Source organism: Taudactylus pleione, unplaced genomic scaffold, assembly GCF_031769625.1.
Source record: "Taudactylus pleione unplaced genomic scaffold, aTauple2 ptg000053l, whole genome shotgun sequence".
Classification (NCBI taxonomy): domain Eukaryota; kingdom Metazoa; phylum Chordata; class Amphibia; order Anura; family Myobatrachidae; genus Taudactylus; species Taudactylus pleione.
In genome coordinates this window covers 11,626,572-11,698,660 of record NW_028284455.1, presented here as the reverse complement: position 1 = coordinate 11,698,660, position 72,089 = coordinate 11,626,572, and positions in this window count along the sequence as shown.

Below are 72,089 nucleotides of genomic sequence, written 5' to 3'. Positions count from 1 at the left end.
TGCGTCTCCCCCCACACCCCTGGTCTTTTTGAATCCTGCCTCGCACACTTTTGCACAAACCACGAAGTACCACGGTATTTGCACAATGGACTGTGTCAGCCCCGGCCTCCTGCTCTTTACTCCCTATCTCTGCATCTGTTCTAGTGGCACTACCTGACTTCTTGGCCAAGCGACGCGCAACCATTCTGGCTATCTTACGCGGGCGCGCTGGGGAATGAGAAGAGTGGGAATAATCAGAAGAAAATCAGAGGATGAAGAACAAGCCACATCATACTCACCAGAATCAAAGGGACCTGGAGTTGACTCATCCACTGCCACCTGAGGAATCCTAACAGACTTGACAACCGCAATCGCTTCACTCAGACCAGACACAGGAACCTCCTGAACCGTTGCGACCTCCTGTGACTTCCACACCTGCTACTGGAGGAGACGGGTAAGGTACTGGCAAAGCTGGAGCAGCCACGGGTATGGGGGGGAGGGGTTTGGGAGGGTCAAGTGGTAGGGGAGGAGGAGCCACCAGTGTGAACGATGCCTGAGCAGACCTGGACACCACAGGGATCAAGGAATGAGTAATCCCTATGAGGGGGGAGAAGGGGCGGAGTAGGCAGTGATACTGGAGCAGGGGCGTGACCTTGTCAGGGTGGTAAATATGGGTAGGGAAGATGAGGCTGCTGAAAGTATGGTGAATAGGCAACAGAGGAAGATGAAACATGAGGGGCAAAGTATGGGGCAGCAGGAAGTACAGCAGCGGAGGAAAAAACTGGGGGTGCCATACCCAAGCTCCATGATGTCTGGCCCCAGGACGGGCAAGCAGCTGAAAGGGGGGCTAGAGAACTATAAGTGGCTGTCTGACCACTAGCGGCCGTGTACCACGGGGGCTGTGAAGTATCCGGTGTTAAATAATTAACTGCTACACCCGCATTTACAGTAGGGTGCTAACTAGTGGGGGCCAAAAGCGGGGATACTGCTCTCTGTAAGGGGCTGCTGTAACCTGCTCCGTAAGGAGAGGCTGGCCCCAAAATGGCTGCTTGCGGCAAGATGGCCGACGGGCCTGTCGCAAAGACCAGGCTGGATGGACCACCCTGGAGCTGCTGTGTCGAGTGTCCGGGGTGCAGGGAAACAGGGGCTGCCCCCACGCCCGTGACCTACATGGCCACCACAGCAGGGGGGACGTGCAGCCGCGTGCCGAGGACCGCGCCCGACGCGTCACCGGAGTGAGTGGCGCCAGACTGGTAAGCCGGGGAAAAGGGTTGGGCAGTGACAAGGGGCGATGGGCTACGGAAGCGGGGTAGCATGCTGGTGATAGCAGGAGGGGCCGGAGAGGAGGGCCCCGAGTGCGCATATACCGGAGGGGAGCCAGGGGTAGAAGGGACTGCGAGGCCCGGAACCGCACCCGCAGCAGCCGTGATGGTCGAAGATCCTTCCGCAACAATAGATCTTGCGGCAGAGCGGGGGGAGCGGGCCGGAATGTCTGAGGGAACCACTAGAAGTGAGGTAGAGGGAATGGGGGATAAAGGCCGAGAAGGAGCCACTAACATAGGGCACGAAAAATCAGCCAGCCGGCTGGGAAGTGGGGCAGAGCGACGAGGACGGGGCATTATGAATGTAAATGAAAATAAAGCTGTGTGAAAGGGAAGGAATAAACAATAAAGAGCTAAGCACACAGGGAATAGACAATGCTAAGAAAAAGGCACAAATTTTAAATATCAACAGATACTCAGCTATTTGTGAAGATCCAGCAAAAGAGGCTGGATAGAAACGAACAGACCAATATATACCACATTCAAACTCCTCCTTCCCTCAATGTCATTGGCACATCACCCCAGCTGACCACAGAAACTTACCCAGCAACAAGGCTGTCATACCTACAACATTCATCAAAAAACCATCAGACTTATTTATCCTCAACTCTATTCAGAATTTCATCTACACTTGTGTCCGCTGCTGAATCAGGCCCAAAATCTGTTAAACACATTCTGCTTTGACCACATATAATTTTTTTATTAGTTTAATTAACGCCAGCAACACATGTGGTGATCCTGCTGCTCAGGGCCAAATGCCCGGTGACAGGATTAATGCCTAATATGGCCAGACATGTAGGTCCAGTCGAGCAACCAGATCACTGCCAGTGTCACTGTTATGCAGTAGGAAGATGACCGTACACCTAAATGGGCAATATGCAGTCATTTTCTAACTGCGTTTATAAATATGTTTCAGTGTCTATGACCAGCATTATGATTTGTATAACAGTCAATAACAAGATGAATTTTAATCACTTCTGAGCTTCATGTAGATTAATAAAGAATGTTTTAATTGTGTGTTAAAAGGAAATTGCCCAAATATTCTGCAGACATGTAATAGATTACTATTTAAAAGTTTCAGCAAACTCAGAATTTGGGGTAACCAACAAGTGTCAGTGTTGTTATTCTACAGCAAGCGCATCATCAGTATCAGTGCAAGGAAAATATCTGCAAACATTCATTTACAAATAAATATATAGGTGAATACTAGCGCACAGATTTCAAGTTCCTAATGTGAATGTAATCATAAATAATTGTAGAAAATTATGATACATCATAAAGAACACAGGTGGCTGCAGTCTTCAAATAATCCGTGTGGCAAAACGGGGAACAATGTGCTGAAAAATAATAACAAAGACCTCACTTCCAGGTCCTTAGCATGAAGGGGAAATAAGCTCTGACTGACTACCATTATAGCAGCAGTATGGTGCCTCCAAAGTGACATCTGAAATGGGCTTTTCTCCATTTCTAGTCTGAGGTCTAACATTAGTGGTGTATGAAGCCGGCAGCTTGTTGTTTATGACCAGGAACACGGAGGAGTGATATCTTTATATTAGGGATGTGCAGGCTCGGATAGGTTCAAGTTTGCACGCCGAGTTCAGATTTTTCCCTCCAAAAAAACGGAACTCAGAAAGAGGCAAAACATCATCTTGCATGGACAAACATCATCATTCCTGGACAAAGTTCTGAGACGTTTTGCCTCTTTCTGAGTTCCGTGTTTTTGGAGGGAAAAATCCGAACTCGGCGTGCAAACTCGAACCTATCCGAGCCTGCACATCCCTACTTTATATGCATTATTCTATGCATTATCTGATTTGAGCCCAATTTTAAGGTTTGTACAGCAATTCTGTCCCTTGTAAAAATCCTGAAAAACGTCAGTACGTGCACCCTGACCGTAGAAGTATTACCTGGACATCAGATAGGCTTTCATTTGTTTATTCTTTGGTATGCACAATAGTTACCTTTCAACCACAAGTTAATTTACTTTAATTACTACACTATTAGGCGCACGCCTTTGTTATTATTCATTTACACATATTTACATCCATGTTCATATGTTTAAATATGATTAAGAAGCCTGGAAAAATGTCCATGTTGATGTACAGTTGCCTAAATTACTGTATGTGACATGTGCACCAAGAGGCTTTTCATAATGTGAACTGAAATATACTGTACATTGCATATTACATTTATAAAGCCTAAAGTAAAATGAAGGTTACACTCTGTTAAAGAGACTGACGTTTACCTTTTTATCAATGGTTGGACACTTAATGAAACAAGCATCAAAAAGACAAATATTATATTAATGGTAACCCAAGTTCTTCAGTGCAATGATGCATAAAAAACTAATTTTACAGCACATATTCCATTAATTATCAATGACTTCAGTGAGTCCTGTAGTTTGACATGGTAAAGAGTTTTCTTTTTTTTTATAAACAAATAAAACTTCCAGGTAAATGTCACTTCTTTACTTATTTGTTTCATTACTCTTTTTTCTTTTAAAAAAAACTTATACCCTATGCCGCATATTTTCCAGGAATTATTTGCTGCAAAGGAAAATAAAATAATAATTTTTTAATGTATTCCACAGAACACAAAAATCCGAAATAAACAGCCTCAGTAATGTGAATATGAGAAATTTCACACAATCTGTGTTACCTTTCTGCTGGCTGCAACCTTCTGCCCATTTTTTTTGGTTTTTTTTTTTCATTCTTTTTAGGAAGCGCTTTGAGGGGAATATACCATGAGAACAATACACAGCTGCTGCTGTATAGAGATATCTAATTGTCAATATTGCGGAATTTCGGCAGCTTATTACTCGCATTCAGTCTAATTCTGGGCAAATTGCCAGTCACTTCAGGGACATTCAAGGGAACCACATTACACGTGGTATGGCAGCCCAGCTTTAAGATACCCGGCTGTTTTGCCTCTGGCCAGGGAATGTTTTTACCAACGCTCACGAAAAAAAGGAAGGAGGGGGTAACTAGAAATAAAAATAAAATTTTGTATTTTTTTCAAGTGGGCTGAATTTCAAGCCCAGATGTTGGTAATGAAAGATTCAATTTAAGGATTTAAATTACAAATAAATAAAGAATGAAACAGATGTGATTTTTAAGGAAGTTCAAATTATCCAGGAAGAAAAATATCTCCGTGCATGACAAAGTGCTAGGGATTGTCTCGAGAGTCTGTCGGAAACAATCTGCTTTGTTAGATACACCCTAAGGACAGGCTTGGTATAAGACAGGGAGGACTGGTGGAGCTTGTCATTAAACAAAAATTGTGTTTAATAAAACTTTATAACCGTGATTAATCCTATGAGGCCCTAAAGGAGTTTGCAATTTCTGATAAACACATTTTCCTTGTTTGCAATGGTAATGATATTTTCAGGAGAAAGAAATTTGAAAGAAAATGAAAGTTAACACAAAAAAGTAGCTCTCGCCACCTGATATGAGAATAATGCTGATGGGGAAAATATCATAAAGATCATAATTTCTGTAATAAAGCTTTTCAGTATGTTCATTTTGAATAGGATGCAAACTCATAATTCTAATTAATTCATTTAATTTTTATACTAGTCTATATAAACTGTACATAGGTGCTCAAAATAGTGTTATCCAGATAAAGGCATTTTGCATAAATTGGAGCATAATATCTAAAATATACTAAAACTACATTTTAAAATGTCCTCCTTTGTTTTCCTACATTGCCCTGCCATTCTCTGCCTCATTAATTGTTTAGCAGTGCTCTTTATAGTGACTATAGGAAGAAATACAGGGGGAATATTTATGTATGCTTTGCATTATTTCCAAGTTGTATCAATTATTTCCATTTTACTTTCTGGCTTTCCAAACTTTTTGTATAACAGTTATCTGGATAAAATGTGTGACATTTAAAATTTAGAACCTAAATGTTTATAGCACATTTATTTATTTTAGCACTATTATTTTGAGGATAAGAAAAAAGATGTATCTGATTTTTTACAGTATTGTTAAAAGTTTATTTCTATTCCAATAAAAGCTTGGAAAATATTTTAAAAATGTAATATTCCTATTAAAATGTTTATATTTGTAAAAAGGCTTTATCCTAAATTAAAATTTGTAACAAAAATTGCTTCATAATCTAAAAATATGCAGCAGAAGCATTAGGAATATTTTTTTTATTTTTTTTGTTAATATTCTTGTAGATTATGAAGGTCATGTGCAAAAATGGGTGCTCTCAATTGGTGCACTGCACCTAGATCCTATTGGGGTGCAGGGACCTGCGGTGCAAAATTGACCCTTTTTGTGGAAGAGCAGATGAAAATGTAGATGGTGCATTTTCATGGGTGTTCTTTGATGTGGACGGTCAATTCCCCAACCAAGTAGGCAAAGATTAGGTCTCATCCTATAATTTTTAGGAGACAAAACACCAAACACAGCATGCTGTGTAATATAAATAATTAATAAACAAGTAGTGATTCGCTCCCTGTGTCAACCAACCCCAGTACTATACAGCCTGGATGGTTTCCAATATAACAGGATTACCAACACTATAGGTTTCCCTTCTATAGTATAAACTAGCTCCAGGCTGTTCAGCGTTCCAAGAGGGATAGAGGGGAGGAAGCAGCACAAAAAAACAGCATACCCCACACTGTAGACACTCTTCCTCAAATACAATAAACAGTGGGGGGCCCTAAGAACCCTCCTTATTATAACAAAATAATATAACAAAACACAATTTTCAAATAAACTTTATTCACACTTTTCTAAAAAAAAAATCTCTCATCTTTTTCATTGATCCATCATACGCACAATTGGAAATAAAATCCTCTTTTCTATTTCTTGATCCATCTTAGGGGTAAATTTATCAAAGGTCGATTTGACTTTCGTTTTGAAGTTTGATTTAGCTCACCTCAAACCAACTCAAATCAAATTTTGAAAACCCAGTGTTTTTTCCAGATTTACTATTGTTCGATTTGGAGTTTGATTTGCAAATCGAATTCAATTTGCTTCGGTTTTGAACAATGATTTGCTGTTCGATTTGACATGTTCATGTACAAATCGAACGGCAAATCCCACTTCAAACCGAAATGCAAATCCCCGACAGCATAGAACTGATTCATGCTTTCACTTTCACCATGAGCAGTTTGTTTTCACACAGATACATGCAGACATCAGTGAGATGCCTGCATGTATCTGACTGTAAAAAGCAAACAGTTAAATATAAAATAAAATTACGTGAGGTCCCCCCAAAAAATACAACCAGCCCTGGACTTTTGAAAGCAAGTCCTTGTAGTTTAAGTACAGGGGAAAAATTGCATAGTGTTCCACTGTACTTAATACAACCAGCACTGGGCTCTGGGAATCAGTACTGGTTCTGGACTTACAGGGGAAAAACCACATAGGGTTCCACTGTAAGTTCCAGAACCAGCACCGGACCCTTACTAGCGGGGGGCTGATGCCACAGCCAGGGGAGCCCTATTACCAGGTCCCCCAGCCGCAGCATCATTCCTGACCGCTAGTCAGCCCAGGCTAGGGATCCCTGGGAAGTTGGGGACTCCATAAAGAAAGGGGTCGCCCTCTCCAGGGTACCCCTAGCCTAGGTTGATAGCCCAGGGCTATTCCCACAACCCCTGGGTGGTGGGTGGCGGGTTGATTGTGTAAATGTAGTGTAAAAATAGAATATGTAAAACATTGTCTTTACAGTAGAACTGCAGGTCCCAGCAAGCCTCCCCCGCATGCTGGTACTTGGAGAACCATAAGTACCAGCATGTGGGGCATTAAGGGCCTGGGTTGACTAGCGGTGATAGGGCTCCCCTGGCTGTGGCATCAGCCCCCACTAGAAAAGGTCCGGTGCTGGTTCTGGAACTTACAGTGGAATCCTGCACGTTTTTTTCCCTGTAAGTCCAGAACCAGGACTGGTTCCCAGAGCCCAGTGCTGGTTGTATTAAGTACAGTGGAAGCCTACGCAATTTTTTCCCTGTAATTAAACAACCAGGACTGGCTTTCAAAAGTCCGGGGCTGGTTGTGTTTTGAGGGGGTACCTCACGTCATTTTTTTTTTGGGAATAAACTATTTGTTTGCTTGTAACAGTCAGATACATGCAAGCATCTCACTGATGTCTGCATGTATCTGTGTTAATTCGACCTGCTCATGCTCAAATCAAAAGCATGATGCAGGTCTATTCATTTGGGGATTTGAATGTCGATTTGAAGGTCAATTTGGTGTGCGAATTGAAATCGACTAAAAGTAAATAAGGTTGCTCTGTGTTGTTCAATGAAAAAGTACCAATGTTTTGCCGATGTTCGATATAGAGTCGGTTTGGTAAGAAATTCGGTTTAGTGTTTGAATTACCATTCAAATTAGCCTTTAGTAAATACTCAAAAGCAAAATTGCATGCAAATCGCATGCCAAATCACTCAAAATGCCAAATCAACCTTTAGTAAATTTACCCCTTAGTCTCATTAAGAAACAAAACTGGAAAATTCCCATCTGCATAACACAAACTCCCAACCTCATTAACAAAATGGTCCAAGTAGAGTTGAATGTACATTACCAGTCAAAAGTTTTAGAACACCTTCATTTTTCCAGTTATTATTGAAAGTTAAACAATTCAAGTCCAGTGAATAACCTGAAATAGTACAATGGTAAGCGGTAAACTGCTAGAGCTTAAATGAAACAGTTGAGGTTAATAAGAAACAAGTAATGGGATAAGTACTTATACGTGTTCTGCAGCAATAACAAAGAGGCTTGCCTGAGCCATGAAGCACCATCAGTAGACCGCTGAAGACTAGAAGAAGGTCTTAAGGACCGATGAATCAAAATTTGAAATGTTTAGTTTGGTTTTGTATGCCATCAAGTAGGCAAAAGGATGGTTCCTTAAGGTGTGGGATTTATTTACTGAGCGTCAACTTATAAAAGCTGCCGCTTCCTTACATTTTTAATCCCCAAATTTAAAATAGCAATTTATATTCTATGTTTTTAGTTCTGATTGTTTGTGCCATGCATTAATTTCAGTGTACATTGAGACATGAAATGTGTAAATTTCAATAAATAATACAAAACAGGGGTGTTTTAAAACTCTTAATCGGTAGTGTATGTGTCTTTATTGCATAATCTACACATTTCTATTGAGAGCATGCACACAAAACATACTTACACCTCTGTCCACATGCAGACTGATTTGCATCTTACACTTAGGGGTACAGTTACTAAAGTGCAGGTTTGTAAAAGTGGAGATGTTGCCCATAGCAACCAATCAGATTCTACTTAACATTTACAATACCTTCTAGAAGATAATAGCTGGAATCTGGTTGCTATGGGCAACATCTCCACTTCTAAAAACCCGCACTTTAGTAAATATACCCCTTACTGTACAACTCCTTGGAGTGGCACAACAGGGTGTATAGACTGAGTACAGTATGGGTGAGGTCATGTAAATGCGAGAGAGGTAGACCTGAGCACAGATGCGTATGCGCCTTTCAGGAGACATTCAAGTTTAAGTGCTCAACCTGGAGGTGCAAACTATGCACTGATGATGATTACCAGCCTATTCTGACTAGCTGATTGTGTCTGGATCCCACCCACGTAAATCATTAATGTGGTTGCTATATCATATAAAATATTCACATTACTTACTTGAAATTTGCATTTGGACTGCAGCAGGAAAGAAGAGGGGGGATTTGATTTTTATAGGGGAAATTTTTTGTATTATTGAATTTAACTTTTATTTGTATTTGTGCCTATGTTTAATTGTATTATATATGGTAAATTCAACCAGAAACAAATCTATCTTAGCAATGTGATGCTTCATTACAGTTATATTACAGTATTCATTACAGTATCATATTGTGAACAAATTGGGTAATGTGAGCAGGTTATAAGGGGGTCCATATATATATATAATAGCTGTCTATTTATATTATAATAGCTGGATATTTATAAATATATATATTCCAGGTTTTCACATTTACAGTTACGCAGACCCAGCTGGAATAATCACTGGAGCACAGGACGGGTTTAAAACTCTCACACACCAGATGCTCCTTGCTCCTGATGCCGAATGCCAGGCGATAGGCTGGGGGTGGTGGTTAGCATTAAGGTACCAGTACCTGGAAGGTCCACAGATATTGTAACTGCTGACTGTTAAACACAAGGAGTGCTGGGACATTTACTTTTATGTTTATTTGCTTATTTTCTGTTATGTGCCTGTGTGTATCCAGACCTATGGTCATGTATGGCAGGGGGAGATTGGCGGGGCCGTGGTGGCTGCCACGATGCCCATCTAACGCCAAAGGAGAGAGGTCTGGAGTGAGACCACTGAGAAAAAGTCTGTGAGAGACCACAGAGAAAGAGCTTGAATGTTGCAGCGTGAGCAACCCAGTGAAGTGTGTAGCGCCCATGAGAGGGGTAAGATATGTCAGTACCATGCCTATGGATCTTATCTGCACCTGGATCCCCAACGCTGCCCACATCCCTCCTGATCTCCCCATGCAATCAGCTTATACACTCCAACTATGCCATACCGAGTGACGCAGCAAGATGACCCCTCAAATGGACCATGGTTGTGGACCCCAAATCTTGAAGCTTGGTGAAATTTTGCTCAACTCATTGTCTTTTCCTCTTAAGTTTAAGCTAACCTTTACTTAGATGTTATATTACTTTGACCCTTGTATCCAGCCCATCTGTGTCACCCCTGTCTGTCTGCCCCTCCTCTTTAGAATGTAAGCTCTCACGAGCAGGGCCCTCTGCCTTCGTGTGCTTCTTCACTTAATTATACTTTAATTTACAACAGCACCCAACCCTTGGTTGCTGACACCATGCTGCTTATTTAGGTGTTATAGGGCAATGTATTAATCATGTATCTATCCTGCATTGTTTGTACTTTTAATAAATGTTTTTCTTGTGTGCTCATTTGTTTATATACTGTGTAAGGCACTGTGGAACCCTTGTGGCGCCATATAAATAAAGGATAATAATAAATAATAATGTATGCTAAGGTGCAGTGTTTGCTGCCATTAAAAAGACACTGCTTCACCGAGTACCTGCGTGACTGCAGTCCTCACTTTCTATACCCCGTGTTACGATAGATAGATAGATAGATAGATAGATAGATAGATAGATAGATAGATAGATAGATCGATAGATCGATAGATCGATAGATAGATAGATAGATAGATAGATAGATAGATAGATAGATAGATAGATAGATAGATAGATAGAATAGCTGGCTATTTATATTTATTTATAGATGATGATGGTCACTTTGGTGAATCTCAGCTAAACTTGTGATCACATAAGGGGTCTATTTACTGTACTAAGTCTTGGATGGAGATAAAGTGATCAGAGATAAAGTACCAGCCAATCAACTGCCATGTCACAGGTTGTGTTTGAAAAATGACAATTAGGAGCTGGTTGTCTGGTACTTTATCTCCATTCTATCTCCATCCAAGGCTTAGTAAATAGACCCCTAAGTCACTTAGTCTAAATAAAAAACCATTGCAGCAGATAAACAACAAATGTACTGTACAGAGAGGTGCCCATGCCATTTTCGATGAGTCACAACAATCAACATTTGAGCAAAACTATGTGCTATCAAATGATAAACAATTAAGAAATGATGCTGCAATTGCAGTATTGTGTTAAAAAATCTATTTTTTAACTATTCATTGTATTCTATTATAAAAAAAATGTTGTCAAAGTATTCAGAATTTAAAAAAAAAAATTTGTTTAAAACAATCAAGATTTTTGACAGTGAATCCGTAACTTAATCTGGGCAACATTGTATATAAAATACACTTTAAAGATAAGAGACAAAAACGAAAAAATATTCACTATTCTGTATGTACTGTAAATATTTTAAGGGCTTGATAAAACTGAAGATGTTTAGTTCTATTCAAAGCCTGTTTTTTATGCACTTCCCAGGTGATGAACATACAGTAGCAAAAACAGTTCTTATGGGTGGTTTCAGCAGTAAAACTGGCCATACACTGCAACCAATCAACTAACAGTGAAGAGGGCAGGAACAACTGCCTGATAATCAGAGCACCTACATACATTACATGAGGTACAGAGGCCATCTCCATTCACATCCTGAAGATGGCTGAATGACGGTCAGGTGGTCCAGACAGGTTTGATAAATGATTCAGACCATTTTTCAGCCATATAAAGGTTGTGAATGATTAATGTTGAACCACTCAATGATAGTGGTTCAAACCAGTCATTTGGTCAGCTGGCATGATTATTGTACAGAGCATGGCCAGCAAAAATGTAAATAATTTCAAATGTATATATATAGTTGTGCCACTGTTTGGGAACACTCACATATTGGCAAATTGAAGAATGATTACTTTGTTAAGTTGATTTAATATATATGTGTCTACACCTTGGGTGTCAACTGTTCACTTATCTTTGTATGTGCAAGTAACAAAAATGTACGTAAACCAAAACATTATTCTTTACACTTTGGTGAAGATTATTATTATTATATTATCATGTGACATTGCACTTCAGAGGAGGACAATAATGTCCACCCAGGAAAACTAAGGATAAGTCAATATAGTGGTGATGGAGATCATGATAGTGGTGCGAAGAGGCCGACTTATCCCTAGTATTGCAGTATCCATCAGCGTATGTGCATATGGAGCTTAATTTATGAGAAGAGAAAATTACCCCAAATTAATTCATGTGTTTGGAGTAGAAAAGTCAAATGCAAAGTGATGATGGATTTTTTAAACCCTAAATTGAAATGAGTTTGCTTGTAAATAGGTCATACAATGTACGAGTAGAGAAGCATATCAGAAAATTATGTTTTTCCATTCTCTTTAGTTTTTTATAACTTTTTGTTGTGTTAGACGGATAGCATATTTCCTTATTTGAAGGCATTTCTGTCTACTACTGATCGAGTACAGTCACTCATGTTAGCACATTCAATCCATCAGCTTTGCCAACTATTGCCAGAGGCTACAGCAATTGCTGCTTGTGTTCTGGAAACACTGATTAATGAATACAACAATTCTCAAATTTATCAATGTTACTATAGCATATTGCATTGCAGATTTAGTTTATATATATATTTCTCACAATAAATGCTATGGTCCCTACAATCTTGATAATAAAATTTATATTGTATGTGTGACGTGAAATTAAGTGTGCAACAGCATGAATGTAAAATATTGTGAACAGTAATAAATCAAACCGTCATACTTTAATGCATTAGTGGAACAATATAAAATAAATCTATTAAGTGCCATTTTACAGCTGTTTTGCTGTAATCTATGGATTAATGTGGTTCAGTACCTACTGTACAGGATGTTTTCTTACTGTACATGAAGGAGCAATAGCCATTGTCACATGGGATAGCCTAATAATATTACTATATGGTCTGATTCAGAGATGGACACAAATCACACAGCTGCTGTGTCTTTGTATGCAGCGGCTGTGTGATAAATATGCTAATGTTGCAGGATGCGTCTTGTGTAAATAGACGCCTCCTAATGGCTTCTTTGATCCACTGCTGCATCCGAGGATGCGGCATCGGATCATCTGCTTGAACATCGGACATCTGAGTAACCCTCAGGTGAGAAAAAAAAGAAAAAAATATTTCCCCCAGCACAATGCAAAAAAAAAACTGCAAAAGACTTGAATACTACATGATAATAGAAATTCAGAGATCTTTGTTGCATTATCATATATTTGCAAATACATGGTTAAGCGCCGGGCCACGTCAAGAGTCTAATAATTGCATACTATTGTGTCACATGATAACAGCCAGTGGCATATTTTACCTAGGGGCTGCGGGGCTGCAGACCACCCAGTAAAATCAAACACTTCAGTGAGCCAGTGCAGTCCGTGACTGCACTGGCTCCACTGTGACTGGAGGTGGCTTCCCATTGGAAGCGCCACCTGCTAGTCACGCACAGGACAGGCAGCTCCAGGGGGAGGTGTGTCCTCCTCCTGGGACTGCCAGTCCAGGCTTCCTGTGGAAGCCACTGCTCTTCTTTTTGGGCAGCCCTACTTCAGTCTTCAATCAATGCAGCCCCCAGAAGCCAGTCAATGCAGCCCCCAGAAGCCAGTGTTATGTTCATGCACCGGTCCCGGCACCTGCCAGTGCCAGATCTATTGTGCAGGCGCGGCCAGTCAGATACAGACCAGCCAGCCCAGCACTGCGGCAGCCCCCCTCAGGTAAAAGGGCAGGAGCAGCTGCTGATAACAGCACATACATAGATATATTAAAGTTGAGAGCCAACTCACCTGAAAGTACCCCAGAGACCTCCAAATAGCACTACAGGAACCAGTACACACTCCCAAAGCTGGTCCCATCCATGCCTTTCAGAACAGCAATAAAAAATAGTTGTTGCTCATGATTAACTTAATAGTTTTTCACAGGTGCTTGTAAAGGGTTACTCAGGATGGCCGGTAAAGTCACACTGCTGAAGCCACTGAAGCTGCATCCAAGTTTACTAATTACATTTCATGCTCTGATTGGGACAGTAAGCTCAATAAATAGCACAATAAATAATATAATGCTAAATGAATGCTTAATTTCATGTGTATACATGCACAAGTCAGTACCGAATGAAATTATTAGTTCTCGTCTGTACATACAGTGCACCATAATTTAATATTCAGGATGTTATTTATACAAATCCTATATACAGTATTCACAGAGGTCTATTAATAAGCAATTTAGTATTTAGAGAGTATCAAAATATATGTGCAATTTTTATGTGACACGAATAGGTATTAGATTCCTTTGACGGTAGTAGATGGTGGCAGCCAGTAACAGATACAACTATCTAGTAGTCTTGCATAGCTAGCTTGCAACTAGGCATGAAGATAACAAAATAAATCTCAGACTGTCTATCTCTAACCAACATAAACACTCTCTCCACGTGTGAGAGCCAATATCTAGCCCAAACGCACATACACACACACAAGATGAAGATGTACAGAGCAAGTTTATCCCTCTTATAAGAACAGATTACTCTCTCATCATATGCTTCCCAGTTTCTATTCCCATTAAGTGAAACAAAGACAGTAAGTTGCCACACCCTTTAATTTAGGCCTTAAAGCTACAGCTTGCCAGCTGGGCCTTACCTGGCTGAGAGGCGAAAAGACCAGAATAGTTCTAAAGGAATTGAGACCTGCCTCTCTTCTCCATTCCTTTCAGGAACCATAGAGCTGAACATATTTGAAGTTGCCTTTCCAACATACACTACCATTTCCCTGGAGTTTAAAAGACAAGACAGAAACATGGGACACAGATATACACCATCTATTATTTTTCCCAGTGTTTCTTTCACATATCTCATCTTTTGTTTTGGTCTAGGAATGGAACACCTCTATCTCCAAAACAATGAGCTCAGAATAGTGCATGCACATTCACTAACCCTCTTCCAGGCCAATGTTGTACTGCCAACTTCAAATTTTGTAAAGCCAGAAACCACAATGTAGCAACCCTATCCTTAGTGCAAGAGATCTCTCTGAAAAGAGACGGATCTCTACATACCCTCAACTCAGTACAGTTACCATTTCTGAACAAAGTAAAATATTACTTTCAGCACTGAGTCTGTGTTATTCCTATTTCTTCATAATGTTATCTTATGCATGTGTGCAGAATCATAAAAATATTAAAAAAAAACTATAGTTTAATACTGTTATTTTCTTACCAGATGTAGAAGTATATAAGCCAGTATATAAGCCCATCAGAATCTAGCCAATCACAAAACAAAGAGACTTGGTGAAGGGTGACTCTAGGATAGGTTTTTACGCTGTTGGATCTACAGCTGTAGGCAAAAGCTTACAGAAAGCTCTTATTTTGTTAATCCCTACTCTGACTGGTGCTCGTTTAGAAAGAGAGGGGAGGGAGGGAGAGGTGCAGAGGCGAGAAAGGAAGGCGGGAGTAAGAGGTGTAGGGGTGAGAGAATGAAGGAGGTAGTGCAAGGGGCAAAGGGTGAGAGAGAGGGGTGATAGAGAGAAGGATGAAGTCAGAGATGCCAGGTGAGAAATTGAAGAAGGGAGTGAAAACTACTGGGTCAAAGAGGGTTAGAGGGTATGAGAGGTGCAGGGGGTAAGTAATGGAGGGAGAAAGTAAGAGAAGCAGGGATGACATACGAGACATTAAGGAAAGGTAAAATAAAACAGATGTGGGGAAGAGGTGGATGGATACAGGGGAGGTAGGGAACACAGGTTGGAAAACTTCTGGGGTTCTAGGTGTACCCCAGACCCCTGAACATTCTATTCAATATTCCATAACCCCACTTCTAAATTCCCACTCGACCACTGGATTTCTGCCAATGACCAGCTGCTTTTCACCAGAGTTTTTGCAGATGATGCGTTTCTTCATTGTGCCATGGCTGAGTTTCAGACTGGAAGCCGATGGTCGCAATGCCGACCGCCGGCTTCCCGACTGTCTAATCTCAGGAAGGTACAAATGACAGGCATCGAAATCCTGATGCCTGTCATTAGACCTATGCCGGGAGCCCGACACCCGGTTTACCGATCAAAGGTAAGCCAGCTGCCGGGCGCGGACAGCCGCAGGGTGGGAGGGTTAGGTTAGGGGCTCCCGGGGGGGGGGACACTTAGGGTTAGGCATCCCCTGGGAGGTTAGGGTTAGGCTAGGGAAAGGGGGGTTAGGGTTAGGCACCCCCGGGGGGAGGTTAGGGTTAGGCACCCCCCGGGAGACTTAGGGTTAGGCTGCAGGGAGGGGGGGTTAGGTTTAGGCACTTAGAGGGGGGTTAGGGTTAGGCACTTGGGGGAGGTTAGGGTTAGGCACCCCTAAAGGAGGGTTAGGGTTAGGGGGGAATTAGGTTAGATATACTTACCTTAATGGACGATTGGGATTTCCACCTCTGCCGGGCTGCTGCTGATGGGATTAGAACCACTGGCCTTTCAGGTAGAGTGTGAAGAGTAATTGGTGCCACTTGACCAAGGACTGTTGCTAGAGTTTAATTAAATGTGATACTATTATTTCAGGACAGGAGAATGTGGAAATTTGGGAGAGGAGATGTTTCAGAGAGATGAAGAGTTGTTGATAATTAATAGAACTGAGATTTCTGTGAGTATGAGGAAGTTTGGTAGTTTTTTAGCAGTGAGTTTTACTTAATGGAGAGATTGCAGGTGATACATTGATGATCTGATTGAGGGAACAGAGTGGTAAAGAGATCAAAAACTGAGCATAGTTTAGAGAATACTAAATCAGGGCAATGGTCATCAGTAGAGCAGTCAATCCATTTTTGAGAGGCTTAGATAGGATGTTAGGCACAGGGAGAATGTGGATTGTTAAAAGGAATGTTGACACACACATGACAGCTGTGGAGAGGTCAGAGGATAAAAAACGTGAGCCAGGCAGAGAAATGATCACAAAATTGTTGGTGTAGTCCAGGGGGAACAATAAATCACAGCAACACGCAGAGAAAAAGGGTTAAAAATACTGATTGCAACCCCTTCACTGCTGAGGGATTTCTCACCCTGTGCCAAGGACAATATGACTCATTTATTTTTTGCAGTACCCACACAAATTATACCTCATTTTTCTCAGAACACATTGCATTTTCAGAAAATCCCATTAGTCTTTTTACTTTCTCTAACAAGACATATAAAATATAGTCAAAATTGCCAAAAACATTGGCCCTGATTCAGAGCCGGACGCTCTGACCAGAGCGCTCGCTCTGAATCAGGGCCCACCTCCATAAATATGGAGCGTCCTCCTGGACGCTCGTATAGCTGTGGGTCACCACCCACAGCATATACGAGCGTGCAGGATGATGGTCGCAATGGTCTTGACCATCGCGACCATCGCCACTGCGAGCAGAAGCCTACGGTTGAGTTTTTCAACCGCAAGGCCAGGAGTGATTTTGGCTCTATCAGAGCCAAAATCACTCCCACTGACATCACTAGTGATGTCAGTGGGGCCGGCTTCTGACGGTAGGCGTTCCCTTGGGAACGCCTCCGTCTGGCAGGCACGCCCCCGGCATGCCTACCAAAGGGGGCGTGCTGTCAATCAACATCGACAGCACGCCCCCTTTGATCAGACACTACGAGCGAAGGAAAGTCCTTCGCTCGTCGCGTCTCGCGCATGTGAACGACGGAGCTCCCTCCGTCGTGCGCATGCGCAGTGCAGACCATCGACCCACTTGCGAGCGGGATCTTTATAGGTTCACGGATCACTCAGAGGAAAGTACCAAAGGTACAATATTACCTTTATTACATGCACACAAGGTAACAATATAAACAGTACCTGAACTATTTATGAATATATATCTAAAAAAAAAAACCATACAAACCCGGCACTGACCTACTTATATTCCAAACTGTAATATATTCAAATTCAGGGATGTTATTTCCAAAATATTGCAATGAGTATATGTGAAAACAATACATTTATATGTATTTTACTGCACTATGTTTTCCATATATAACTCTCCACATATGTTGTGAATATCTACTGGCGTTCTTCTGCCACAATAAAAAACATCTATTACCTTTGAGGTCTCATGTGATAAGGAGAGTATACCCATCTGTTTTGTTTTACTATATTTATGATACAGCGCATTTGAGTGTCACCAGATGTAATAGGTTGCGAGCAGTGGAGGCTCCAGAGGTGGGGCTGCAGCACAGTCCAAAATTCAAATAGGGGGACCACACCAACTGCCCTTTCAAACACAGCCAAATATAGATGGCTGGGGCTCACTGGCAGTTGAAGCTCACTGGCAGTTGAAGCCCCCTATTTGAATTTTGGACTGCACTGCAGACGCCCCTGGTTGTGAGTCGTAAAGTCGCACATAACTCGTAGAAACAAACTCACAAAATAATAGACTAATTCCAGAAGGTTGAGTAATCATGTCTAGCCAAGTTTATGCACAAGGTTTTCCTAAGAAGCTATTTTGGCTGAATGTCACTGTTGTGCGACTTGTGCCGTCAGGTTGACTCAACAAATAGCAATTGGTTCAGAATTTTCTCTAAATAAAATGAAAGGGGCATGCAGGAGATGCTGTCTGTGGCCATTACAATTTCTGGACATTCATAAACCATAATATTAAAAATGTCAGGCAGCAATGCCCCAACCAGCACATAATGGAAAGGAAAAAGATGCAAGATGGAATTGACCATTGGGCCCTCCAACCCACCCTCATGTTGTATATATGTAACAGGACATTCACAGTTTAACAAACCAATCACTTCAGTGACAGGGACTGCCAATTGTGGCTGAAATGATTGGTTTGTATGGACCCCCCACAAAACAAGCTGCAATGATCCCATACACAAACTGACTTTACAATATATTAGATTAGATGTCATCATCATCATCATCATCCCCATCAGTGTGTGCATCCTCCTCTTCTTCACACAATATGATTTCGTCCCCCTGGAATTCACCATTACAGAGTCAGATGTTAATGTCTTTTTTGGACTTAAGTGCTGGTAAAGGTCTTCTTCGTGGAATTCGTAATTCATTTTGGGAAGCAACCTCCTATGACGATCACTGACAAGGTTCCCGGCTGCGCTGAAAACTCTTTCAGAGTACACACTGGAGGGTGCACAACTTAAGTACAGCAAAGCCAGTTAGTGTAAGGGACTCCAAATTGCCTATTTTTCCTGCCAGTAGTGAAGCGGACTGTCTGACATGCCTATTTGGATGCTATCCCTAAAATAGTCATCCACCATTCTCTGAATGGTGACCGTATCAGAAAAAAGTCACGGTAAACATGTCACTCATTCTAGGCAGTTCTTTCAGACCCAACCAGATGTCAGATTTTAGATTTTGCTGACTGATCTGCATCAACACCAGCAGTGGGTCTCTTAGGAAAATGTAGTTTTTTCCTGGCAGCTGTAGAAACTGAAGGAGGAGATGCTGCCATGTCACGATCCGCTTGAGCTGACAATTTTTTCACCACCAGCTCTTTGCATCTTTTCAGATTTATGTCCATCAGAAAGAAAGACACAAGGTATGATTTAAACCTAGCATCAAGTATGGTCGCCAAAATATAGTAATCTGATTTCAAGAGACTGACGACCCTTGGATCCTGTCAAAGCAAATGAAGGGCTTGATCTACAAGTCCCACATACTTAGCAGAATCACTCCGTTTCAGATCCTCCTTCAGTTTCTCCAGCTGCTTTTGCAAAAGTCTGATTAGGGGAATGACCTGACTCAAGCCGGCAGTGTCTGAACTAACTTCACGTGTGGCAAGTTCAAAGGGTTTAAAAACCTTGCACAACATGGAAATTATTCTCCACTGCGCTTGACTAAGGTGCATTCCTGCTCCTCTCCCTATGTCATAGGCCATAGTGTAGCCTTGGATAGCCTTTTTCTGCTCCTCCATCCGCCTACGCATATAGAGGGTAGAATTCTACCTAGTTACTACCTCTTGCTTCAGCTGATGGCAGGGCAAATTCAACAGTTCTTGCTGGTGCTGCAATCTTTGACACGCAGTTGCTGAATGTTGAAAATGCCCAGAAATCTTTCGGGCCACCGAGAGCATCTCCTGCATGCACCTGTCATTTTAAAAAAAATGCTGCACCACCAGTTTAATTGTGTGAGCAAAACATGGGATGTGATCGAATTTGCCCACATGTAATGCTTGCACAATATTGTTGGCATTGTCAGAAATCACAAATTCTGAGGAGCGTCCAAGTGGGGTAAGCCATTTTGCAATGATTTCCCAGAGTTTTTCTAAGAGGTTCTCAGCAGTATGCCTCTTACTGAAACCGGTGATACACAGAGTAGCCTGCCTCTGAATGAGCTGGTGTTTCTTAGCTGCTGCTGCTGTTTGCACTGTTGGAGGCAATTGTCAGGGCTCAGCCGGGGATCGGCTCCCGTTTACCGCGCCGCCGGCTTCCCCTGTCATCCTGGGTGGTCGGGCAGCTTGCGCGACGGCGGGGGAGAAGCTGAGCATTCTCCCCGCATGCAGTGGCTTCCTGGTGGGCTGGTGTCTGGCATCGCAAGTCCGGACATGGGCGCCGCCATGACAGTCGGCCCATGTGACTGTATCCTCCTTCCTGATTGGTCTGTGATCAGCTGATGCTGTGCACCTGTCTAAGGGTTCCCCTGGGTATATAACTGTTCCACAGGTTACAGGAAGTTGCCTGAACAGCTGTTGTCTCCTAGCGTGCCTTAGTGAGTTCCCGGTCCAGGTTCCTATTTTCCTTACAGCAGCAGTGTTACCATCTCTACCTGTGTGCCTTAACATCTCTGGTGAATATCCGTGCAGCAGTGTTACCATCTCTACCTGTGTGCCTTAACGTCTCTGGTGAATATCCGTGCAGCAGTGTTACCATCTCTACCTGTGTGCCTTAACGTCTCTGGTGAATGTCCATGCAGCAGTGTTACCATCTCTACCTGTGTGCCTTAACGTCTCTGGTGAATATCCGTGCAGCAGTGTTACCATCTCTACCTGTGTGCCTTAACGTCTCTGGTGAATGTCCGTGCAGCAGTGTTACCATCTCTACCTGTGTGCCTTAACGTCTCTGGTGAATATCCGTGCAGCAGTGTTACCATCTCTACCTGTGTGCCTTAAATGTCTCTGGTGAATATCTGTGCAGCAGTGTTACCATCTCTACCTTTGTGCCTCTCATCTCTGGTGAACATCCGTGCTACAGTGTATACCACCTCTACCTGTGTGCCTTCCATCTCTGGTGAATTCTCAAGTTACCGTGAGTCGCTCTCCACTTGAAATCCTTATTGATATTTGATCCTCGTGTCAAGGTGTATTACTGTATGCTTAGGGCATTGCTTTGTGCCTAGCAGGCATAACCTCTCTGGGCCACGGGTGTTGTGTCTCTATCCCTGCAGGGCTTGGGTACCTGGTCAAAGGACCGCGACCTGCTCACGGGGTGCAGCTAAGCCCAAATCCCAATTGGAGGGGTCACTGGCGAACACCATCCTGTGGGTTAGATTCCGCACCTTTGCCCAGGTCTCGCCAACACTCAAGACCTGTGGATGAGGAGAACATACATCCAGGCCCCTCGTCTCTGCTTCCTCCCCCAACTTAGGCCCACCACAGCCTCTACTCCAGTCTCAGACGTGACAGTTTGTTCAGACCCAATGGAGGCTGCAGGATCCCAAGGTACAGGGTCACTACAAGAGTTGACCTCTCGGATGGACAACCAAGAGGCGCAACAACAAGTGGCTCAGTATTTACAGGAGCTCTCGAGGCAACTGGTTTCTATTCAAACCACGTTGGCTTCTATTCTACTGGCTCCTCCGGCTGCAGCCCCTGTACCCTCTCCATCAGTTCCTTCACTGGTGGTTCCTACCCCAAACCCCGACTCCAGTTAGCTACTCCGGAAAGGTTTGACGGTGATCCCAGGCGGTGCCGCGGATTCATCAACCAATGTGAGATCCAATTTGAATGCCTTCCCCAGAACTTTCCCACGTCTCGGGCAAAAGTGGCATATGTGATATCACTGTTAACAGGAGCAGCGTTAGACTGGGTCTCCCCTTTATGGGAACGGGCCGACCCCATCGTATCTACCTACGAGGAATTCGTTTCAGCATTTAAGAGAATTTTTGATGAGCAGGCCGTTCTGCATCTGCATCTTCTGACCTTCTCCGAGTGCGTCAGGGCACACGATCCGTGGGGAAGTATGTAGTCCAGTTCCAGACCCTGGCATCGGAATTAAAATGGAATGAGGAAGCTCTTAAAGCGTCCTTCCTTCATGGACTCTCTGAGAGGATGAAGGATGAACTTGCCTCCAGAGATTTGCCTGAATCTTTCGCTGACGTTATCTCTCTCTGCATCAAAATTGACCTTCGCCACCGGGAAAGATGGGCTAGTAGGGGAAGAGGTGAACGCCTACCAGCTCGTTCTTCTGCTGTTAATCCGCCTATGCCCACCTTAGCTAGTGAAGAGGAACCGATGCAGGTCAATAGAACCAAACTCACCCCGGCAGAGCGCAATAGACGCTTCCAAAATAAATTGTGTATTTATTGCGCTGCACCTAACCACATTCTGAAAAATTGTCCTTTACTTGCGGGAAATGCGAGACCCTGACTGAAGTAGGGAGCATTCAGTTAGGGGTTATTCTCAAGCCATTCCAATTATCAGAGAGTCTTCTAGTAGTGTCGCTTTCCCATAAGTCCAGGACAAGAAAGGTCCACGCTTTAATTGATTCTGGAGCCGCTGGTAATTTTATTGCGGAAAAATTGATTCACACCTTGGGTGTTCCAGTCGTTCCCCTACCTAATAAATTGTTACTGTCCGGCCTAGATGGTAAAACTCTGGTAGGGCTACCCATTTCTTCGCTCTCTCATCCTGTGACTGTTTGAGTTGGATGCCTACATCAGGAAATGCTGGAATTTTTTGTTTTACCCGAATCCTCCTATGAGCTGGTATTAGGGCTGCCCTGGTTGAAAAACACAATCCTGTCTTCGACTGGGATGCTATGCAAATTCTATCCTGGGGTTCACATTTTTTCCAAAATTGTTTGACCAAGCTCGTGCCAGTATGTAACCAAGCGACGGTTTCCAACCCAGCTAAGAAGTTCCTCCTTCCTGAGTCTCCTAAACATTCCTCCCAGCCGGGGTTGCCTGAGGCTTATCAAGACTTTGCTGACGTATTTTGTGAACAAGCCGCAGATGAACTTCCTCCGCATCGACCTTGGGATTGTGCTATCGATTTACTTCCCGGGAAAAGCCCTCCACGTGGCCGTGTTTACCCCTTGTCCGTGCCTGAGACCGCGGCCATGGAAGAATACATTAAGGAAAACCTTGCTAAAGGATTCATTCGGCCTTCTTCTTCTCCTGCAGGGGCAGGTTTCTTTTTTGTAGGGAAAAAGGATGGTGGACTCCGTCCTTGCATAGACTACCGAGGCTTAAATCAAATCACCATAAAAAATCGGTACCCTTTACCTTTAATTTCGGAACTTTTTGACAAGGTTCAAGGGGTTCAGGTTTTCACCAAGCTGGATCTACGTGGTGCGTATAATTTGATTCGAATTAAAACTGGGGACGAGTGGAAGACCGCGTTCAATACCAGAGACGGACACTTCGAGTACCTCGTAATGCCCTTCGGTCTTTGCAATGCACCAGCTATTTTTCAAGGTTATGTCAATGAGGTCTTCCGGGATATTCTTCATAAATTTGTTGTGATTTATCTCGATGACATCTTAATCCTTTCCAGAAATTTACAGAGCCATCGTCTTCATGTACGGGAGGTATTGTCCCACCTTCGTACTCATCACCTCTTTGGGAAACTTTCCAAATGTATATTTAACCAAACTTCAGTATCTTTTTTAGGTCATACAATCTCTGGGAGGAGTCTCCAGATGAATCCAGATAAATTAAAAGCAATCTCTGAGTGGCCCCTGCCTACTTCTTTAAAAGGTACTCAGCGCTTCTTAGGATTCGCAAACTATTACAGGAGGTTTATTCCACACTTTTCTACGCTGGTAGCACCCATTACCTACCTCACAAGGAAAGGAGCCAATCCTTCTAAATGGTCTGTTCCAGCAGTACAAGCCTTTCAAAACCTAAAAGGTGCCTTTTCTAGAGCTCCAATCCTCTGCCAGCCTCAAATAGGCAAACCATTCATTGTGGAGGTGGATGCATCCTCTGTTGGAGTAGGGGCGGTATATTATGTCTGCTGAAGATGGGAAGATGCATCCCTGTGGATTTTTCTCCCGTAAATTTTCTCCTGCAGAAAGGAATTATATTATAGGCGACCAAGAACTTCTAGCTATGCGTTTAGCCTTGGAGGAATGGCGGTATCTTCTTGATGGGGCTAAATTTCCTGTCACAATTATTACAGACCATAAGAATCTGATCTATCTGCAAACTGCACACCGGTTGAATGCCAGACAGGCACGATGGTCACTTTTTTTTTCTAGGTTTAATTTAAAACTTCAGTTTCGTCCTGGTGTGTTAAACAAAAAAGCCGATGCATTATCTCGCTCCTTTATGACTAACTTGGAGGAGGAGGAGTGTTCTCAAGTTTGTTCCATTTTGGACCCAATTGTATTTGCTCCTACTCAAGTAGTGTCTCTGCCACCTGGGAAAATTTTTGTACCTCCTAATTTACGCAAAAAACTACTGGTTTGGGCTCATGCATCCTTGTTCGCAGGTCACACTGGAATCACCAAAACCTACCAGTTCTTACTTCGATCTTACTGGTGGCCGACCATGAAGAAGGATGTCATGGAGTTTGTCCGGTCCTGTATCCAATGCGCCCAACATAAAACTCCGCGTAGACAGATGGTTGGTCCTCTTCGTCCCTTGTCTATTCCAGCTGCCCCATGGACCCACATCTCAATGGATTTTATTTCTGAATTTCCTCGGTGCAAGGGCATAACACGGTATGGGTGGTCGTGGATCGCTTTTCTAAAATGGCACACTTTATCCCGCTCGTTGGCCTTCCTTCTGCTCCTCAATTAGCAAAAATTTTTATTCGAGACATCTTCAGATTACACGGTCTCCCCAAGGAAATAGTCTCTGATCGAGGTGTTCAATTTACAGCCAAATTTTGGTCATCCTCTTTGGTCATCCTCCCAGGATGATTGGGTGGACCTCCTACCATGGGCAGAGTTTTCTCATAATTTTAAATTCCATTCTTCCTCTAAATCCACTCCTTTTTTTACGGTTTTTGGTAGACATCACGAGTTCCAGATTTCCAGAAGCTTCCATCTATAGATGTTCCGGCTGTGAACCAAGAGATCCAATCCTTTTCAGTTTTATGGAATAAAATTAATCTATCCTTAAAGCAATCTTCAAGGAATTACAAGAAATTTGCGGACAGAAGACGTTTGGCTGTTCCACTGTTGAGAGTTGGGGACAGGGTTTGGTTATCCTCCAAGAATATTCGCTTAAGAGTCCCGTCCATGAAACTCGCCCCACGTTTTGTTGGGCCATATCGTATCCTTAAGATAATCAGTCCAGTAGCTTATAAATTGGAACTTTCTCCTCAAATGAAGATTTCAAATACTTTTCACGTTTCTCTCTTACGACCTCTGGTGCTCAATCGTTTTTAGAGTTGTTCTCCTAAATTGCCACAAGTTAAGACATTACAAGGCACTGAATTTGAGGTGGAGAGGATCCTGGATTCCCAGCACAGATTCAACACCCTTCAATATCTCATTGATTGGAAGGGCTACGGCCCCAAGGAAAGGGCCTGGATCAGAGCCTCTGATGTGCACGCTCCGCGACTAATCCAGAGTTTTCATAGGAGATTTCCAGATAAGCCTGATGGGTGTTCAGTGCCCACCCTTAAAGGAGGGGGTACTGTCAGGGCTCAGCCGGGGATCGTCTCCCGCTTACCAAGCCGCCGGCTTCCCCTGTCATCCTGGGTGGTCGGGCAGCTTGCGTGACGGCGGGGGAGAAGCTGAGCATTCTCCCCGCATGCAGTGGCTTCCTGGTGGGCTGGTGTCTGGCATCGCAAGTCCGGACATGGGCGCCGCCATGACAGTCGGCCCATGTGACTGTATCCTCCTTCCTGATTGGTCTGTGATCAGCTGATGCTGTGCACCTGTCTAAGGGTTCCCCTGGGTATATAACTGTTCCACAGGTTACAGGAAGTTGCCTGAACAGCTGTTGTCTCCTAGCGTGCCTTAGTGAGTTCCCGGTCCAGGTTCCTATTTTCCTTACAGCAGCAGTGTTACCATCTCTACCTGTGTGCCTTAACGTCTCTGGTGAATATCCGTGCAGCAGTGTTACCATCTCTACCTGTGTGCCTTAACGTCTCTGGTGAATATCCGTGCAGCAGTGTTACCATCTCTACCTGTGTGCCTTAACATCTCTGGTGAATGTCCGTGCAGCAGTGTTACCATCTCTACCTGTGTGCCTTAACGTCTCTGGTGAATATCCGTGCAGCAGTGTTACCTTCTCTACCTGTGTGCCTTAACGTCTCAGGTGAATGTCCGTGCAGCAGTGTTACCATCTCTACCTGTGTGCCTTAACGTCTCTGGTGAATATCCGTGCAGCAGTGTTACCATCTCTACCTGTGTGCCTTAAACGTCTCTGGTGAATATCCGTGCAGCAGTGTTACCATCTCTACCTGTGTGCCTCTCGTCTCTGGTGAACATCCGTGCTACAGTGTATACCACCTCTACCTGTGTGCCTTCCATCTCTGGTGAATTCTCAAGTAACCGTGAGTCGCTCTCCATTTGAAATCCTTATTGATATTTGATCCTCGTGTCAAGGTGTATTACTGTATGCTTAGGGCATTGCTTTGTGCCTAGCAGGCATAACCTCTCTGGGCCACGGGTGTTGTGTCTCTATCCCTGCAGGGCTTGGGTAGCTGGTCAAAGGACCGCAACCTGCTCACGGGGTGCAGCTAAGCCCAAATCCCAATTGGAGGAGTCACTGGCGAACACCATCCTGTGGGTTAGATTCCGCACCTTTGCCCAGGTCTCGCCAACACTCAAGACCTGTGGATGAGGAGAACATACATCCAGGCCCCTCATCTCCGCTTCCTCCCCCAACTTAGGCCCACCACAGCCTCTACTCCAGTCTCAGACGTGACAGCAATACACCTACCCAGTGGGCCGTCACAATCATGTAATCTTTAGTTTGCCCTGTCCCACTTGTCCACATATCTGTGGTTAAGTGGACAGTGGGCACAACAGCAATTCAGAAGACATTAATACATTTTTTTTATGCCCTTATACAGATTGGGAATTGCAATTCTAGAGAAGTGGAGTCTAGAAGGCACATTGTAGCGGGGACACAGGACCTCCATTAACTGGATAAAACCCACTGCATTAATGGCGGACACTGGACGCACATCTAATACCAGCATAGCTGTTATGGCATCAGTAATCCGCTGTGCAACTGGGTGTTTGCTGTCATACATGCCAATGCAATGGATTGTGTGATAGTCAATTGTTTGGTTGTACTTGAACTACTAAGAGTAGTCTTCTTCCTGGTCCCCTTCTGGGATGAAGATCCAGTCATAGCAACAGCAGCAGCAGGCGTAATACTCAAGGATCCTTCTGAGGACCAACGGATAGGATAGGAGTCAGTCCTTATGATATTGGATGCAGGACTACTTCCGATCACAAACGAGGATGTTCATGATGATGCAGGTGTTCATGGTGGATATTGCAGGCACTTGGATCCAGATAGGAGGGAGTAGCTTGGTGACACTGAAATGATTGTTGTTTGTTTCACTTTTTTTGTTCCCAAAGTTTCAATACCCTTTCCGATTTGATGAATGCACTGCAAGTGACATAACAGGGAGGAGGTTCCAAGATTGGTAAGGTCCTTACCTCTACTCACTGTTACTTGGCAACGGTCACAAATGGCTTGGCAATAGTTGTCCGGATTTGGGTGTAAATAATTCCACACATGAGAAGTGGATATTTTGGTCCTTTGCCCAGGCATGGCAACAATGGGATTTTTCCCACCATGGGCAACAACAACTGTTGCCTGATTTACAGTTTTTACACAAACATCCTCGCCATCAACATCCTCATCATCATCAACATCCTCATCATCCTTGTTGTTATCACCAACTACATAAATATCCTCCTCGTGCAATTCCACAGAAGCATCCTCCATTTCTACGTCAGAAGAAGGCACACAAATGGTGGAAGGAGGATCCTCTTCAAGTACAGTATTACCAGAAAAGTCAGGCTCACACATGGCAACAGCGAACACACTTTTCAGAGCACACAGTTGGTTCTGGTGTCTTACTCGTCTTAACAATTTTTATTTGTTTTGTACCTCTCCTACAAGCAGAGGGGCTTAAATCATCACTAGAACCACCAGTCATAAATAATAAAGGCCAAGGCCTTATCCTTTCCTTGCTACTTTGTGTAGTGAATGGCATATTGTCAATTTTTTGTTTCTCTAAAGCTGACTTAGCTTTAAATTTTTTTTGCTTTAACAGGGTAAAAGTTGATTTTTTTAGCCTGACTTAAGCCCTGGTACATCGGCCTTCATAGATGACACTGACGGCCTTGCATCATCATCATGACTACTGCCGGCAGCTACAAGACTGGTATGTGGATCTTGCTCTCCAGTTATTTGACTGTCCTCCACCTCCATACTCACTATGCACACAACCACACACACACAAAAAAATTATTTTATTTATTCTTTGGGCAGCAGCCCTTGACGGACAGCAGCACAGCACCCCTGGGCAGCTATACCGATGACAGTGACAGCCAGGTGTGGCTAAAACGCACACAAAAAAAATGTTTTTTTTTTCTTTTTGGGCAGCAGCCCTTGACAGACAGCAGCACAGCACCCCTGCGTAGCTACGCCGATGAAAGTGACAGCCAGATGTGGCTAACATGAAAACAAAAAAGTTTTTTTTTTCTTTTTGAGCCAGCAGCCCTTAACAGACAGCAGCACAGCACCCCTGCGCAGCTATGCCGATGACAGTGACAGCCAGGTGTGGCTAACACACACACAAAAAAAAAATATTTTTTATTTTTTGGGCAGCAGCCCCTTGACAGACAGCAGCACAGCACCCCTGCGCACCTACGCCAATGACAGGTGTGGCTAACACGCCACACACACAAAAAAAGTTGTTTATTTTATTTTTTTTTAACCCTGGGGTGAACCCCTGAAAATAGGCAGCAGCCCCTTAACAGACAGTGGCACAGCACCCCTGCACTGATAACAAGTGTGGCTAACACAATTTTTTTTTTCAGTTTTTTCACACTGGGGTGGGTGAAGAGCACCCCTGAAGGACAGAGCACCCCCTGGACAACACAGTACTACAGCCAGCCAGCTCCTATGGACAGGACAACAGCCAGCCCCTATGGACAGGACAACGACAGCCAGCCAGCAGTATGGACACGACAACAGCCAGCTAGCCCCTCTATAGACAACAGCCAGCCCTTTTGGACAATAGTAGCCAGCATCAGCGTGCAATTAACAACAGCACAGCTCCCAGCTCCCTCTTCACTCTCCACAGCTGGAATGAAAAATGGCGACGAATCGCGGGACCTTTATAGAATCCAAAACCCGTGAGAATCTGACAGCAGGATGATGATGTTTTGCCTCATTTTCAGATCCGAGTGAGGCGGGAAAACCCGGGCCAACTCGGACCTGCCTCGGATCCCTGTAGTTCGCGTGGGTTCGGTTCTCAGGGAACCGAACCCACTCATCTCTAGATAGTAGTCCATCATCATTAAGACAATCATTGACATGTTTTAAAAATATATATTATTATTAAATATATTTTAATGAAAGACTAGGAAAAGTCCAATTTAATCTATATCCATTATGATTGGTTAATTTCATAATGTACTCTAGTATGAAATCATTTATATTAGTTACTTATTTTACCTTAAACATAGTGTTAATGACACTTAAAATAAAATATGATAACCCACTGTATCCCACTGCCTGTCTGTCTATCAGAACATTGTCGTTTTACAGCTTCTTTCACAGCATAGACAACTGTGATAAATAATTCTATTTGAATTCTGAATTTACAATCTGTAAGACAAATTATAATGATATTGTAGCTTTGTGCCATGTGTTACACCAAATCCCCAAACTTTATCAAACAACTTAGAGCTAATTTTTGCACAGTACATCCCTGCATAGCGTAGCAGCTCGGTCAATGAACCTGTGCGGTATCTTTAAAATGCTAAATATTGATGCATTATTCTACTAGGTCTTATTTTTCATAGAGAAGCAGATTTATTTGACAGCCTCTATATGCAATTGTAACCACAATTTACCATGTCAAACATACTTGACTAAACAAAATGCCACTAAGTAGGCCATTCAAATCTGTTACTATAATGCAACTGGAAAATTATGCAGGTAGAGTTTTTTATGTGACTAGTACAGAACAACATTTTACTGTTTTTTTTTATTTTACCAAACATTTGTTTTCAAACTACATTGTTTTCTCAGTGCATCTGAATCAGCAGTATTTAAATACCCAGTATATCAGAACAGATATGCACACAACAAATACAGCAGGTGTTTAATTGTGGTTTAGGATCCGCATTGTTCACATTTTATAATCACAATTAAAATCAAACAATAACACCAAAGGAATTTCAGTACATGGCAATAATATTTAGCCATATAGTGGAATTGATAAAGATCCAACTATTTTCATGCCTATCGTGGTAACCCTGTGGTGACTGATTGCTGCAATGTAGTCAATAAGCAACTAAGAAATACTTATTTTTTTTATTTTATATTTTTAAATTATCAATTTGTTTCTTGAATATGAGAACTATGTAAACCCTAAGGAGAGTGCAATAGTTAGTGTGGTATTAAAACAGTTATATAACTAATAAAAACACTAAATCAACTTAGATATGCAGTAGTGTGTCATTTTCATTTTAATAAAAAGGGACATTATTCTTCACTCAAAATTATAAAATGGTATTTTTTTTTTACTCCGTGCCAGGACAATCTGGAACTAATAAGTAATAAATCCACAGTTTCTAAAATTGCTGTTTGAGCCATTTCACTAATCTCCAGAAAGGTAAAAAGTAACAATGGCAATGCTTGCCAATATCAGTATTCTGCATTGGAGAATTTAAACAATTCAGCTGTTTCTTGTTTCTCATTTTCAATTTTCAACTGGGATGTGTATTTGCTAATTTGCTGTGTTGTGTACATAAATAAATAAATACAGGAGGTCCAAATAACCAGTTCAATGTGTTGTTATTACATAGGAACTAAAACAAGCAATTTGTTTGCTAATGCAAAAGCATGAATATATATATATATTTATATATATATATATATATATATATATATATATATATATAATGTCCCTCAAACATGCTGTTAAATCTAGTAAAAGCTCAATTTTAAATCTGTACTTATTACATATATGTATATATATTATGTATATATGTACATATTTAGTTACATCAGGTATTGCCACCCCAGGAAATGTGGTACTGTAGGTCATTTACAAAAAGAGACAGACAGATAGATAGCAGATTTAGTTTAAAAGCTGGGATCCCGTCCGCCGATGTACCAACGCCGGAATCCCAAACTCCGGCAAAATGCAGACGCCGCTATCCCGAGTGAGATCAGGATAGTGTCACCGGCATCCCGATCGCCGGAATGCCGAATGTCCGGATGCCTGGTAATTATCACTGACCCGGGGATGAGTGTTGTTTTTCAGGCACCCCCGGGGGGGGAGATTAGGGTTTGGCATCCTCCAGGGAGGGTTAGGCTTAGGCTACCGGAGAGGGAGGGTTAGGGCTAGGCACCCCCGGGGGGGAAGTTAGGGTTAGGCAACCCCCCCTGGAGGTTTAGGTCTAGGGTGTGGGAAGGGGCTCTAGGGGGGGAAGGTTAGTGTTAGGCACCTCTAAGGGAAGGTTAGGGGGGGAGAGGGGAAGGGTTAGGCTACTTACCTGCCCTTTTGGAATCTTCATGCATTGGGATGCCACTGTTGGGATTTGATACCAAACTAGATAGATAGATAGATAGATAGATAGATAGATAGATAGATAGACAGACAGACAGACAGACAGACAGACAGACAGACAGACAGATAGATAGATAGATAGATAGATAGATAGATAGATAGATAGATAGATAGATAGATAGATAGATAGATAGATAGAAGGATGAGAGACAATGCTGCACTGAAGAAAGGAAGAGCCACTGGAAGAAAGAAAACAGCAAAGTAGAGAGAAAATAGCTGCAGTAACAAGGCTAACAACATTAAGGGGCTCATCCAAAAACAGCTGATGTTTGCCCTCTTGTCTGTTGGGTGAGGACTCTGGAATAAAGGCTCTATAGGATCAAGAGATGATTCAACACTGGTCAAGAAGAGTATCAGAAAGTAGCATGGCTGACCCCTGCGGGGAAGGGCCATGCAGAGGAGGCACCCATGCAATTGAGCTCCAGTGGGTCACCTTTATTATTGACCACTATACCACCAGGAATTTTTCCAGCATTTGGGCATTCCTCTGATTCTGTATAGCATTAGTCCCTAATTATAACCAGGCACAAGGCCTGTGCCACATGATATATTCTGGTACAGGCCTTAGATCCATTGGCATTGAGTAAGTTTGGCACCAGGTTCATGGACAGTAAAGGCATAAGGCCATGAGTAACTTCCATTGCGCCCTATGTAGCAACCACAAGGTGCCTCAGGCCAAATAGGCCTAGTCCCCAATACATGTGTATGTACAGTAGGTATAAGGTGTACTGTACATTGTCAGCAAATAGGCCGTACCCACACAAGGAGGTGGTTGCTTAAGTTGCAGAAGGATATTAGATCCTGTACCCTATAACCATCAAAGCATAACAAGTAAATAGGTGGATGAGTGCTAGTAATAGGTCCCACAGTAATAGAATATCAGGGCAAATCCTCTGTCACCCAACAGATTTTGATTGTATCTCACTGTGCTACATTGTGTTACTGGCTGCATCATTGGGGAGTAGTGTCCGTTAATGATATGGAAGTTATAAGATAGTGATTATGCATCCTGTCTGTTGGTTGCTGTCACACTACGGTTAGTTATGGTTGTAGGACCAATGTGATTATTGTTCTTAAATTAGGCTCTTGTGGGTGGTAAACTACAGGAGGGTATACGATTAAGGATTGACAGTGTCTAGGTGGACACTCAATAGGTCGACACCAGATGGTCGACAGGTACAAAAGGTCAACAGGTACAAAAGTTTGACTGACAAATGGTCGACAATGCAAAAGGTTGACATGGACAATAGTCAACAATATCGGGCGACAAATATATTTCATGTTATTTCAACATTTTTCAGGGTTAGGGGTTAGGTTTAAACACACTTGCCTGAGGGTTTAGGTTAGGTTGTGGAAGAAGACAGTTAGGTTTAGGCACTAGACAGAGGGTTAGGCACCAGGGGAAGGGTTAAGCACTAGGAAGAGGGTTAGGTAGCCGCTGATTAAACAGGAGGCGAAGAAACGCGTTACATATCCCCTGTTCATTGAGAACTTGGTCACCGGCACACTGACAAGGGCATTTAAAGGTACTCCTATATGGGAATCTCAATAGAGACTGCATATGCGATTTCCCTTTACCAATAGCTGCATACTTGGAATCACCAGTAGCTGGAGACTAAGAAGAACAGCAAACTACCCTGATTGGGATCAGTATACTAAAGTGCCAGATGATTGCTATTATGGTATGTAGAGCGCTGTTTTGCTACTGCTCATTCGTCCTGATTGTTAGCACACATGCCTGGGCGCCATTCCCGGAAACAGAGGTGTGAAATAATTTTCTGGGAGGGACGAGGCCAGGGTCTGCATCGGTGGATGCAGATTCCTGGCCTCTTGCGTGACCAGGCACCGGCCAGGCTGCAGGAGGTGATCCCAGCCTGCGATGTCGGTCGCAGAGCTGGGATCGTAAATGCAGAAAGAAGGTGTCTGATACCTCCTTCTTCATTTGTATGTGAGATGGACGGATTTGCACAGCCACTTGTGTGCAACTGTTTAAATCCGTCCATCTCTATAGCAGAAAAGGACGCACACAGCATTTATTTTTGAGAGCTACCTCAACCTAGATCTAAAATTGTTTTGTAATAAACACAAACTTTGGGCACAGGTAGTACATTTAGTTTGCAAATATGTGCGCCTATAGTATCTGATCACTTTGTGTGGACTTGTCTGCTTTGCATGGCCATTCACTGTATTTTGGTTATGCTTATGCTGGAAAAGGTAAAAATGGTACTTCAATGTTTTTTCAATGTCAACATCTCCTACTTACTTAATGAATGCTAATTTCATTTCTTAAAATATTCAGGCTCCGATACTTAGGATTGGGGTGGCCATCTAATGCAGGAGTATGGCCATGTCCATTCATGAATATGTGTATCCTGCACTGCTGGAGGGGGCAGGACCACTACATTTTGGGATTGTGGCTAAACCCCCATCGAAATGCCGGGCCCCTAGATAGGCCAGTTTGTTTCCTTAACTCACCCACTCATCATCCTTACACACCTAGCTCCTTCCTTCAGAAGCAGTCCCCACATTCTTGAAATGCCATGCCATGCACTTAGGGTCTGATTTAGAAATGGACACTATTGCACAGCCGCTGCGACTTTGTATGCAGCGGCTGTGCAATATTTTGCTAATGCCGCAGGAGGCATCTTGTGTAAATAAGACGCCTCCTGATGGCTTCTCTGAACCGCTGCTGCATGCGAAGATGCAGCATCAGATCATCTGCGTGAACATCAGCCATCTGAGTAACTCTCAAGGTCGATGCCCCTGTTTTTGAGAACGCTGACCGTCACTGCCCTGCTTGGGGGCACTGCGTGCGATCTTGCAGAACAAGATCTACACATGTGCAGTGTGGCATATGCGCATGCACAGATCTCGCAATATCAGAGATGAACGTAAACGTTTGAATTAGGGATGAGCGGGTTCGGATTTCTGAAATCCGAACCCCCCCGATCCGAGTTGTATCCGAGTCAGGCTCGACTTTTCCCGCTTGACTCGGATCTGAAATCGAGGCAAAAGGTCATCATCCCGCCTTCCGGAACTCGCGGGTTTTGGATTCTATAAAAGGTCCCCGCGTCGGCGCCATTTCTCACTCCGGTTGTCTGCAGTGAAGAGGAAGGGTGGGAGCTAGGGCTGGCTGGGCTGTGTTGTGCTGCTGTTGTCCATAGGGGCTGTGTCCACTCAGTCCATAGGGGCTGACTGGGCTGTGTTGTGCTGCTGTTGTCCATAGGGGCTGGCTGGGCTGTGTTGTGCAGTCAGTTGTCCATAGTGGCTGTGTCCACTCCAGCCGCACCTGCATCCTCAAAGCAGCAGCGTCAAGCGTGCGTCTGTCTGTTAAAGGGTGGTGTAACCCCCAAAGTGCGCTCCCACAAAAATAAAATAAACTTTTTTTCTGTGTGTGTGTGAAATGTATGCGCAGTAGTCGCATCTGCATCCTCAAAGCAGTAACAACAAGCGTGCGTCTGTCTGTTAAAGGGTGGGGTAAGCCCCCCAAAGTGCACTCCAACAAAAATAAATAAATTTCTTCTGTGTTTGTGAATTGTGTGCACTGTACTTGCATCCTCAAATCAGCAGCGCCAAGCGTGTGTCTGTCTGTTAAAGGGTGGTGTAACCCTCAAAGTGCGCTCCACAAAAAATTCATCTTTTTTTTCTGTCATTGTGAATTGTGTGCACTGTAGCTGCACGTGCATCAACAAAGGAGCAGCGCCAAGCATGCGCCTGTGTCCCATAAGTAAAGAGCTGCCTGGCTTATTTCTTAAAGGGTGGTATAACACAAAAAGTGCACTAGTCTCCAACAAAAATAAAAAAATATTTTCTGTGTTTGTGTGCGCCTTAGCCGCATGTATATATCAATATAACATAAATGGAGGAACAAACTTTCTCCGATAAAAATAAAATAGGGAAACATCAAGAACCACTTCCTCCTAGTGCTGAAGCTGCTGCCACTAGTCATGACATAGACGATAACATGCCATCAACGTCGTCTGCCAAGGCCGATGCCCAATGTCATAGTAGAGGGCATATACAATCCTAAATGACAAATTTCAGGAAAATGACCTTAAAAAAAACACATTTAAATCATCTTAGGAGAAATGTAAACTTGCCAATATGCCATTTACGACATGGAGTGGCAAGGAACGGGTAAGGTCTTTCCCTATGTTCATGACTAATGGTTCAGCTTCACATGATGGTGGAAGCCTTCCTCCCGCTAAAAAAATCAAACGAGTTAAGCTGGCAAAAGCACAGCGAAGAACTGTGTGTTCTAAGAAGATATCACAAATCCCCAAGGAGAGTCCAAGTGTGGTGGCGGTTGCGATGCCTGACCTCTGCAAGTGCTGAAAGGAACACCCACAGTCCACTTGCTGATATGCAAATTGAAGATGTCACTGTTGAAGTACAACAGGATGAGGATACTGTTGTAGCTGGCGTTGAGGAGGAAGTTGGCGAGGAGGATTCTGATGGTGATGTGGTTTGTTTAAATCAGGCTCCGGGAGAGACAGTTGTTGTCCGTGGGATGAAAAAGCCCATCACGATCATGCCTGGGCAGAAGACCAAACATTCCACCTCTTTGGTCTGGCAATATTTCTATCCAAATCTGGACAACAACTGTCTTGCCATATGTACCATATGTAAAAGTGAAATAAGTAGGGGTAGGGACGTTAACCAACTAGGAACATCCTCCCATATATGTCACCTGCAGCGCATTCATAAAAAGTTACTGTCAAGTTCAGAAACTTTGGCTAAGCCCATAAGAAGTCCAGGGACACCTAAATCGCTTTGTCCTGTTGTATCCAAGTGCCTGCAAACCACACCGTCAACTCCCTCCTCGTCAATTTACTCCTTAGTCAGGATCGGAAGTAGTCCTGCAGTCCATGTCACTGGCATGACTGATTCTCCTATACGGGATTCCTCCGGAGCATCCTGCATTGCTACGCCTACTGCTGCTGCTGGGAGTCGTTCATCATCCCAGAGAGGAAGTAGGAACACCACTACTTTTACTAAACAATTGACCCTCCAATAGTCCTTAGCGAGGAGGATGAAGTATGATAGCAGCAATCCTGAAGCAAAACGTATAACTGAGGCCTTGACAGTGATGTTGGTGATAGACGTGCGTCCGGTATCCGCCATTAGTGCAGTGGGATTTAGACAATTGATGGAGGTAGTGTGTCCCCGGTTCCAAATCCCGTCTAGATTCCACTTCACTGGGCAGGTGATACCGAGACTGTACAGAAACGTCAGAAAAAGTGTTCTCAGTGTCCTGAAAAATGCAGTTGTACCCAATGTCCACTTAACCACGGACATTTGGACAAGTGGAATAGGGCAGACTAAGAACTATATGACTGTGACAGCCCACTGGGTAGATGTATCACCTTACGCAGCAACAACAGCAGCGTCAACAGTAGCAGCATCTCAGAAACGCCAGCTCGTTCCAAGGCAGGCTACACTGTGTATCACCGGTTTCAGTAAGAGGCACGCCGCCGACAACCTCTTAGACAAACTGAGAGAAATCATCGCCCAGTGGCTTAACCCACTTAGACTCTCCTGGGGATTTGTGATATCTGGCAACGCCACCAATATTGTGAGGGCATTACATCTGGGCAAATTCCAGCACGTCCCATGTTTTGCTCACACAATAAATTTGGTGGTGCAGAATTTTCTGAAAAGTGACAGGGGCGTGCAGGAGACGCTTTGGGTGGGCCAAAAAATTTCTGCCCACTTTCGCCATTCAGCGACTGCGTGCCGAAGACTGGAGCGCCAGCAAACACTCTTGAACCTGCCCCGCCATCACCTGAAGCAAGAGGTTGGGACGCGATGGAACTCAACCCTCTATATGCTTCAGAGGATGGAGGAGCAGCAAAAGGCCATTCAAGCCTATACATCCACCTATGACATAGGCAAAGGAGGGGGTATGCACCTGACTCAAGCGCAGTGGAGAATGATTTCCGTGTTGTGCAAGGTTCTCCAGCCCTTCGAACTTGCCACACGTGAAGTCAGTTCAGACACTGCCAGCTTGAGTCAGGTCATTCCCCTCATCAGGCTTTTGTAGAAGCAGCTGGAGAAAGTGAAGGAGGAGCTAAGACGGAGCGATTCCGCTCGGCATGTGGGACTTGTGGATGAAGCCCTTCATTCGCTTTGCCAGGATTCCAGGGTGGTCAATCTGTTGAAATCAGACCACTACATTTTGGCCACTGTGCTCGATTCTAGGTTTAAAGCCTATGTGGTGTCTCTCTTTCCAGCCGACAAAAGGCTGCAGAGGTGCAAAGACCTGCTGGTGAAAACACTGTCAACTGAAGCGGAACGTGACACGTCAACAGCTCCTTCTTCATTTTCTCCCGCAACTGGGGCTGCCAGGAAAAAACTTAGGTATCCTAAGCAACCCGCTGGTGGTGATGCAGGGCAGGCAGGACCAAGTTTGGACATCTGGTCCGGATTGAAGGACCTGGCAACAATTTCTGACATGTCTACTGTCACTGCATATGATACTGTCACCATTGACAGAATGGTGGAGGATTAAATCGGTGACAGCATCCAAGTAGGCATGTCAGACAGTCCGTACCTGTACTGGCGGGAAGAAGAGGCAATTTGGAGGCCCCTGTGCAAACTGGCTCTATTTTACCTGAGTTTCCCCCCCTCCAGTGTGTACTCCGAAAGAGTGTTTAGTGCAGCCGGGAACCTTGTCAGCGAGGAGGTTGCTTCCACAAAATGTGGAGAAGATTATGTTCATAAAAATTAATTATCAACTCTTCCAGGGAGACCAGCCTCCAAAATGTACAGAGGGACATGTGGTGGTGGATTCCAGCAGGGACGAATTAATACTCTGTGAGGATGTACACAACACTGAAGAGGGTGAGGAATCGGTGGATGAGGAGGATGAGAACGACATCTTGCCTCCGTAGAGCCAGTTTGTGCAGGGACAGATTAATTGAAAGCTTGTTTTGTTGGGGCCCAAACTAACCAATCATTTCAGCCACAGTCGTGTGGCAGACCCTGGCACTGAAATGATTGCTTTGTTAAAGTGTGCATGTCCTGTTTATACAACATAACAGTGGGTGGGAGGGCCAAGGACAATTCCATTTTTCACCTCTGTTTTTTATTTGCATTATGTACTGTTTGGGGCCTAGTTTTTCAAACTGCCATCCTGTCTGCCACTGCAGTGTCACTGCTAGATGGGCCACGTGTTTGTGCCGCCCACTCGTGTCGCTTAGCATAGTCATCCAGCTACCTCGGTGCAACCTTTTGGACATAAAAGCACTATTGTGAGGTGTGAGGTTTTCAAAATAGACTGAAAATGAGTGGAAATTAAGGTTATTGAGGTTAATAATAGCATAGGAGCAGAAAAACAAACAAATTCTGTGATTTTAGCTGTTTTTATGCTTTTTTTAAAAAAAAAATACAATCCAAAACACAAAGCCCAGAACCCAAAACACGGAAGGGTGGTTTTGGCAAAACCAATCCAGATCCAAAACACGAAGAAAGATCCAGATCCAAAACACGAAAAGTGGCCGGTGCACACCCCTAGTTTGAATCAGACCCTTATCCATATAAACAGACCCAATAGTGAAAAATATTGTCCCTGCTTTTTTCAGTTTTCTTTAATTTTAATACTTTTTTAGCTTTAATAACTTAGAAAACAAAACTGTGATCCACTAACTTACAAAAAAGACAATCCACAAAAACATTCACTATACTATTAAACAATTAAAATGACCAGGACAGACATTTTGCCCAAATCTAGCTGTATAATTATTTCTGTCAGTTATACATTATTGTGTTTAAAATGTCCTAAAACCCAGTGAAACCAATTAAAAAAGTGTGAAAACTTACAAATATTGTTACTGATTCAGAATATACAGTAGGATACAGGAAAATCCTAACTGAACATATGTAGATGTCAAAATTCAAAAGAGGTTAACATAAAAAAAAATATATCCAGGTGGTTTGGAAATTTAAATAAATATATTAGTTGTGAGGGATGTTATTCATACAGATATACCTACTAATGAATCTCTGATGTATGGCAAATGCTTAAAAATACAATATAATCTTTACTCCTGGTTCTATTTTTGCTTTATTTTTTATCAATGCTTAGTAAAACTTTTAGATTATTTTACATATTTGTATTAATTCATATTAGCTGTGGCTGTAACATTGAATGTTCATTAGAGTAATTGCTCTTGGACAGTAATAGAATAGTGTCACATAATTACCAAATTAGGTTTATTAAGATTATCACCCTCTTTAAGTTTAAACCTAGTCTGTGACCTTAGCACAGTGTAAAGTTTGACTACCTAGGCAGTTACCCAGGGTCACATAACTCCAGAGGGGGCTCTCAGAGGTGGGTGGACACGGTAATAGAAGAAGGTCGATGTCTGGCAGGGTGCTGCTGCGTCTTGATGAAATTAAATGAACTGTGATGTGCAGGCTCATAGTGCAGGTAGGAGGGAGAAGTGGGAGAAGGGCAAAGGCAGCGGAGGCTCAGAGTGCAGGGAGGAGAGAGAAGTGAGAGAAGGGCTCAGGAAGCGCAGGCTCATAGAGCAGGTAGGAGGGAGAAGTGAGAGAAGGGCACAGGCAGCGCAGGCTCAGAGTGCAGGGAGGAGAGAGAAGTGAGAGAAGGGCACAGGCAGCGCAGGCTCAGAGTGCAGGGAGGAGAGAGAAGTGAGAGAAGGGCACAGGCAGCGCAGGCTCAGAGTGCAGGTAGGAGAGAGAAGTGAGAGAAGGGCACAGGCAGGGCAGGCTCAGAGTGCAAGTAGGAGAGAGAAGTGAGAGAAGGGCACAGGCAGTGCAGGCTCAGAGTGCAGGTAGGAGGGAGAAGTGAGAGAAGGGCACAGGCAGTGCAGGCTCAGAGTGCAGGTAGGAGGGAGAAGTGAGAGAAGGGCACAGGCAGCACAGGCTCAGAGTGCAGGTAGGAGGGAGAAGTGAGAGAAGGGCACAGGCAGCGCAGGCTCAGAGTGCAGGGAGAAGTGAGAGAAGGGCACGGGCAGTGCAGGCTCAGAGTGCAGGTAGGAGGGAGAAGTGAGAGATAGGCACAGCCAGTGCAGGCTCAGAGTGCAGGTAGGAGGGAGAAGCGAGAGAAGGGCACAGGTAGTGCAAGCTCAGAGTGCAGGGAGGAGAGAGAAGTGAGAGAAGGGCACAGGCAGCGCAGGCTCAGAGTGCAGGTAGGAGGGAGAAGTGAGAGAAGGGCACAGGCAGTGCAGGCTCAGAGTGCAGGGAGGAGAGAGAAGTGGGAGAAGGGCACAGGCAGCGCAGGCTCAGAGTGCAGGTAGGAGGGTGAAGTGAGAGAAGGGCACAGGCAGTGCAGGCTCAGAGTGCAGGTAGGAGGGAGAAGTGAGAGAAGGGCACAGGCAGCACAGGCTCAGAGTGCAGGGAGGAGAGAGAAGTGGGAGAAGGGCACAGGTAGTGCAGGCTCAGAGTGCATGTAGGAGGGTGAAGTGAGAGAAGGGCACAGGCAGTGCAGGCTCAGAGTGCAGGTAGGAGGGTGAAGTGAGAGAAGGGCACAGGCAGTGCGGGCTCAGAGTGCAGGTAGGAGGGAGAAGTGGGAGAAGGGCACAGGCAGTGCAGGCTCAGAGTGCAGGTAGGAGGGTGAAGTGAGAGAAGGGCACAGGCAGTGCAGGCTCAGAGTGCAGGTAGGAGGGAGAAGTGGGAGAAGGGCACAGGCAGTGCTGGCTCAGAGTGCAGGGAGGAGAGAGAAGTGGGAGAAGGGCACACGCAGTGCAGGCTCAGAGTGCAGGTAGGAGGGTGAAGTGAGAGAAGGGCACAGGCAGTGCAGGCTCAGAGTGCAGGTAGGAGGGAGAAGTGAGAGAAGGGCACAGGTAGTGCAAGCTCAGAGTGCAGGTAGGAGGGAGAAGTGAGAGAAGGGCACAGGCAGCGCAGGCTCAGAGTGCAGGGAGGAGAGAGAAGTGAGAGAAGGGCACAGGCAGTGCAGGCTCAGAGTGCAGGTAGGAGGGAGAAGTGAGAGAAGGGCACAGGCAGCACAGGCTCAGAGTGCAGGGAGGAGAGAGAAGTGGGAGAAGGGCACAGGCAGCGCAGGCTCAGAGTGCAGGTAGGAGGGTGAAGTGAGAGAAGGGCACAGGCAGTGCAGGCTCAGAGTGCAGGTAGGAGGGAGAAGTGAGAGAAGGGCACAGGCAGCACAGGCTCAGAGTGCAGGGAGGAGAGAGAAGTGGGAGAAGGGCACAGGTAGTGCAGGCTCAGAGTGCATGTAGGAGGGTGAAGTGAGAGAAGGGCACAGGCAGTGCGGGCTCAGAGTGCAGGTAGGAGGGAGAAGTGGGAGAAGGGCACAGGCAGTGCAGGCTCAGAGTGCAGGTAGGAGGGTAAAGTGAGAGAAGGGCACAGGCAGTGCAGGCTCAGAGTGCAGGTAGGAGGGAGAAGTGGGAGAAGGGTACAGGCAGTGCTGGCTCAGAGTGCAGGGAGGAGAGAGAAGTGGGAGAAGGGCACACGCAGTGCAGGCTCAGAGTGCAGGTAGGAGGGTGAAGTGAGAGAAGGGCACAGGCAGTGCAGGCTCAGAGTGCAGGTAGGAGGGAGATTGAGAGAAGGGCACAGGCAGCGCAGGCTCAAAGTGCAGGGAGGAAAGAGAAGTGAGAGAAGGGCACAGGTAGTGCAAGCTCAGAGTGCAGGGAGGAGAGAGAAGTGAGAGAAGGGCACAGGCAGCGCAGGCTGAGAGTGCAGGGAGGAGAGAGAAGTGAGAGAAGGGCACAGGTAGTGCAAGCTCAGAGTGCAGGGAGGAGAGAGAAGTGAGAGAAGGGGACAGGCAGCGCAGGCTCAGAGTGCAGGTAGGAGGGAGAAGTGAGAGAAGGGCACAGGCAGTGCAGTCTCAAAGTGCAGGGAGGAAAGAGAAGTGAGAGAAGGGCACAGGCAGCGCTGGCTCAGAGTGCAGGGAGGAGAGATATGTGAGAGAAGGGCACAGGCAGTGCAGGCTCAGAGTGCAGGGAGGAGAGAGAAGTGAGAGAAGGGCACAGGCAGTGCAGGCTCAGAGTGCAGGTAGGAGGGAGAAGTGAGAGAAGGGCACAGGTAGTGCAAGCTCAGAGTGCAGGGAGGAGAGAGAAGTGAGAGAAGGGCACAGGCAGCGCAGGCTCATAGTGCAGGTAGGAGGGAGAAGTGGGAGAAGGGCACAGGCAGTGCAGGCTCAGAGTGCAGGGAGGAGAGAGAAGAGAGAGAAGGGCACAGGAAGCGCAGGCTCATAGTGCAGGTAGGAGGGAGAAGTGAGAGAAGGGCACAGGCAGCACAGGCTCAGAGTGCAGGGAGGAGAGAGAAGTGAGAGAAGGGCACAGGCAGCGCAGGCTCAGAGTGCAGGGAGGAGAGAGAAGTGAGAGAAGGGCACAGGCAGCGCAGGCTCAGAGTGCAGGGAGGAGAGAGAAGTGAGAGAAGGGCACAGGCAGTGCAGGCTCAGAGTGCAGGTAGGAGAGAGAAGTGAGAGAAGGGCACAGGCAGTGCAGGCTCAGAGTGCAGGTAGGAGGGAGAAGTGAGAGAAGGGCACAGGCAGTGCAGGCTCAGAGTGCAGGTAGGAGGGAGAAGTGAGAGAAGGGCACAGGTAGTGCAAGCTCAGAGTGCAGGTAAGAGGGAGAAGTGAGAGAAGGGCACAGGCAGCGCAGGCTCACAGTGCAGGGAGGAGAGAGAAGTGAGAGAAGGGCACATGCAGTGCAGGCTCAGAGTGCAGGTAGGAGGGAGAAGTGAGAGAAGGGCACAGCCAGTGCAGGCTCAGAGTGCAGGTAGGAGGGAGATTGAGAGAAGGGCACAGGCAGCGCAGGCTCAAAGTGCAGGGAGGAAAGAGAAGTGAGAGAAGGGCACAGGTAGTGCAAGCTCAGAGTGCAGGGAGGAGAGAGAAGTGAGAGAAGGGCACAGGCAGCGCAGGCTGAGAGTGCAGGGAGGAGAGAGAAGTGAGAGAAGGGCACAGGTAGTGCAAGCTCAGAGTGCAGGGAGGAGAGAGAAGTGAGAGAAGGGCACAGGCAGCGCAGGCTCAGAGTGCAGGTAGGAGGGAGAAGTGAGAGAAGGGCACAGGCAGTGCAGTCTCAAAGTGCAGGGAGGAAAGAGAAGTGAGAGAAGGGCACAGGCAGTGCTGGCTCAGAGTGCAGGGAGGAGAGATAAGTGAGAGAAGGGCACAGGCAGTGCAGGCTCAGAGTGCAGGGAGGAGAGAGAAGTGAGAGAAGGGCACAGGCAGTGCAGGCTCAGAGTGCAGGTAGGAGGGAGAAGTGAGAGAAGGGCACAGGTAGTGCAAGCTCAGAGTGCAGGGAGGAGAGAGAAGTGAGAGAAGGGCACAGGCAGCGCAGGCTCAGAGTGCAGGTAGGAGGGAGAAGTGAGAGAAGGGCACAGGCAGTGCAGGCTCAGAGTGCAGGGAGGAGAGAGAAGTGGGAGAAGGCCACAGGCAGCGCAGGCTCAGAGTGCAGGTAGGAGGGAGAATTGAGAGAAGGGCACAGGCAGTGCAGGCTCAGAGTGCAGGGAGGAGAGAGAAGTGGGAGAAGGCCACAGGCAGCGCAGGCTCAGAGTGCAGGTAGGAGGGAGAAGTGAGAGAAGGGCACAGGCAGTGCAGGCTCAGAGTGCAGGGAGGAGAGAGAAGTGAGAGAAGGGCACAGGCAGTACAGGCTCAGAGTGCAGGGAGGAGAGAGAAGTGAGAGAAGGGCACAGGCAGTGCAGGCTCAGAGTGCAGGTAGGAGGGAGAAGTGAGAGAAGGGCACAGGCAGTGCAGGCTCAGAGTGCATGGAGGAGGGAGAAGTGGGAGAAGGGCACAGGCAGCGCAGGCTCAGAGTGCAGGTAGGAGGGAGATTGAGAGAAGGGCACAGGCAGGGCAGGCTCAGAGTGCAGGTAGGAGAGAGAAGTGGGAGAAGGGCACAGGCAGTGCAGGCTCAGAGTGCAGGGAGGAGAGAGAAGTGAGAGAAGGGCACAGGCAGTGCGGGCTCAGAGTGCATGGAGGAGGGAGAAGTGAGAGAAGGGCACAGGCAGCGCAGGCTCAGAGTGCAGGGAGGAGGGAGAAGTGGGAGAAGGGCACAGGCAGCACAGGCTCAGAATGCAGGGAGGAGGGAGAAGTGGGAGAAGGGCACAGGCAGCACAGGCTCAGAGTGCAAGGAAAGGAAGGTGGGTCAGAAAGAAGAGGTAGGCAGCCTTGAAGGGTGCTGGGCTAGGAGGACGATACTGGCGGACCATAAGGAAGAGAGAGGCGGGTAGGGAAGAGGAGGTAGGGGAGGCATAGCCAGGAGGAGAGGGGAGTCTGGGTTTTGTAGTGAATTTGTAATTATCATTAATATAGTATATTTATAAGTGGGATTGGATGCAATTTAAGGGCTCCAGCTAAAAATCTTTCCCTCTCACCCTGAGTAAGATGTTGTCACGACCCTGCTTTGAGGTGGCATCTATTTCAAGGGAGGGGGAGGGGGGTACACCAGGTAAAATCTTGCCTACGGCACCAAATTGTTTAGGGTCAGCCCTGATGGTAGATATGGTATTGATACACAACCACAATTTGCAAGACCAGATAAATGCTGCATCTTAACCAGAGAGTAGGTGCAAGTGTTGCCAATGTGAACTAAACAATTCACCAATGTCACAAATGTTTCTTTCTTGCGATTATCATATACTGTGTTGCTATCCTTAATTGTCTCTTTTCAAAGCTATTGCTGAATGCAATTGTTTAAGCTTTCACTTCATAGACAATGAAGAGTTAAGTACGAGAGGCCCACAGTGCATAACTCTACACAACAATGCGGGTACCTGGATCCTGACATGGGTGTAATGTGTCACACAATGGACTCTAGTCCCTCTTTCCGGACGCAATACTGGCACTTCATCTGCTCGGGTGCCCCCACTGGTGGCTACATTAAATGTAAACATGGCGCGTCTGGTTAGCCCCTGGTGTTTTGGGTCTTTTCTGGATTCAATGCCTCATGGGCGCCGCCATGATGGATTGTTTAGCTGACTCCATTAACTTCCAATCGAGGATGGTCTCAGTTCCACATGACTTGAATCATCAATGACATTCCAAAGCGCCCTATTTAAGCCGCTCAGTTGCACCTGCTCATTGCCAGAACAACTAGTATCTTACCTGTTCCTGGCTCCAGTGTAATCAGCTCTGCTTTCTGATTCCTGGCTTAGTTCTCTTTACAGTGCACTGTATTCACCATCTGGTGCACACTCCATAATATTCTTCCAACTTCCTGAGCTCTTCGATTCCAGCCTCCTAGTGTTGTGTCATCTTGCATCCTGCAATTTGCAAGTGCTCAGCACTACTACCTGTGTGCACTATTAACCAACACCTGCAAAGTGCACTTTCATCACCTGCGTGCATTATCTTTCACTGGGCCTGATTCAGACCCGCTCGCTAAGATACATACTCTAGCTGCTGTCATTGGTATGCATTGTGCGCATGCATATGCATCGCAGTGCACATGTGCATACCTTAGCGAAAGTTCACAATGCATTCGGTCGCTGCGCAGAGACAGGCCAACAGAGTGAGTGACAGGGGAAGCCGTTTGTAGGTGGTAACAGGGGCTGGCCATTAAAAACGGGGGAGTGGAGGTGCAAACGCAGGTGTGCCTGAGCATCTCAACAGCGTTTTATAGGTGTGCATAATTAAAAGACAGCATCATAGTACACATCACCTGACTTGTTTTTACACCGAAGTGCTCGCAGTGTTTATGGCAGGGTATAGTCAACTTCAAGTGCTGCGATAGCATCCAATGTACCGATGGTTGCATACACTTCCTGGACATGACGTGCACAAGTGGGTGTTTTAAAACAAGCTAGTGGGTGTCTGCATACACTATGTGATCGCTCTCTAAGAAATACTGGGCATGCTAATGCATTGCTGTGCGATAGCGCTGCCTACGCAATTTGCATACACATCGTGGGAGCGGCTCTGAATCAGGCCCACAGTCTGCAGAGTGCATATCCATTTGTGTGCATAGGCATTGATAGCCTGCAGAGGGCACACCCATTGCCTTCGTGCATCTCTATTCGTAGCCTGCAGTGAGCACATCTATCACCTGTGTGTACTATCACTCATCATCTGCAGAGTGTGCATCCAATACTTGAGTGTGAATTACCATTCTGCAGATTGCTAGGTTCTAGCACGTGATGCTCCCATGCATTGCACTTTACTATTTGTTGTCAGCTTTAGTGTCTTACTCTGACTTCCACTTCGTTCAGTTCAGTCCCTCTAGTGCAGCTTCGTGTGTGGCTACTGAATAAGGAAAAGGGTCATTAGTCCACCTAACTTTGTTCACCCCAGCTCCAGTCAGTTCTGCTCAGAGGTCCCAGTGCTGAGCCCAAACAAGACTCAGATCCTGACAGTTTGTACTGGCGAAATGGACTCGGTGGGAATACAAATCCAAGGGGCAGACTCAGGGCCTGATTCAGAGCCGGACGCTCTGACAGGGGGCTCGCTCTGAATCAGGGCCGGCCTTCTGTGTTTTTAGAGTGGCCTGCTGGCCGTTCGCATAGCTGTGGGTGACCACCCACAGCTATAGCGAGCGGCCAGGAAGATGGTCGCGATGGTCAAGACCATTGCGACCATCGGGCTTGCGACGAGACCCTTGTGGTAGGGTCTCGTTGCCGCAAGCCCTAGAGTGCTTTTGGCTCTAACAGAGCCGAAAGCACTCCCACTGACATCACTTGTGATGTCAGTGGGGCCGGCCCCAGACAGTAGGCGTTCCCATGGGAACGCCTCCGTCTGGGCAGCCATGCCCCCGGCCCGCCCACCAAAGGGGGCATGCTGTCACTCAACATCGACAGCACGCCCCCTTTGGTACGAGACCCGGAGCGACGGCTTACCCGTCGCTATCCGGGTTTCGAGCATGTGCATGACAGAGCCGGCTCCGTCGTGCACATGCGCACTGGGCCACCATCGACCCACTTGCGAGCGCATAGCACTCACGAGCAGGTCTGAATCAGGCCCTCAATGCAGAGTCTGGTTAATTGTCTGGAGAAACAAAACATGACACAAGGTCATGTGATGCAATTCCTGCAAGAGTTTTATACCTGCATGGAAACTCTCCAGCTCGACAGAACCAGTTAGATTCTCAAACAGTTCAAGCAAAACTCTGTCTCCATTACTCGTCTCAACCTGCCTACACAAGAAAAATTCAATGGTGATCCTAAATCCTGCAGAGGACTCTTTAATCAGTATGGGATCCACTTTGAACTGCAACCAAATAATTTTCCTTCAGCCAGGACCAAGATCGCCTATATTATTTCCTTGCTCTCTGATCCAGCCTTGGCATGGGTTTCTCCACTCTGGGAGCATTTCAATCCAATTGTCTCTGACTTTGATCAATTTATAGACAACTTTCAGAAAATTTTCAATGAACCTGGGAAAGTGGTCTCCGCCACCAGCGATATACTATGCCTTTGTCAGGGTTCTCGTTCAGTGGCTCGAAACATCATTTAATTTCACACTTTGGCCTCTGAATTATGATGGAACAATGAGGTGTTACTAGCTGCCTTTTGGCAGGGACTTTCTGATGAATTGGCTACTCAAGACCTACATTCCAACCTCGCAGAACTAATTTTGCTGTGCAATAAGGTCGATCTTTGTTTCAGAGAGAATGTTCTGGAGAGAGGAAAGTGTGAAAGATTCAAGATTAGCTCAGTTTCTTGTTTCCAGTCACAGCCTCTCAGCACCAAAGAACCAATGCAACTTAGCCGCTCCAAATGGTCCCTAAAAGAACGTCAGAGGCGTCTCAGTGAAAATTTGTGCTTATACTGGGCTGGTCCAGTACTCAGATCCTGTTCCAAAAGGCCGCTGCATGGGCACCGCCATGATGGCTTGATCAGCTGACTCCAGTTCCTTCCAATCGCAGAGGGGCTAGGTTTCACATGATTTGAATCACCAACAACATTTCAAAGGGCCCTATTTAAACCCATCAGTTGCACCTGCTCATTGCCAGTACAACTAGTATCTTACTTGTTCCTGGCTCCTGTGTCTGCAGCTCTGCTTTCTGAGTCCTTGCTTAGTTCTGTTGACATTCTGCTGTATTCGCCGTATTGTACATGCTCCATAGTAACTGAATCAAAGATTGTAAATAAATCTAAAATCTTTAAATTGGATGGAATTAGGAATTGTGGACCAAAATGATCGGTCTACCCTTTTGTAGTACGCTAGTCTTTTATTCCAGTATACTGGATCATCGCAGTTACAAGTGCTTAATGCTTGCATTGCCTTGGTCTAGTCACTTTTAGTCTGCACTGGCAGGTAATATTATTGTTTTTCATTCAACAACTTGTGTGCTTTGCTAGTAGTACTTTAAGCCAGCTATTGCCAGCTTACATAGAGAGGCACTTGCTGGTTTGCATATCAGTTTATGGATAACTATTCTATTATGTTTTTAACTCATGGTGGTTTTGTCACTAAAGTAACCAGACACTGTCTATGGTGCGAGGTATCTCTGCAGCGGGGAAGTAGCATGATGACGTCACCTCCACCAGCGTCGGCTTCAGATTGTTTGGCACATGGGTGAATCTTTACTATTTAGAGCTTGTTTGTTTCATATCCCTTAGGAAAATGTCCAATAAAGGAGATTGAAACATTGGTAACTAAGATGACCTAGGGGTAAATTTACTAAGATTTGAGTTTGGTCGAGATAACAATCTTTAGGCATTTTTTTCATCTTGCAAATTTACTAAAGGCAAACTCGGGTGAGTTTGGGAGAGAGTTCTGTAATCTCACTTGTAAAACTCGGGTGAGATCGCAAATTCGAATCTTCTCACCATTGGGCAAACTCGGAAATATTTTTCATGAAAAAGATGCAGTTTGCAAATTTACTAAGATTAGAGATTTCAATCTCGGGTGAGATTAGAGCAAACTCGCTGGGAAATTGAAGTTTCAAACACTCACCCTCCTGAGCTGCGAGTTTGCCAGAAACATACACACTGTCAGGTTGCGGCCTAGGATCGGCCGTTATTCACTACAGCGCCGGCTTCCCCTGATCCCTTCTGTGGTCAGACATCAGGTGCGGTGGTGAGTGACGCACTGAGTTTAGAGCCATGTGGGCACCCATGAGCCTTGGTTGCTGCAGTTGCCATTATGGATGCAGCCATATTAGTTCACATCACCTGACTACCCTTTACCCAATGGTAGCATGGTGGTGGTCAGCTGATGCTGTCCACCAATGATCTGCTACCTTAGGGTATAAAGCCAGTCACCAGACAGAAGGAAGTTGCCTGTGCCACGTTGTCGCTACCTTGTGTATGCCTGCTGCTTCCTCGTTCAGGGTTTCCTACGTGATTTCCTCGAGTCTCAAGTACCCGAACATCCTGCCTGTATGCGATACAAGTGCCAACTCCTTGTGCAACAGGGCATCCGAACATCTTGCCTTTGTACGATACAAGAACCACCTCCTAGCACGACATTGCATCAAGTACCCCTTTCCAGTGTACAGTTGCAAGTGCCACTCCTTGGCACAATAGTACGTCAAAACACTTGCCTACATACCAGTACAAGTACCAAATTTCCTGTGTATTTCCTGTGTAAAGGTAGTTTTTTTAGAACTATGGCCCTCATTCAGAGCCACTCGCAAACAGCAGTACGCTCGTTGCGTTCCGATGTTGACTAACCGCGCATGCGTTGGTGTAACACTGCGCATGTGCGTACTGCAGATTGCAAGTTTTTTTGGACTCGTTCCTAAAATAGCGTACAGGAAGTGACATGTCAAATGTGATTGACAGAACAGGGCGTTTTAGGGTGTTGACGAGGGTGGAGATGGGAAACGCAGGCGTGGCGAGGCGTTTTTGGGGCGTACATACATTAGCAGATGCGAGCGTAAAATGTGTACGGACCGACTCCTACGTCACTGGATGATCCTCTTTCCCTTCCAAATGTTCGCACAGCTTAGGGTCTGGATTACTCGACCACATTGGCGATGGCCTTCTCCTCCGTCCCGGGACTCCACGATGTTGTTGCGATTAATCGCGGGAGGGCAGAAAAGCAATTAGTGTTGGATTGAGAACCGGCTTGGTATGTGTTTTGAAATCAGTTTTTTGGGATAGCACAAAACCGTACGCAGGTGGAACTCAGAGCTGCTAATGTCAGGATGACACAATCAATTTGCGTACATTTGTGGGGGTTTATTTGGGCAGCAATTTGGTGGTTAGGGCCTATTGTAACAATAATGTCATCATGTTTTCAGTTTTGCACCATTTTATTTGTGCCTCTTGAATTTGCCTAATTATATGAATGTTTAAACGTTCCTTAAAGAGCCCTTTTTTTTTTTTTTTTTCGGGCGAGTTTTTGCCTTTTGGCCCAGGATTAAATGTAACCCATTTGTGCAATAATTTCACAATCCAATGTCATTTTTTAATTTCCAATTTATTGCTCAAACAAAAAAACTTAATTTTAAAATTTTGGGGACATCTTTTTTGCCCAAAGATATGTTCCAAACTCAAACAAATTGGCCCAACATAACTGTTGACATAAACATACAACAAAAAAATAAAAACATTTCACAAGAAAGGAGAGGGAAGTTTGGCCCAGAAAGGAATATGAGCCAAGCACAGAAGGATTGTGGGAAAAGTCACCATTGCTGTCACCGTTTTTTCACCCGTTTGGATGGGGGAGGGAGGGCGCCAGACCGGGTCCGGGATGTCATCGGGCTGGCCTGTCCAGAGGCAGATGTTGTGGCCTCTGGACTAGGCACAGGGCTAGGCACATTTGGAGGATTGGCTGATGTTGTGCCAGTGGTGGAGGATCCTGATGTTCCGGCTGGAAGGGAGGTCGGCTCCACCATGTGCTGGCGAACGAGCTGCTCCAGGGCATTGGCGATGCGGATGTTGGCCCTGGTATTTTCCGCCAGGGCCTGACCAATGGTCACGTTGGCCGCAGCATTTTGCTCCAGGGCCTCAGCCACCCGTAGCAGACTGGCGTCCATCCTCTGCAGAATCTCCGTATGGGAATCCAATTTGAAATTGAGTTCTGTGAGGAGGGCCACTGCCTGCGAGGGGGATTGCCCTGGACTGGCTTCTGCAGGGTCCTCAGCCGGATGTACTGGTTCCTCCCCTGCAGAGCCAGCAGAAATTCGGCGGCCAAGGCTCCCCTCTGGAGCAGACTCATCCGCCTGTGTCTCTGTTAGGAAAAAAGAGAAAAGCCTCACATTACAATCTACATATTGGCACAATAACATTTCAGAGTTGATGACATCCAAAGATTTACCTGGGACAACAAGAAGAGCCGCAAAGTCTGGCATGTCCGTATCCATGTTGTACACGCCAAACACCTCCACAGGCTGCACACACCCCTGTGCCAGCTCTTCTAAATCCGTCAACTCCAATGACACAGGGGTGGGACCCCCACCTGTCCCCCTTGCATGCCTAGCCCTGTCCGCGAGTTTTTGCTTTAGGCGGTATTTGAAGTCGGCCCATCTGTGGGGAAAAATGGAAGCCATTATCCTTTGGTTTAAAATGGGGTTTGTTTTTAGGGGGGGCAAGGGTTTACTTACCGCCATTTGACATCCCGGGCTAGACGGACATAATCACCCACCCTATTGACAGCAACGGCTACCTCTTCCCACATTCTCCACTTCTGGCTTAGACTCATATTCCTGTCTGCCTGTGGCAGGATGTCCACACACTTCTGGATCAAAACCTCCATCTCCTTTCTTGTGAAATGTGGCTGCCTTTTTTTTTTGGCCGCTTTGGCCGGAATACTGGGCCCAGCAGCCTCTTCCATGTCATCCTCCTCACCTATTTGTGTAAATTTACATAATTCACAAAATCACAACTTGCCTAATCTTATGTTTCAAATTAATCATTGATACAAAATGCATGAAAGACTTACCGCCTGACTCTTGGGCATTTTTTCCCTGGTCTGTCGCCATGTCTGAGGTCCAAACAAGAAATACACCAGAATTTGAATGTGTTTTCGTGACGTATTTATACATGCGTCCTTATTTTGCGGCCGCATCATTGATTGTGCGGCCCTATGATCCCTCCTTAATTTGTGCGGGAAACGAAACACTATTTATGGCTTGGTGTCTCAAGTCGAGGTGGCGTTTTTGGATTGTTGGAGGTTATCTTGGCTGGAGTTTATTGATTGCGTAGAAAGGAGTTGGCGGTTGGAGATTCGTTTGTTGGTTAGATTTGCGTTTTTTTTTTCCGTTATCTTTGTTGGTTTATATTTTTGGGACCTCGTTTCTTGATTTGGTAAGTTTTGTGAAGTCTAACTTTTGTTCAATTGTTGTTTCATTGTGTTTCTTATTTTTTGTAATTTTTGGATCCATAATTTCTATTTTAGATTTTGATTATTTTCGACCCAAAAGACCATTTGATTTTGACTCTTATATATTTGCTCTTGGTAAGTCCATTTTTTATCTTGTATTAGCGAACTAATTAGCGCATTTTTAGTAGTTACGCTTGTGACTTGTATTAGCGAACTAATTTGCGCATTTTTAGTAGTTACTCTTGTGACTTGTATTAGCGAACTAATTTGCGCATTTTTAGTAGTTACTCTTGTGACTTGTATTAGTGAACTAATTTACGCATTTTTAACTGCTTAATAATCATTCTAACTTTTTGGTGGTTTCTCTTTCGCTTTTTGTGCCAACATTTCGACCCATTTTGATGTACTGTGTTAAATGTCGCTTTGCTGTTTAGCTAAATGGGTGTTTGGCATATTTTAACTTTGGTCTAGCACAAAATTTATAAACAAAAATGCACAGAGTGAAATGTGTCAAATAATTTTGGTGTTTATTTTCAGTTTGGACGTATCATGACAATACCCCGGCATGTAAGCAGCAATGGATGGTATCATCAAGCTAAGTTGTTTTAATATAGTTTTGGGGTGGGTCAAAAGCCTTTCTTTGAAATCTTTGAATTTCAGGTTGATCTGGGGCGGATTGTTCTGGCCATGCTCCCGGAAGCCGACCAACCTCAATCTCGTCCCAGGCGTAGGCATCGCAGGCATGCAAGGCCCCAGATATTTCGAACACGTGTCACCCTTTTTGGAATGCCCAATGATGAGGTTTTAAGACACTACCGTCTACCTCCCAAAATCATCATAGACACTCTCTCATTAATAGAAAGTAATCTTGAGCGGCAAATTGACAGTCCAACAGCAATACCACCACTTACGCAATTTATGGCGGTGTTACATTTCTGTGCCTCAGGATCGTTTCAAACATCGGTGGGAATAGTGGCGGGCATCTCCCAATCCTCCTTTTCCCGGATCCTGAGGGCAGTGATGGAGGCACTTTTCAAGCACCTCCATCATTTTATTCAAATGCCTTTGGATATGGGTGCCCTTAGTGTGGCCAAGGCCAATTTTTACCAAATAGCTGGCTTCCCACACATCATAGGGGTTGTGGATGGTACTCACATACCACTTCAGCCTCCAGCACGGCTGGAGGCCATATTTCGAAACAGGAAACACTATCACTCCCTGAATGTAATGGTGGTATGTGATGCCTCCCTCCAGATTCTGTCCCTGAATGCTAAATTACCCGGAAGTGCACATGACTCCTTCGTCATCCGGCAATCAGGGATATGGCACAAATTAACCAACCTACAAGCTGGTGATGCGTGGCTTCTGGGTAAGTGGAGACCTTTAGTACATAACAATGTTAAGCTTGATACACGGTGTTCCTGATGTTGTCAATTCTTTTCCATAGGAGACAGTGGATATCCTTGCATGTCCTGGCTGCTCACTCCTTATTTGGCTCCCACACCAGGCCCACAAAGTGCATTTAATTCCGCACTTACAGCCACCAGGCAAGTGGTGGAGCGCTGTATCGGCCTTTTAAAAGGCCGATTCCGATGCCTCCACCGCTCTGGTGGCGAGCTCATGTATTTGCCGGATATGGTGTCGAAAATTGTGGTCCTGTGTGGGATATTTCACAACATCGCCATAAGGAGTGGTGTCCCAATGCAGCCAGAGGATGCCTTACCTGAGGATGGCCCCCCCGAGGTTGGTCGGAGGTCAGTATGTGGGGGGGCCATACGCGATGATGTGGTGGCCAGATTTTTTAGGTAAGTTTTAACAAAACAGTGTTTATACCTAATGTGTTTGTGTTTGTTTGCGAACATCTAATTTTGTTTTCTTTTTTTCACCATCTTCGGTTTGTTCACATAATCTTTGGCACTACAATGCTCACTACTTCATGCTACCCTTACCAAACCTGGATCTGGTCATTTTGGGAATATATTCTGGAACCCATATCGCAACGCCATGTTTGTGGAATCATTTTGGCATGGTCCTTCCTCAACCAGTTCTTGATTTGTTTATTTTTTATTTATTTTTATTTGTATGTGTTGTATTTGAGATTATCACTGTGTGTTTTTTTTGTGAGTGACCACTTTGATTTCTCAGTTATGTTGTGAATAAATGTTTGGAGAGTTAAATGTTCTTCCTTTTTTTGGACGTTACCAGCAAGTTTAACCAGGTTAACACACCTTACATTTGACTAAGGGGTAATCCAGTACTGACGCCAGTTGAGCAAAAATGAAATATGTTTTCAGGTTCCCAACCCACACCAAAAGGAAGCCTGTCCAATCATTTGGCTTTGTAAGATTCGCCTAAGCAGCTTGCCCACCAACTAGGAACCTGTAAAATGTAGAAATATCTAATTGACACTACACACAAAAAGGGAAATGACATTGTTACTGTTATGTGTTTCTTGAGGGTGTTTTACATACAAATACAAAAGCCAATCTAATTTAAAAAAAATGCAAAACCTTGCAGGAACAGTCTACTTATGTCAGGGTTAACTATCTTTGGTTTTGAAAAAACGAATGAGGCAGAACGTATATTAGAAATAAACAATTTATTTTGAAAAAGATAAAAAAAAAAAAAAACTACTGCCGAAGGATGCCAGACAGCCGGTCAAGGGCCACAAGCACCCCAATTACATTTTGGCGCATGTGTGCCACACATTCTTCGACCTCTTGCCGACGCCTCTGTTCCTCTGTGGGTGAGAAAAGTGTGTGGATTAATAAAACAATAGGGAATCCACATTAAAAAAACAAAAACACAACGAAATCACTCCAAAACCAAAAAAATAAAAAAAAGGGGTGCTGCCAAAATTACAAGGCCTATGTAGAAATACCCACAGGTGTGATATGTGTATGTTGAAATCAGCAGGAAGAGGTAAAGGCAAACTGCTAAATCACCAAAAAACAACCCAAAAATCACGAATAAAGGAACGACACATGATTACATACAAACAGTTTGTGGTTAAAAAAAACGCGAAAGAAAAACATACCGGTAGCCAAAACGGCAGATCCGGAAGTCCCTCCATCTTCATCCTCGGAGGAGCCTTCATTCCCCAAAGAACGGGGCGGGGTTATCACGGACTCCGGGTAGGGGGTTATTGGAAGAGGGGTGGTTGGAGGAGAGGGGGAAGGGGGACGGAGGGGAAGGAGGCCCGACCGTTCCGGGAGAGGGTCTTGGAAGGCTTGGGAGGAGGGGGGAATAGGGGAATTATTTGGGGTGGAGTGTTGGCTGGGGGTTGGTGAGAGTGGGCGGGAACGCCGTCTGGCCGGACGGTGACGGCGTAGTCTTGGCTGTCCCCCTAAAAGATGTCAAACAAATTGTGGTTAGTTTCTGGCCAAATCCTGGCCAAATAACATTTTAAAATCACCCACCACCAACAAAAAACATGCAAATATGAGTAGAATGAATATATCAGAAATAGAGGGAAAACATGGCCATGCAAATATGAGGAGAATGAATAAATAGGACAGACATGAAAACATGCACACGCAGATATGAGGAGAATGAAAAAATAGGACAGACATGAAAACATGCACACGCAGTTTGCCCCACAAAGACAAACATGAAAACCACAATACATAACACTTACTTTCCACTATCTGCATGCGAAAGCATGCCAGCAAGCGGGGCATTCGCCGTTGCAGGTCAGACCACCTGCGCTCCAGTTGGCCGATGTTGCGGCGTGAGCCGAAGGAGCGCAGACGGGCCCGTGCCTCCGCATACGCGGAACGCTTCTGCCGGTTGGTGATGGGTGGAGGCTGGCTGGTGATACGCCGATCCATCACCTCCGTTAGCACCAGCAGCTCGCGCCTGGTGAATGCGGAGGCTCTCATGATGGCAATGGTGTTTTTCTTAAAAATCATTTTTGATAAAGTGTGCAAAAAATTTCTGATTGGCTAATGTATCTTGGAAATTAACAGGAGCAATTTTATTGGTTAGTGTATGAGTCATGTGTTCGACAGGGCCAGAAATCTCTGGAGAGTTATGATAGGCTTGATGCAGTGACATGCGTAAGCAAATTTAAATAAAGAAATGAACCCCGGGAAATATGCGGGGATCCACAGCAATAGAACAATTGTTTCATTGTGGCTAACATGTTTTTTGAGCAATAAAAGCGAATGTTTAAGCCGTACGTATTCTGCGGGTAAACACAAACACGGACAAGAGTAAAGTTTCTTGCATTGTGTTGAAAAAAAAAAACAATTAAGCTAATTGATACATTGATTGGCATGATACGATTGATGGAGGTAGGCAGAATAAAGGAGCAGGTAATCGACATCTGACATCGCCACTTCCGGTTTATACTTGTGCGTGCGTTCCCTTCAAGCCATTTCGGGGATGTACGCTCGCTATTTCGCACGCTCGTTAGTTAGAGGAGGGGTCGTCTGAGTTTGGGGAGGATTTTTAGATGCGAACGAAAATACGAGCGAGCCCTTGAATTTAAATATTTTTGTACGTACGCCTAACGTACGTGCGCCCGCTTGCGAGTGGGTCTGAATCAGGCCCTATATCTCTTGGGACATTACTATATGTCTCTATTCCCACAGTATCAGACACCTGTCCAAAGGGCCGTGACCTGCCTGCTGGGTGCAGCTTAAACCCATATCCCGCTTGGAGGGGTCACTGGTGTACACCTCCCAGCTGGTAAGACTCTGCGCCTTTGGACAGGTCTTGCCAATGTTTGATATTTGTGGATGAGGAGATCATATACTCCACGCCTCCAACTTCTCTCTCCTCCAGGGACCTCAGCTTCCATCGCCTCATTAGGGGATTTCCCTAAGACAAACGTGACACACAGATAGATTTGTGTATGTTTCTGCATGCGTAGTTAATGTATAGTGTTTTTATTTTTTACAAAAATTACGTAAGGTCCCCCGCCAAAAGCCATAACCAGCCCCGGAATGGTCAGCCAGTCCTGGTCCAAAATTACGGGGAACAAAACGAGTTAGGTTCCCTCATAATTTATGAACCAGCACCTGGCTGACCCCAAGCCAGTCAGATCTCAGGGGAGGTGGGGAACTACAGGTGCCAGCATGCCTGCCCTTTTGCACTTGTGGAACTACAAGTACCAGCAGTTGTAAAATAAGTAGTTAAAAAACCACAGTACACACACACTGTATCCAGTAAAACTTTATTACATACACCTAACCTACACATACTTACCTATACCAGCTGGTCTGTCCACTTCTCCATGTAGATTCAAGGATGTACCTGTAAAAAGATCCCATACTTACCTCCATCCTGGCACCGCTCTCCGTAGCATCCACATACTTGTGAAAATAAGAAAACGACTTACGCGAACCATACGAACAGGTGCAAGTATATGTTGTGACATATACTTACACCTCACGCTAGCCAATCAGCGCCCACTTTACATGTAGCGGCCGCTCATTGGCTTGGACCCACGGGTAACCAGGTACATTCATGGAATCTAATGGGAGAAGAGGATAGACCAGCTGGTACAGGTAAGTATGTGTGAGTGGGTTAGGTGTATGGAATAAAGTTTTACTGGATACGGTGTGTATGTATTGTGGTTTTTTAACTATTGATTTTACAGTGGGGGTACGGGTGCTGGCCGCCTGCTGGCACTTAAAGTTCCACAAGTGCATGCATGCTGGCACCTGTAGTTCCACTGTAAAATACAATAGTTTTCTACTATTTTGCATATTATTGCCCCTGTACCCACAGTCCAGGGGTGCAGGGAAGAGCCCTGGGCTTCAGACCAAACCTGAGGTTTCGGGAGAGTAGGGTCTCCTGACTGTGGCATTACACCCCAGTCGGTTGGGTCCGGTGCTGATTTTGAATATAGGGGGACCCCTATGCAATTTTTTCCCCCTTATATTTAAAACCAGCACTGACCCTGCAGCCAGGTGCTGGTTCCTTAATTACGGGGAAACCCTACTCATTTTGTTCCCCATAATTTTTGGAACCAGGACTGGCTGACCAGTCCGGGGCTAGTTATGCTTTTGGGGGGACCCTACATAATTTTCTTTAAAAATTAACCCTTCTTTAACAGGTATAACACACAAGCAGCCTTCACATATCTCACTATGTGCAGGCTGCTAGCTCGGGAGAGTTTTGCAGAGAGAAAATACTGCAATCTCAAGTGAGTAATCTCATCTATTTGGCGGAGATATCTCGATCTGCTTCACCATCGGAAAACTCACTTTCAGCTAAACTCACTTCTTAGTAAATTTGCGAGTTTAAAAACGGGAAAATCGTTTGAGATTCGGCGATGCAAATCAACATTAAAAATATAAAAATTCAACCAAATTCGAATCTTAGTAAATTTACCCCCTATAGTTGATTTTTTGAACCCTGTTGAGTCCTGTGACTGCCGCTGTCTGCTGCTTGTATTGACTGATGGAAATTAGAAATGTGCAGGCTTGGATAGCTTTGGATTTTCCCACCAAATTCGAATTATGCCCACCAAATTTTGGGTTTCAGAAAGAGGCAAAACGTTATCTTTCCAATATATATATACATATATATATATATATATATATATATATATGTAGAGATGTGTCCACACACACATCTTTCAACACATTTTGTGGGGTGACCAGCCCATAAAGAACCCGTCAGGCCCTTATTAACAAGAAAGAAAAATAGTGGTGTTACAACATTTGCAGGATCAACGTTTCGGTCCTGTGCTTGGACCTTTGTCAAGATACCAGTATAGGTGATGCATATCCTCCTTAAATACCCACCAGACTAATTGGATAACCCCTCCCTTCCTGCATTAATATCCACCCCTAGTAAGAATCAACAATATTGTATAGCGCACAATCAAACTAATAAGCCTGCAGATCTCTCCACATAGCGATCTGCAAAAGACACAATACTGCATATCAAAAACACATACCTGATTCAGTAAATAAGCGCTGAAGGTAAATGCTCATTCAGCGCTAGGGGTACCCTGATGGCTGCCGCTGGCATGCGCTCCACTGCCTCTCACTTCCTTCAGTTGGAGCGCACGCTAATCAGTAACCTCGGAGACAGTCCCAGCTCCTGGGGCAGCGGCAGCGTGCGGTGTCACGTGTTGGTTGCCAAGCAACCAATAACACTAGCTCATGTTAGAGCGTCTTAACAAATAGTGAGGCATTCATATAAATTGGTTGCTAGGCAATCCCAATAGTGACAATTGCCCGGTAGGTCAATTAATCATCTGTAATAGCAGGACTTTGTCAGGACCTGAGTACATGACCATCATGCAATACCATTAGGGAGGCATCTGATTGGCTCCAAATTTATTCTGCAGCAGGACAAAGACCCTAAACATACAGCTAATGTCATTAAGAACTATCTTCAGCATAAAGAAGAACAAGGAGTCCTGGAAGTAATGATATGGCCCCCAAAGAGCCCTGATATCAACATCTTTGAGTCTGTCTGGGAATACATGAAGAGAAAGAAGGATTTCAGCAAGCCTACATCGACAGAAGATCTGTGGTTAGTTCTCCAAGATGTTTGGAACAACTTCCCTGCTGAGTTTCTTCAAAAACAGTGTGCAAGTGTACTAAGAAGAATTGAAGCTGTATTGAAGGCAAAGGGTGGTCACACCAAATATTGATTTGATTTAGACTTCTCTTCTGTTCATTCACTTTGCATTTTGTTAATTGATAAAAAAAACTATATATATGTATACATATAAATATATATATATATATATATACATATATATATTTATCTTTCACCCAATACTGATTGTACAAATTAGAAGAAAAGAGCGGAGCTGTCCTTAGTTGTGGCGCACTAAGTTAGTGTGCCACAACTAAGGACAACTCTGTTTCTTCTAATTTGTATACTTATTAGTTGTCAGTGGGCTGCACCCCCAGCGTAGTGACTGTACTATTGCAATCCTCTGAATATACTGTATGTACAGTATTTCATAGGACAATATAGGGTCTCTTTGTCAAATGTAAATAATTGAATTCATACTAGTGCAGCAATCTTGTTCTTTTGTCTAATTAACCCATTACTGACTTTAAAGGAAAAGTTTCTTGAATGTAAATTTAATTAAAAAACATATTTAACAATATAAAAAAAAATGTAGTAATAATTACAATACTGAATAAGGTTGCAAAAAGCACACTTATGTTCCAGATTATGCCAATAATTACAGAACCCATAAGGCTAAAAATCAGAATTAAGATTTTGACACATATGAAAATTCAATTCAATTAATTTCTATGGTTCCAGAACTGTTCTGCATAATTACAATGCAGACAAATAACGCATCCAAAAATGCGATAAAAAACGAATGCGGTAATTGATATAATACATATGCAATAGAAATCTAAATGCGATAAAATGCCATTTTCGTGTTTTTATCGCATTTATATTTTTTTCACATATGTATTATAACACAAAAAAAAAACACGTTGATACATAGGCCCCTTATTCTGACTTCTACTCCAATCAGTACAGTCCCTCTAGCCCAGCTCGGCAAGTGGCTACTGAATGAGGAGAAACATCATTAGATCGCCTAACTTTGTTCACTCCAGCTCCAGTCAGTCCTGCCCAGAGGTCCCAGTCCTGAGCCCAAACAAGACTCAGATCCTGACATAATGCTACTTAGAGCATTTTAACCTTGCAGGTGTTATAACTTTAAATATGTTGCTTATCTGCATTGTCATGTCGATATACTCATTGTGGATATAGTGAGTGTCGACCTCCTGACTGCATGCCATATTGAATCATTGTCATCATTCCTTTATACTTCGTGGTTATATCAATCTCAACCACTAAATCCTTATCAGTTTGAAATATTTTTATACTTTACCCATAATTTATCATGTTACATGCATTTAAACTACAGTACACAACTCTTAACTTAACAGGCTTTGTGGATATCCCACTTTCCCGGTATGAGTACTGTACTATATGCATGGGTTATATTATTTCGAGGTTTCACAAGTCAACTTTTATTAGACCTTCCCAAGAACTTCATCGAACCAGAGAGAACATGATTTGGGTGCAGAACATCTTGGCACTATAAGGAATTGCATATAAAGATATGCATTTTTGTTTCTACTGTAACGTCAGCTTTTCAAACTTTTTAGTGAACTCTAACATACCAGGTTTACTTGATTAGTTATGTTGTTCACATAAGAGACTGCGGCTTGGGCATCCACGTTGCTTGAACAAGCCAGCTCTCAATTATGGAATATGGGTGGTTTTGTTTATTATATTAATTTCCTATCATATAAACCTTCACAAAACTTACTTCTACTCTGATTCCTGAGCCGGAACCAATGCTGATGGATTTTATTAAGGACGTCTGACTTCTGAAGTGAGGAGCTAATTATGCTCCAAAGATCTCTGAATGTACTGTAGTTAGCCTGGTTACTAGATATCTAACTGTCTGAACTATAGAATGTTTGCAAAAGAGATTGTAGAATAGTAATTCCTTCTGATTACCTGCCTTCCAATGTCATTTATTATTTCAGAAATACAAGATGAAAGCTGCTCAATCACTTCAGTAATATCATTCAGGTGCATGTAAGGGAGGGGTTAGTCTATACAAGAAACAACAAAACATATTTTGTGTATATATATATTTTTTTCTTAGCCTTTTAATTACACCTTCATTTATTAACACATAGTTTTTCCTTTAATCCTATACTAACACTTTAGTCTCTCACTGGTGTGCTTCGCTAGGGTGGCTGGCTATCGCCGTTTTTTTTGGGGTTCTGCACCCCAGATTCTGACCAAGTGATAGGGACCTCCGGTATCAGAGACGCCGTGACGCGGCCCGGAGGCTTAGCCATATCTTTGCAAATATATGCAACTGAGATCTCTGAATTATCTACCACCATGTAGTTTTTAAAATCTTATTGCTGATTTCATTCAGTGTGCTGGGGGAATACATTTTGTTGTTTCATTTATTATTTCATGATACTCTACTCTCTACATCTCAGGATAATAAAGATAAAATGACAATGCCACTTTATTGCTGCCAATAATAATTAAGGACCGTTCATATACAATTTCTACTGCAGCAGTTATTCTGATGTTGGAGGCAATTTTATGTACATTTTAGTTTGCAAAGAGCCCACATCTTCTCCAGATCCAAATAACCACTTACAATAATGGAAGCTGTGGATCTGAATATGCAAAGGTAAATAATCTATGGTACACACTCAGTGGCGCATGCAGGGCTGACTATTTTTCTGAGATGGAGAGGTCTCCAACTCCCTCTCTGCGATGGCCAATATTCTACAGATGTATTGGGGGATGGGTCAGGCGGATTCCCATATGCACAGGAGATAAATCTACCCAGGGTCGGATTAGGATTAAAGTTTGAGGGGGCCCTGGGGAAAAAACTTTGTGGGGGCCCCTATCAATATAATTGTATATATTTTTACATACACATACACCACACCCATATATTTATATACATACACACACATACATACAGTCACACAGAAAAACACATAAATACACCACACATGCATGTGTCACACATACTGTACATTACACACAAACATACACACACAAGTCACACACACACATTTCACACACACACACACACACACTTACCTTGCACCATCTGCACTGCATGTTGTGGATGGGGAGGGGACCTGGCAGGAAGGCACCATGTTATTAAGCTACGCCCCCCTCGCGGCTTTGCCCGCGAATCGCGGGGCAAAGCGGAAAGGGGCAGAGCCAAATGACACAATTGTAATGGAAATGCATCATACTGGCTCCGCCTCCAGCCGATTGACCAGCGAATCGCAGAATTTTGCCATGAGGTGGGCGGGGCTTAATAACGGTGCCTGACCTTGTGCAGCTCCTGTGTGGGGACCCTTTAGGTGTAAGGGCCATGAGACAACTGCCCCTGTCACCCCACTATAATGTGGCTCTGTGTGTACCTTCAGTTAAATCCTGTAATTAGAGCATACATTTCTCAGCAGGTCATACCCAGGACTTGAACTCTCAACCACATGTAAGGCAGTGAGAAACTATATGAAGCTAGTTGTAATTGTCAGTTTAAACCATTGCAGCTAAGCAGATGTATTTATATATATATATATATATATATATATATATATATACAGACTGGCCACAGACACAGTGAGAAGGACACCATCTGGAGAAAGTAAGTTGTATTTCACCCTTTACCGCATGCAGCGTGAATGTTGGTTGGTGGTGCTACATAGAATAACTGGAGGTGTGACTACCTACTGATCAATTTTGTATATGGAACATTTTTTACTTGTTTAAGAAGCATGACTTTTTTCCTACAAATGGAGTTTTATTGACTGAAGAGTCCTCTTTTATCTGACTTTTTTACCTGTATTGTGGATTTTTTACTCGTTGTAATAAATTCTGTGATTATCCCATACACCTGTTGTGGATGCCATTGACTGTGTAAACTTACTGACCTTGGAAGTTGCAGTGCTCTAATGTTCAGGATACAAATAAACCCTGATGTGCATTCGAGATAGAATTAGAAAGTAATTGTCTGTCTGATAGAAAGAGTCTTTTTTTGCACAACATTGTATCCAGATTGAAAATATAAAGAAACCTTTTGACTCATGCGTGATAGAAATAGAATGTAAGTGCCTTTTTCAAACGGGGGATTTTGATGTCTCATCACGTTGTATCCTGACTTAGGATTTTGATGTCTCATCACGTTCTATCCTGACTTAGTTTCATAAAGATATCGTTATATAAAGATACCTTTATACGCATTCCTGCTGTAACACCAATGTAAGTCCAACTCCAGCAAATGTGAAGGAAAAGAGAAACCATATCCAAAAAAGAGGAAAAGTAGCATCTAGCGCTGGTTACTCCTATTTTTTATTGTATTTATATCCATAGAATATTGGGTGTACTCATACAGGAGTTGGTGCAGCGGCTGGTTTATATGCGAATAGAGGCGCAGAGTTAAACATTCTATCCGTTTAATAAGAGGGATATAGTGTTTGGCTACATGTATTGTGTTGCACTGAGCATGTTGACATGGTCCACAGAGTCAACAGATATGTCAACATATTTATTGTGTCGACATGCACAATGTCGAAACACTGATGAAATGTCAACATGGTGACAATGTCGACAAGCAGTTTTCAGCCTAATACTAACCCTAACCATAACCCTGATGCCTGTCAACATTTTCTACATGTCGACATTTTGCAGGTGTCAAAATATTAGATGTCAACATTTTAACTATGTCTACATCATAACATTACATTCTGGTGTCAACATAATGAATGTTGAAAATCTGACTGCATACCTCCATGTAATGTAAATAGCAAAGGTAAGAACCTCATATCTCTATCAACCTCATGTACTAAATGGCACAATGTACAGCCTTGGGGGTTTTTTTCTACTGCATTATGATTCCTTACATACCTATGTTACTGACCATTTAACATATTTTGCCAGCATGACACAAATCGCATACTGTTATTGGCAGGAGAAAACATAGCTATTAATAAAGCATGTATGCAAATTACATATGCCTTCTCTATATAAATATGTCACTTTGGGCTTTACAGCTCAACTGCTCTTTCACAATTTACTCATTAGGATTTATTGTAAAGGACCCTACTGTAAGTTATCAAATGCAAATATGGCTTGGTTGCTTCAGTAAGTCCAAAACCATTATTCACACAAGTACAAGCTTTGAAAATTAAACACTCTTGCATGGCTTCTTGTGACTATTTGCATATCTTGTTCTAGGACAACATAACTCTGGGCTATGCATAGCACATTATTAATATTATACACAAATGTGCAGTGCTAGGAAGCTGTAAAGATGAGTTCACACCTGTGACTTGTAGTAGCTACAAGTTGCAAAGAATTTGTGCTGCAGAAACTCTCTGGTTCATACAGATTGCAACAAGCAGCTCTTATATTTCATTTTGCATATTTAAACTTCCTGTTTCAATTCAGTTTTACTCCATTTACATCGAAACCCCCAGAACTAGGTGCACTCAACAAATTCTATATAGATTTCTGTAAATTATTTTGAAATATTTGTTTTAAAGAATGTTAGGAAAGCATGATTGAAAAATCAACATTTAATGAAATATTTGCATAAATATTTAACGCTATACATGGCATACACTATAGAATACGCTCATGCAAAAACCAACAAAGGAGGATTGGACCAAAGTTGACAGCTGTGAGTAAAGAACACACTTTGCACATATCACTGGGGCATTAAAACAACATTTTTGATCTAAATAACATGTTGCGCTAATGTACTAATGGTATTATGATTTATAATGAACACCTAATGCACTTTCAATAGACTTGTCCACTTACCTACTGACCAGTAAACCAACAGAGAAATAAATATAAAATATTATTATATAGGACAAAGAAATATGCAATAGGTAAGCAAGCGCATTGTAGTGAAATGGATCCTTTGGGAAAGTAAGAGGTGCAGAAGAAAGTGTATATGACACTTAATGTGGATTGTTCCAACACAACAGAACGTGATAGGAATTATAATTTTCAAAGTACACTTTTTTTTCATCAATCCGGAAAATATCTCAGTACTTTTAAAGAAAGTATAATTAATGGAATAAACCTGTTATAATAATAACTCCTTTTTTTTGTACAGTGGATATGTGTTTAATAGATTTGCAGTATATTAGCATAATGTGGTGCTTTTACTTTCTGCAGCTAATCTTTAAGAAACACACATTAATATACTGTACTGTATTCTTACTGAGATAATATTACTTATACTCAGTTGATGTTAATAAGATTTAGGTTGCTAACACTTTCATGCCGAGATGCAAATAAGGCTTTTTCTTTACTGATTATAAAAACAGCAGAACAGCATACAATTATTATGGTTTTCTGTCTCGTCAAAGTGCTCTTTTCTGTTTCTGTTTCTGCCTATCAAGAACACCAGCTCGGGACGCCTTTTCTGTTACAGTTTTTTTTTTTTCATTTGTTTGTTTTTGTTGTTTGTTTGCTTCTTTATTTTTGGGGAACTTTTAATAACTGTCACATTTCAGCACTGACACATTCAGATATGTCCAGTACATGGACAGGAAGACTATGGAATTGATGAAATTCCTTTTTTCATCTTATAAAAGACCTTTGAAAGTCCTTTATTGTTTGAGACAGAGACATTTCTTTGTAAATAAAATTCCTTAGAGCTTTGTATGGGTGGTGTGCCATATCTTAAGACCACATGCCCAGACTTCAACCATGCCTGGTAAAGAACAGAAAACAATCTCCTTGTTTAAATGAAAATATATTAGTCTATTTATTCTGAATTATATGTTAATACGTTGTGATATCTAAATTGCAAAACAGGTATTTAAAAAAAAATGTAAATGTTGCAGAAATACGATACAGCTAATAATAAATAATGAAAAAAATATTAATTTGCAAACTGATTTTTTTAATTTTGTCACATTATTTAATCATCTCCTATTATTATATACATTAGCCAATGACTAATCTAAAACCGTGTTAATAGTTTTATTATTATTCAGGGGTATGAACATCATAATTTCAGGTGTATAGTACAATTTGCTATTCAGAGTACACTAATACTGAAAATTCCACTTTGGAGTCAGATTCAAGCAATACACATCACACCTGAAGCAGTGCAGATATAAAGTCTGACTCCGGGTCACACGTTAACCCAACACAACTCTGCCCTGCTCCACACTGTACACTGCCCTGGCTGGCAGCGCCCCCCTCTGCCGGGCATTTCATGGTGACCAGGGCAAGGTTCCCCACAAGCACCCCCCTCATTATGCTGCTGGGGGAAAGAAAGAAATGGAGTAAGTGGGTGAAGGAAAGAAAAAAGTGGTGGGATCACTGAAGAGAGAGAGGACGAAAGAGAGTGACAGAACCAGCCAGTTCCAGGGGGTTTGTTAATATTCATCATATCTAAATTCATAATGTCCACATGAGATGTCAACGTGGCAGCATATTCACATGTTTAGCATGTTGACATTTATTATGTGGACACTGATGACGTGATTAGAATGTCAACAAAAAGTGGGTCCTGCTGGTGTGAAGCTGACTTACCTGCATTCCAGCTCTGGCAGAGCAGCAGTGCCTTTTGGTCTGGCGATGTCAGCTGATGGGGAGCCCGGACAGCATCATCTGATCCAGCAGTGAGTACCCAACCCCTATCCCTAACCCCACAGCCTAACCCTAACCCACCCCTCGCAGCCTAACCCTAATGTCAGCATTCTCCAGAATATCGGCATTTTGCATGTCAACATTTCAGATGTGGACATGGTCCACGTCGACATTCTGCAAATGCCGACATGGTCCATGTCGACATTTCAACCATGTTAACATCTTATGGTGAAGATATTATGATTGCGGTCTGTTTGAATGTCAACATAGTGACTGTATCCCGCGTCAGGGACAACATCTAGGGGACTATAAAGACGAATAACAGAACAACAGTTTGTAAACTTTTTCCCAGCACTAGACACAGTTATGGATAAAACACTTTTGAGGTAGGAGCATCTTTAAATGCATTCAGTTTTATTGCTTATTTACTACAATTTATTTGTAACCAGAACATTAATGTAACATTTTCCATGGTTCTTTCTAGTTGCATTCCTCAATGTCATTAGTGCAATTGATAGTACTTATATTGCCTTAAGCTGAAATCATACTTTAAGTGATCCATGATGAAAATTATATTTGACTGATTTAGTTGCAATGCATCCAACAGCATTACCCTGTGATTAAATTATTAAGTGAAATACTGCTGTGCAAACTGAGCCAAAGGAGATAAACTCTGTATAGTAGGGCTAACTGTTTTATATAGGCAGAGTGAATAAAAGACAGATTGTAGCATAGTTATCCTTTAAACACAGAAAATTATTACTGACATTTTGAAAATAATAAGTATTAAAAGTAGTTTGGGAAATGACTACTAAATAATATATGTAAACCAATGTTAGAACTCAACATAAACCAAATGTTACAATCATGTTTTATTCTTCCCATCATCTTATAGCTGGTTATATCTCTACATCCTGGTGTCCTCACATCTCCCAAACATGTCCTTATGGTCATCCATCAAACCTCAAACATATCACTTCTCTGCTACCAGTGTCAAACCTCTTTAAATGTGACATATTGAAAGCTTTAAATGTAATAAATTAACCTCCACCTGTCAAACCTCTTTCTATCAAACGATCTCAACCTTTTTGACAATAATAGACACATGGCTCATACAATCAGCTACTGGCTCACTGCAGCCCCTGCATAATGGTGGTCTCTATTTTACCCAGGCCTCCAGGCTTGAAAGAGAACTAGAAGCTTGGGTTGCAGTCTTCTCCTTTCCACATACAGAATACTCACACTTCTACCACACAATCTGGCACTCACTCTGCCAGCTGATAATATACATACTAGCCAAATTTTCTGTGTGTTGCTGTGGTCTGTCCTCCCCCAGGACCACACCAAACTATTCCTTAAACATTTCTCTGTTTGTCTATCATACTTCTTATCCTCTGACATCCCCACCATCATCATGGATGATTTTAACATCTCATTTGACTATCCACATTTTACCCACCTTACTCTATTTCAAATCATCATCTGGTCACCTTCAAGCTTTGTTCCACCACTTAAACCCCTTTTGAACTGTACCAATCTCTTTCACACACTCATAGTATAAATCTAAACTTTAGTCATTTTCAATAAAAGTACACCTCCAGCAACAACTTCTCTATACAATTTCTACTTTCTATTCTCCTGTGGCTTTACCACAAATTAACCCCATCCAAGCAGCAGCCCGTGATCAAGTGGCAAGACTCTAAGCATCAGCCTTGTTGCTCTAAATCAGGGAGGGGGAACCGCAGGCCCGGGGGCCGTATAAGGCCCTCGGAAATCATTTGTTCTGGCCTTCTGAGCTGTTTTCTGGTAGCCTCATTTGGCATGCAGGGTGCCTAGAATGGCAACCTGCAGCCAGAATCTATGCAGCAGTGTGGCCAGGAGTGTCCTTCAGAAGGTCACAGCGCTGCTCTAACAGCTCCCCGGAGCATCCTCAGGATGCTCAGAGCATTGCTGTAATCACCGGTGATTGTAGCCCCCCCCGTGTGATGTCACACAGAAGGGGCGTGGCCTGCACTGGCCGCGAATTATGTTATATATATCAAAATGGCCCATGACAGAAAAAATGTTCCCCACCCCTGCTCTAAAGAAACCCAATGCCTTCATAAACTTGTGTTACTAATTACTTTATCATGCCATGGATGCCTACATGGGATGAAGAGGACTCACCCAGACTCCATTATTTAGGTGAGCAATAAATTGGTTAAAGAGGGTATGATCAGGGTGTTTTTATAATAAAACCTTTTTGAAGTCAGTGTGTCTTTTTTCACTTAATTTCTTCTTGGTTCACTACAGGTCCAAGCCTCTCCTGGATGCAAGGGCATGCTGGCACTTGTGGTTCCTCAAGAGTCATCATCCCATGGCAGCCATTGGTATGCTGAAATTGTATTTTTACAAGTAAAACAAGGTATGTGCTGATGATTATCATCATTAATATGGGTTTTGCATCAGGAGAGGCAGCAGAAACAGATATGCCTTCTAAAACGGGTATATGTGGCTGTTTCCCCTCAAAATGCAATGTACTCAAGCTGTCAGCCCATCCCCTATTCTTTCTAAGCACAGAGAGACACAACAGGATGATAATGCTGCATACAGACTGAGATGCACTCCATTTCACTGCACATTTACAGGGGTTGGGTACGGGATGCCAGCACTTGGGACGCCAGCATCCAAACAGGGTTAGGATACTGACACCTGTCGGTAGGTATCCTAACCCTTCTCTTACCCCTAACCCTCCCTCCCAGTTACCATTTCTTTACTGTTCATTTTTTATGGATCCACATCCTCAACTCTTTCTCTATTAGTTGAAATACCAGAAGGCTCAGTACTAAAGCCACTACTCTTCTCTATAACACTTTTTTATATAATCGTAAGAAGCTCCTTTGGGTTTCAATATCACATTTTTGCAGATTACACCTAAATGTACTGTATCCATCATTTCTGCAGCTTTCACCTTCTGTGCTTACCTGTTATAGAATGTCTTTCTGCCATTTTATCTTTAATGTTTTCTCACCACCTCAAACTTAACTTTTCAAAAACTGGAGCCAAAAGCCAACAGAAGTTAACCTTTCAACTCAATTTCTTTTGACAATATGGCAATGAACCCTACCCCTCAAGTATGTTGTCCAGATGTCATCTTGACTCAAAACTGATAGTTGCTCTCCAAAGTCCCGACTTTACCAGTCACATGACTTTTGTGAGCTTCAGCTACTCTATGGAATGTTCTGAAGAAAATACTCTACAAGCAAGTTTATCAAATTCTTGCAACACCTGCACAGTATTCCTGATTACCAATCCTCTATACAGTTCATGTGAAACTTTATTCTCTTTCTATAGTGTATTACATAGCCTCCATGTGAAGAGAACAGAGAGACAGCTAGTTACATGAGAACAGAAGGAGAGATGTCAGTGGAGGAAAGGTACATTTTGGGAGTCATCGGCATAGAGGTGGTAATTGAGGCCAAATTAGCAAAATAGTTCCCCAAGTGAAGAGGTGTACAGTGAGAAAAGCAGAGGGCCAAGAACAGAGCCTTGTGAGAACCTGATAGTAAGTAAGTATGAGTCAGGGGAGGATGTGCCAAAAGAAGAAACACTAATGCAGTGGGTCAGTAGGTCAGAGGTGAAACAGGAAATAACTTTGTTATGGAGTACAGCGTGTGTCAAAGTCATAGAGAGGTCCAGAAAGATGAGTTGGGAGAAATTACCTTTAAACTTTGTTACAAGTAGATCATTGATTACTTTGTGAGATCATCTCTGTGGAATGTTGCACGCAAGAGCGTGATTGCAGAGAGATACTGTAAGTATTAAGTGAAAGGAAGGGAAAGGGAGAAAGGCAGATGTACTCAAGTAGTCGGAAGGCAAAGGGGAGGATATAAATCCCATGGTGGTTTAAAAAAGAGGCTGGCCAAGAGATTTTTTTAGAATTGGTGAGAAGACTGTGTGTTTAAAGGAAGATGGAAAAGGTGACAAGGGTTAGTAAGCTGAGTGGATATTATAGAAATTAAATATGCTTGCTTGGCAAGTGAAAGGGGAGTCCTGGGAGGGTGAATTTTTAATGGAAGAAGTCAGCACAGGAGAGTTTTTCTCCCATGGTGCTCTGCAGTGAGGGAGCACTGTTACAGATGGCGACTCTGTTTGCTGTGCCATGGTTGAGATTTGGACCTGAAAGACTACAGTATATGTGTTGGCTGCAGTTGTACTGTATATTGTTGAA